Consider the following 72089-nt stretch of genomic DNA (forward strand, 5'->3'; position numbering starts at 1 on the left):
CTCACCCATAGGTTGATTTTCAGTTCCAACAGCATTTACTAGAAGTGATTTCTTCTCACAGTTTGTATCTGCCAAGGCAGCCAACTCAAAAGAAGTTAGCTGGGAAAACAGGTAGGATTCTATATGTGCATGTAAAAATACTTGTCCTGAATACTCTGCAGAGAAAGAGAAGACAGGAATTCACATATTTGTTAAGTTTAAAAACACATGGAGAACTATTACATTGGACTAGATTCATAACATCTACCCTTTAGAATGCAAAAGGCCTTTCCAAATACACACCATGCCTCCTCTGAACTGCTTGTATTTCTATTCTGTTTGGGTTAATTTTCTTTATCATATTAGGATTTGTAGTCAGAGTCTAGTAGGTTATGGGTTAGTGTCAGGGATTCAGTATTTGGAATGGAAAATAAGAAAATGAATCCAATGTGTATGCAAATATGTGCTACACAATATCTTCACACTGTCATCCAGAAAAATGCCTTGACAATACCCTTGCCTTAAGTAAGACGCAATTCGAAGAGAAGAGTTAGAAAATTTTTGAATACATATGTGGAATGAAAAATGACCAGGAGTTTACAACTTTGGAGGTGGTAGAGGAGTTTCCATAAGTAAGGGACAAGATAAACAGTTCACAAACATGGAGCTCTGCTGGCTTAAAGACTTCTTGAGAAACTGCCTCTGAGGTTGGGCTCTTGAAATATACATTGTTGTCAGGAGCTTTAGCTTCCTTTGTAGTGAGACCATCAAATTTGGGTCTGCATCTATGTGACCTGGAGGACATGGTTTCTGATTTTCCAATGAACATGAGGCAGAAGTGCTGAATTCTCTCTTTGTAGGTAAACTGTGGCCACTGGGGGTTAAGTGTCTTCCCGTGGGGACTGTGAAGCCATTTGGTCATCCTCCACTTTTAGTAGTGTTTCTCGCTGCTGCACTGGGAGTTTGGTATTTGCTTCACAAAATACAAAGAGTTCAACTGGGACACAGTGCTGGAGGGAGTTCTGTCACGTGTGGTGGGTCAGGGTCTTAGAATAAGGCACCAAGCATGCTTCTATCCCACAGAGCTCGGCCCCTTGACCATAGCAACCTAATTCTGAACATTGTTCTGAAACCTCTCCATATAACAAGATGCCTTTACATATAAGGGTCTGCTGGCTGCACCATGTCAGTCACAAGACATTTGAAAGCCCATGGCAGATCCACATGGCCCCACCACAGATGTTTTATCACACACCTGCACACCACTGCTCTAGGCCAACTACTCAGCAGGCCCACCTTACTGGCATCTCTGTTCTTCAACATTTTCATGAAACCCGTCAATCAAGGCACCTCTCTGGTACCCTCATGATCAGCAACAGGACATCCAAAGGTTCACCAGTGCCACATGGTAATGGGAATTTCAAAGATTGCATGGTATTTATCTAGCCATTTTTAAAGGATGAATTTGGAGGCACTGTGGGTTTCCATTCATTCCAAAATAATTTAATGGTGAGAAAGATCATTTCAATGAAAGCTCTGGAGAACTCTCACAAACAAGGCTTCCCAAAGAGTCGCCAAAACATCACATGAAACCAGGGTCACTGAGGTCTACAATGTGAGGTCCATGTGTGTTTTGACTCTCAACTATGGCTGCCAGGTCTTTAAGAAGAAAATCATGTGATATCCTGGCTGAGATTCCCAGTGTTTTCTGAAAAGTCATTTTGGGCTTCGATCTCAGTTTCCAGGGAGGACTCTCATGCGTGGCCTCGGAAAATCCCAACTCAATTCATGGCAATACTTCTCTGAGGTCAGTTCCAGTACTCAGTCTCCAAGGGGAATCACACCAGAGTTCAAGCCCTGGCAGACCCAGTCATCTCTTCCACCGCCACACAAATGACCACAATTCAAACCAAAACATTGCCACAAGGCCCTCATCTTCTTCCATATAGACAATCCTCATAACCTCTGGCTGGAGGTTTCCATAAGTGGCACAGCCTAAGACAATGTCCACAATAAGCTCCCTTGCCCCTCATTTGCCTAATGTCAGGGTGGCCTGGACACCACTCCTTTGAACCAGGAGTGATCAAATAGGCCTGCCTTTAATACTCCTCAGCTTCTCTACTTGAAGGCCTGCTGATGGGGGGGTATAGATTCTTTGTGTGAATTGGAGTCATGAGTAAACCCAAACACATAATGGCTTGCCTCTGCATGGCTTTGAATAACTCATTTGACCCAAAAATCCCTATTCTCACTTGATGAATTACAGGAACATTACAGAGGAAGGGGACAGACTTCATCCACAATGACTGCTTTGTTGCCATATTGGCTTTGGATGCACATATAGGATCTTTCTGGAGATCCATCAGGTGCTGACAATCTAAGCCACAGCCTCACATAGGGCCAAGAGGCTGAATCAAACACATCCTTTTGCAAAGCAATTAAGCAAAGAGCCACAAGTGATGCCCATTCTTTTGCATTTGAAAACTGTTTTCTTCAGGCTTCACAAAGAAGTGTCCTGAGGCAAAGACCTTGCTGACATCCAGGGAAACAGAAAATAGGTAAGCAAAAGGCCCAAAGCAGGGTTTCTCCACTGACACTTAACTGGGCCCACTGATATCTGAGTTTTCTGAGATGCTCGCCATTCCTTTCAGCTATCTAGTACATGGCCATGTCACCAAGCTTCGAGGTGGTATATATCTTGGACACAAATCCATGAGCCTATTCTGAAGAGTGGAGAGAATTAAGGAAGAAAACAAAAATTTAGGATGATAGTAGGTTTTGCCCATGGATAAGGCAAACCGCAGTCCGCTCATAAATTGGGCAGAATGAATGCAGGAAGCTTTCTACTAGACAGGACACATCCATTGATGCATTCTCTTTTCTAATGTTCACAACTATGGACACAGTGCAATACACAGACATAGCAACACTCGCCTTGTCAAAAGACTTGCTAGAAACAGTCCACTCCAAACCAAACAAACCGCCTTTCCTAGCTCTTCTCCGAACATGAGACCAAACCACAAACTCACACCCACACCCACAAAGCCACCTCCTTCCCCCAAAGAGGTCTGTGACTACACACAGTGTCCTCTGACTGGTGGGCCATACTATGTGCCCTCAAAATGGCCTGACCTGTCTCATATCTGGCCTCCTTTGCCAATTCTGTCAAGTTGTCCGGAGCCAGGGGTGAGCCACTACCTGCTTTCTCAGGAAAGACCCCTTTCAGATCTGTCCTGGCAATTGGCCATCCTCACATCTGTAGGTACCAAGAATGACTGACTCTGTTTTTAGTAAATCTAAACAAGTGAGCCCACTGGAACTGGCATTGGGACTGCCTCTGGGTGCCTGGCTTCCTGGATCCCAAGTTCAGAGGGTTCCATCACCAAGAAGTGTGGTGAGGTCACTTCTTTCAGGAACTTAATGAGGTCACTGCCTTGGAAACCACTTTGTCCTAACTGATGCTTCCAAGGGTGCCATGAGATGGACGCTGCCCCTGCTTCCTGTGACACTTTCACAAGTTAGAATGGTATATCAACCACAGGCACCCAGGAAAAGCTCTCCACACAGGCCTGATTTGGTCCATCTTGTCTACATTAAGAAGAGAGAGGCTCATTCAGACAAATCCCCTCATGCTGACCAGGCTGTTTGCCACAAAAGATGACTTTTGCTCTCTCTGGTCCTTCCAAGCTGCCTAAATCATCTCCAGGGATCATTTCTGCATGGACCTTTGAGGTTCTCAGCAGGTGGAAGATCCCCTACATTCCTGTATTATAAGACGAACTCTGACCCTGCTCTTTTGTACAGTTAGATTGAGGGAACAGTGAATGCTTGGGGTTAAGAACATGTTCAATTTGGGTTAGAAATCATTCTGCTGGATGAAGAGTGGTATTGGGAACCTGTGATATTTATATTAATATAGAGGTGAAATATATGTATGAAAACAGAAATCTAAGTAAGATTTGAAGGCCAGAAGGGCATTGGGCCCTTGATTGGGATACCTAGCTTTGAATTACATTCTGTATAGATGTCTCTGATAAATCCATATACAATGGCATTGGACCTTGTACCTTGGATGATTGAATGTAGAAAAGAAGATCCAGTCAAAAAGGGATAGTAGGTAGGATTAGGAAGATAGTCAGTAGGTTTAGGAAGAAGAGTGAGTATAGTATTTGGACCAAAAGTTCTTTAGAAAAAGGGTGTCTGTTAGAGAGTTCATGTAAATGTCAGCACATGTGAAGAGTCAGTCACAATGAGGAAGTGGGGAAGATATGTAGGAAAGCAGATATGAATATAGACATTAGGAAATCAGGCAATGTAAAAAAGTGAGTGAGAGGATTAAACATTTTCAACAGGGTTGAGGTTGAATATATAATCTTAGGCAGAAACAAATGTGTAGTAACCAATAGGATTGACATTTGAGAGCATTAGGCAACTGAGACAAGGATGGTTTTAGTAATCCTTGCTCAACTTCCAATTAGGCTTTGGTACAATCATAAGTGTGACCTTTGCATTTTGTGTCCAGAATATCACTGTGATAAAATATATATATAGATCAGGTGACATGAGTATTTCTTCCACACTTTTTGGGAGCAATATGTTGAAGACATATAAATTAGAATTCGGGGGTACAAATAGGTGTACCCTGGGTTTATGAGTATAGAGATAATGCATGAATAGACCGTACTGTGAATAAAGAATATAACTGTTTCCAATTTAAATAATGGATTGAATAGATATCTTAAAACATATAGAAAATCTTATATTGATACACGATCATTCATTCCAACCAGTTATACAACTAATGGTAATATTAGGGTGATGGTTTACCATGATGGGTGTGTGAGTTTTGGTTCCAAAGTGATTATGGAAATCCAAAATAATGTGTTTGGAAAGAAGACTCATGAAAAGGCCAGTCAAGAAACATGGAGGAATACATGTGTTCTGAAGCAGGATTTAATTGAAATTGAACCAAATGCCTAGAAATTTGTGAATTTGAGGATGAAATATATATCCTATGATGTGCATCTACTGAAGAAATAGTAATGTAGCAGTGTTGAATAAAAATAAATGTGAAAATACACATCATGTCCCATAGGAATCTACTTGCATTGATATTAAACAGGGTCAGTTACTGTAGTAATGTTAGGATTTTTTTGCACCATTCACTGAAGTTAGTTTTCAGTACTAGGAAACAATATGTATTTCAGGTGGATGAATATTTCTGAGAATAATCTTGTGAAAAGTTGATTATAAATCCACATACATGAACATGAATTTAGGGAGTGTAAAATAAGACACATATATTTTATATTTTGAAAAATCTGGAGAGTGTGTGTGTGTATATATACATATATATATATATATACACACAAAAAAACACACACTCACAGAGACATTAAAAAGTAAAAATATATATGCCAATTGAAATTCATCATGAAATATATATCATCCAAAGATCCAAAAATATTTATTTTACTGAACATGGATGTATGAATCATGTTGTTGAGGTAGAAAGCTCACCCATAGGTTGATTTTCAGTTCCAACAGCATTTTGGAGGAGTGATTCCTTCTCACAGTTTGTATCTGCCAAGACAGCCACCTCACAAGAATGTAGCTGGGAAACCAGGTAGGATTCTATGTGTGCATGTAAAAATACATGTGCTGAATAGGCTGCAGAGAAAAGGAGAAAGAAATTCACATATTTGTTAAGTTTAAAAACACATGGAGAACTATTACATTGGACTAGATACATAACATCTACCCTTTAAAATTCAAAATTCTGTCCAACTACACACCATGCCTTCAGTGAACTGCTTGTATTTCTATTCTGTTTGGGTTATCTTTCTCTATCAAATTAGTATTCGTAGTCATAGTCGAGTAGGTTATGTGTTAGTGTCAGGGATTCAGTATTTGGAATGGAAAATAGAAAAATGAATCCAATGTGTATGCAAATATGTGCTACACAAAATCTTCCCACTGTCATCCAGAAAAATGCCTTGACAATACCCTTGCCCCTAGTAAGACGCCATTCGAGGAGAAGAGTTAGAAAATCTTTGAATACATATGTGGAATGAAAAATGCTCAAGGTTTCAAAACTTTGGAAGTTGTAGAGGAGTTTCCATAAGTAACGGACAGGATAAACACTCCACAAACATGGAGCTCTGCTGGCCTAAAGACTTCTTGAGAAACTGCCTCTGAGGTTGGGCTCTTAAAATATATGTTGTTGTCAGGAGCTTTAGCTTCATTTGTAGTGAGACCATCAAAGATGGGTCTGCATCTATGTGACCTGAAGGACATTGTTTCTGATTTTCCAATGAACATGAGGCAGAAGTGCTGAATTCTCTCTTTGTAGGTAAACTGTGTCCACTGGGGGCTAAGTGTCTCCCCTTGGGGACTGTGAAGCCATTTGGTCATCCTCCACTTTTCGTGGTGTTTCTTGCTGCTGCACTGGGAGTTTGGTATTTGCTTCACGAAATACAAGGAGTTCAACTGGGACACAGTGCTGGAGAGAGTTCTATCACGTGTGGTGGGTAAGGATCCTAGGAGAATGCACTAACCATGATCTATCCCACAGAGCTTGGCCCCTTGACCATAGCAACCTGATTCTGAACATTGTTTTGAAAACTCTCCATATAACAAGATGCCTTTACATATAAGGGTTGCTGGCTGCACCATGTCAGTCTCAAGACATTTGGAAGCCCATGGCAGATCCACATTGCCTCACCACAGATGTTTTATCACACACCTGCACACCACTGCTCTAGGCCCACTACTCAGCAGGCCCCACCTTACTGGCATCTCTGTTCTTCATTATTTTCATGAAACGTGTCAATCAAGGCACCTGTCTGGTACACTCAAGATCAGCAACAGGACACCCAAAGTTCTCCAGTGCCACCTGGTCATGAGAATTTTAAAGATTGCATGGTATTTATCTAGCCGTTTTTAAAGGATAAAGATGGAGGCACTGTGGGTTTCCATTCATTCAGGAACCATTAAATGATGAGAACGATCATTTCAATGAAAGCTCTGGAGAACTCTCACAAACAAGTCTTCCCAAAAGTGGCAAAAACTTCACATGAAACAAGGCTCACTGAGGTCTACAATGTGAGGTCCATGTGTGTTTTGACTCTCAACTATTTCTTCCAGGTCTCTAAGAGTAAAATCATGTGATATCCTGGATGAGATTCCCAGTGTACTGTGGAATGTCACCCTGGGCTTCGATCTCAGTTTCCAAAAGGGACTCTTCATGTGTGGCCTCAGAAAATCCCAACTCAATTCATGGCAATACTTCTCTGAGGTCAGTTCCAGAACTCAGTCTCCAAGGGAAATCACACCTGAGTTAGAGCCCAGGCAGACCCAGTCATCTCTTTCACCGCCACACAAATGACCACAATTCAAAGCAAAACACAGCCACAAGGCCCTCATCTTCTTCCATATAGACAATCCTCATAACCTCTGGCTGGAGGATTCCATGAGGAGCGCAGCCTAAGACAGTGTCCACAATAAGCTCCCTAGCCCCTCATTTGCCTAATGTCAGTGTGGTCTGGACACCCTTTCTTTGAACCAGGATTGATCAAATAGGCCTGCCTTTAATACTGCTCAGCTTCTCAACTTGGAGGCCTGCTGATGGTGGGGTATAGATTCTTTGTGTGCATTGGAGTCATGATAAAACCCAAACACATAATGGCTAGCCTCTGCAGGGCTTTGAAGAACTCATTTGACCCAAAGGATCCCTATTCTCACTTGATGGAGGTCAGGAAACTTACAGAGGAAGGCGAGAGACTTCATCCACAATGACTGCTTTGTTGCCATATTGGCTTTGGATGCACATATGGGATCTTTCTTGAGATCCATCAGGTGCTGACAATCTAAGCCACAGCCTCACATAGGGCCAAGAGTCTGAATCAGACACATCCTTTTGCAAAGCAATTAAGCAAAGAGCCACAAGTGATGCCCATTCGTTTGCATTTAAAAACTGTTTTCTTCAGGCTTCACAAAGAAGTGTCCTGAGGCAAAGACCTTGCTGACATCCAGGGAAACAGAAAATAGATAAGCAAAAGGCTCAAAGCAGGATTTCTCCACTGACACTTAACTGGGCCCACTGATATCTGAGTTTTCTGAGATGCTCGCCATTCCTTTCAGCTATCTAGTACATGGCCATGTCACCAAGCTTCGAGGTGGTATATATCATGGACACAAAACCATGAGCCTATTCTGAAGAGTGAAGAGAATTCAGGAAGAAAACAAAAATTTAGGATGATAGTAGGTTTTGCCCATGGATAAGGCAAGCCGCAGTCCATTCATAAATTAAGCAGGATGAATGGAGGAAGCTTTCTACTAGACAGGACACATCCATTGATGTATTCTCTTTTCTAATGTCCACAACCATGGACACAGTGCAATACACACACATAGTAACACTCGCCTTGTCAAAAGACTTGCTAGAAACAGTCCACTCCAATCGAAACAAACCACCTTTCCTAGCTCTTCTCAGAATATGAGACCAAACCACAAACTCACACCCACAGCTACAAAGCCACCTCCTTCCCCCAAGGGGGTCTGTGACTACCCGCAGTGTCCTCTGACTAGTGGGCCATACTATGTTCCCCCGAAATGGCCTGTCCTTTCTCAGATCTAGCCTTCTTGGCCAATTCTGTGAAGTTGTCAGGAGCCAGGGGTGAGCCACTACCTGATTTCTCAGGAAAGACCGCCTTCAGAGCTTTCCTAGCAATTTGCCATTTTCACATCTGTAGGTACCAAGAAAGACTGACTCTGTCCTTGGTAATTCCAAACAAATGAGCCCACTGGGACTGGCACTGGGACTTCGTCTGGGAGCCTGGCTTCCTGGATCCCAAGTTCAGAGAGTTCCATCACCAAAGAAGTGTGGTAAGTTCACTTCCTTCAGGAACTGAATGAGGTCACTGCCTTGGAAACCACTTTGTCCTAACCGTTGCTTTTAAGGGTCCCATGAGATGGAGGCTACCCCTGCTTCCTGTGACACTTTCACAAGTTAGAATGGTATATCAACCATAGGCACCCAGGAAAAGCTCTCCACACAGGCCGGGTTTGGTCCATCTTGTCTACATTAAGAAGAGAGAGGCTCATTCAGACACATCCCTTCATCCTGACCAGGTTGTTTGCCACGGAAGATGACTTTTGCTCTCTCAGGTCCTTCCTAGCTGCCTACATCTTCTCCAGGGATCATTTCTGCATGGACCTTTGAGGTTCTCAGCTGGTGGAAGATCCCCTACATTCCTGTATTGTAAAACCAACTCTGTCCCTGCTCTTCTGTAAAGTTACATTAAGGGAACAGTGAATGCTTGGGGTTAAGAACATGTTCGATTTGGGTTAGAAATTATTCTGCTGGATGAAGAATGGTATTGGGAACCTGTGATATTTATAATAATATAGAGGCGAAATATATGTATGAAAACAGAAATCTAAGAAAGATTTGAAGGCCAGAAGGGCATTGGGCCCTTGATTGGGATACTTAGCTTTGAATTACAATCTGTACAGATGTCTCTGATAAATCCATATACAATGGCATAGGACCTTGTACCTTGGATGACTAAATGTAGAAGAGAATATCCAGTCAAAAGAGATAGTAGGTAGGATTAGGAAGATAGTCAGTAGGTTTAGGAAGAAGAGTGAGTATGATATTTGGACAAAATGTTCTTTAGCAATAGGGTGTCTGTTAGAGAGTACATGTAAATGTCAGCACATGGAAGAGTCAGTCACAATGATGAACTGGGGAAGATATGTAGGAAAGCAGATATGAATATAGACATTAAGAAATCAGGCAAAGTATAAAGGAAGTGATAGGATTAGACATTTTCAACAGGGTTGAGGTTGAATATATAATCGTAGGCAGAAACAAATATGTAGTCACCAATAGGATTGACAGTTGAGAGTATTAGACAACCTGGACAAAGATGGTTTTAGTAATCCATGCTCATTTTGCAATTAGGCTTAGGTACAATCATAAGTCTGACCTTTGCATTTTGTGTCCAGAATATCACTGTGATAAAGTATATATGTAGATCAGGTGACATGAGTATTTCTTACACTATTTTTGGGAGAAATATGTTGAAGACATATAAATTAGCATTCGGGGTAGAAATAGGTGTACCCTGAGTCTATGAGTATAAAGATAATGCATGAATAGGCCATACTGTGAATAGAGAATATAACTGGTTCCAATTTAAATAATGGATTGAATTGATATCTGAAAACATATAGGAAATCTTATATTGATACACGATCATTCATCCCAACCAGTTATACATCTAATGGTAATATTTGGGTGATGGTTTACCATTAGGAGTGTGTGAGTTTTGGTTCCATAGTGATTATGAAAATCCAAAATAATGTGTTTTTTTAAAGAAGTCTCATGAAAATACCAGTCAAGAAACATGGAGAAATGCATGTGTTCTGAAGCAGGATTTGATTGAATGTGAACCAAATGCCTAGAAATTTGTGAACTTGAGGATGAAATATACATCCTATGATGTGCATCAACTGAAGAAATAGTAATGTACCAGTGTTGAATAAAAATAAATGTCAAAATACATATTATGTCCCATAGGTGTCTACTTGCATTGATGTTAAACTTGGTCAGTTACTGTAGAAATGTTAGGATTTCTAGGAACCATTCACTGAAGTTAGTTTTCAGTACTTGGAAACAAATATGAATTTCAGGTGGATGAATATTTCTGAGAATAATCTTGTGAAAAGTTGATTATAAATCCACATACATGAACATGAATTTAGGGAGTGTAAAATAAGACACATATATTTTATATTTTGAAAAATCTGGAGAGTGTGTGTGTGTATATATACATATGTATATACACACAAAACACACACACAGAGACATTAAAAAGTAAAAATATATATGCCAATTGAAATTCATCATGAAATATATATCATCCAAAGATCCAAAAATATTTATTTTACTGAACATGGATGTATGTATCATGTTGTTCAAGTAGGAAGCTCGCCCATAGGTTGATTTTCAGTTCCAACAGCATTTAGGAAGAGTGATTTCTTCTTACAGTTTGTATCTGCCAAGTCAGCCACCTCACAAGAATGTAACTGGGAAACCAGGTAGGAATCTATATGTGCATGTAAAAATACATGTGCTTAATAGGCTGCAGAGAAAGGGAGACAGGAATTCACATATTTGTTAAGTTTAAAAACACATGGAGAACTATTACATTGGACTAGATTCATAACATCTACCCTTTAGAATGCAAAAGGCCTGTCCAACTACACACCATGCCTCCTCTGAACTGCTTGTATTTCTATTTTGTTTGGGTTAATTTTCTCTATCATATTAGGATTCGTAGTCAGAGTCTAGTAGGGTATGGGTTAGTGTCAGGGATTCAGTATTCGGAATGGAAAAAAGGAAAATGAATCCAATGTGTATGCAAATATGTGCTACACAAAATGCCCCACTGTCATCCAGAAAAATGCCTTGACAATACCCTTGCCCCAAGTAAGACACAATTCGAGGAGAAGAGTTAGAAAATCTTTGAATACATATGTGGAATGAAAAATGCTCAGGAGTTCACAACTTTGGAGGTGGTAGAGGAGTTTCCATAAGTAAGGGACAGGATAAACACTCCACAAACATGGAGCTCTGCTGACCTAAAGACTTCTTGAGAAACTGCCTCTGAGGTTGGGCTCTTGAAATATATGTTGTTGTCAGGAGCTTTAGCTTCCTTTGTAGTGAGACCATCAAAGCTGGGTCTGCATCTATGTGACCTGGAGGACATGGTTTCTGATTTTCCAATGAACATGAGGCAGAAGTGCTGAATTCTCTCTTTGTAGGTAAACTGTGTCCACTGGGGGCTAAGTGTCTCCCCTTGGGGACTGTGAAGCCATTTGGTCATCCTCCACTTTTCGTGGTGTTTCTTGCTGCTGCACTGGGAGTTTGGTATTTGCTTCACGAAATACAAGGAATTCAACTGGGACACAGTGCTGGAGGGAGTTCTGTCACGTGTGGTGGGTCAGGGTCCTAGGAGAATGCACCAATTATGCTTCTATCCAACAGAGTTTAGCTTCTTGATTATAGCAACCTGATTCTGAAAATTGTTCTGAAACCTCTCCATATAACAAGATGCCTTTACATATAAGGGTCTGGTGGCTGCACAATGTAAGTCACAAGACATTTGGAAGCCCATGGCAGATCCACATTGCCTCACCACAGATGTTTTATCACACACCTGCACACCACTGCTCTAGGCCCACTACTCAGCAGGCCCCACGTTACTATCATCTTGGTTCTTCATCAATTTCATGAAACCCGTCAATCAAGGCACCTGTCTGGTATACTCATGATCAGCAACAGGACATCAAAGGCTTCTCCAGTGCCACCTGGTCATGGGAACTTCAAAGATTGCATGGTATTTATCTATCCATTTTTAAAGGATTAAGTTGGAGGCACTGTGGGTTTCCATTCATTTTGGAACCATTAAATGGTGAAAAAGATCATTTCAATGAAAGCTCTGGAGAACTCTCACAAACAAGGCTTCCCAAAGAGTGGCCAAAACGTCACATGAAACCAGGCCCACTGAGGTCTACAATGTAAGGTCCATGTGTGTTTTGACTCTCAACTATGGCTGCCAGGTGTTTAAGAATCAAATCATGTGATATCCTGGCTGAGATTCCCAGTGTTCTGTGGAAAGTCACCCTGGGCTTCGATCTCAGTTTCCAGGGGGGATTCTCATGTGTGGCCTTGGAAAATCCCAACTCAATTCTTGGCAATACTTCTCTGAGGTCAGTTCCAGAACTCAGTCTCCAAGGGGAATCACACCAGAGTTCAAGCCCAGGCGGACCCAGTCATCTCTTCCACCGCCACACAAATGACCACAATTCAAACCAAAACACTGCCACAAGGCCCTCATCTTCTTCCATATAGACACTCCTCATAACCTCTGGCTGGAGGTTTCCATGAGGGGCGCAGCATAAGACAGTGTCCACAATAAGCTCCCTTGCCCCTAATTTGCCTAATGTCAGGGTGGCCTGTACACCCTTCCTTTGAACCAGGATTGATCAAATAGGCCTACCTTTAATACTGCTCAGCTTCTCCACTTGGAGTCCTGCTGATGGTGGGGTATAGATTCTTTGTGTGAATTGGAGTCATGAGAAAACCCAAGCACATAATGGCTAGCCTCTGCAGGGATTTCAAAAACTCATTTGACCCAAAGGATCCCTATTCTCACTTGATGGAGGTCAGGAAACTTACAGAGGAAGGCGAGAGACTTCATCCACAATGACTGCTTTGTTGCCATATTGGCTTTGGATGCACATATGGGATCTTTCTTGAGATCCATCAGGTGCTGACAATCTAAGCCACAGCCTCACACAGGGCCAAGAGGCTGATTCAGACACATCCCTTTGCAAAGCAATTAAGCAAAGGGCCACAAGTCATGCCTGTTTGTTTGCATTTGAAAACTGTTTTCTTCAGGCTTCACAAAGGGATGTCCTGAGGCAAAGACCTTGCTGACATCCAGGGAAACAGAACAATAGGTAAGCAAAAGGCCCTAAGCCGGGTTTCTCCACTGAGACTTTACTGGGCCCACTGATATCTGAGTTTACTGAGATGCTCGCCATTCCTTTCAGCTATCTAGTACATGGCCATATCACCAAGCTTGGAGGTGGTACATATCTTAAACACAAAACCATGAACCTATTCTGAAGAGTGGCCAGAATTCAGGAAGAAAACAGGAATTTAGGAAGATAGTAGGTTTTGCCTATGGATAAGGCAAGCCGCAGTCCATTCATAAATTAAGCAGGATGAATGCTGGAAGCTTTCTACTAGACAGGACACATCCATTGATGCATTCTCTTTTCTAATGTCTACAACCACGGACACAGTGCGATACAGAGACATAGCAACACTCGCCTAGTCAAACGACTTGCTAGAAACAGTCCACTCCAAACCAAACAAACCGCCTTTCCTAGCTCTTCTCCGAACATGAGACCAAACCACAAACTCACACCCACACCCACAAAGCCACCTCCTTCCCCCAAAGAGGTCTGTGACTACCCACAGTGTCCTCTGACTGGTGGGCCATACTATGTGCCCCCAAAATGGCCTGTCCTGTCTCAGATCTGGCCTCCTTGGCCAATTCTGTGAAGTTGTCAGGAGCCAGGGGTGAGCCACTACCTGCTTTCTCAGGAAAGACCCCTTTCAGATCTGTCCTGGCAATTGGCCATCCTCACATCTGTAGGTACCAAGAAAGACTGACTCTGTCCTTGGTAAATCCAAACAAGTGAGCCCACTGGGACTTGCACTGGGACTGCCTCTGTGTGCCTGGCTTCCTGGATCCCAAGTTCAGAGCGTTCCATCACCATGAAATTGTGGTGAGGTCACTTCCTTCAGGAACTGAATGAGGTCACTGCCTTGGAAACCACTTTGTCCTAACTGTTGCTTCCAAGGGTGCCATGAGATGGAGGCTGCCCCTGCTTCCTGTGACACTTTCACAAGTTAGAATGGTATATCAACCATAGGCACCCAGGAAAAGCTCTCCACACAGGCCTGGTTTGGTCCATCTTGTCTACATTAAGAAGAGAGAGGCTCATTCCGACACATCCTTTCATCCTGACCAAGTTGTTTGCCACGGAAGATGACATTTGCTCTCTCAGGTCCTTCTTAGCTGCCTATATCTTCTCCAGGGATCATTTCTGCATGGATATTTGAGGTTCTCAGCAGGTGGAAGATCTCCTACATGCCAGTATTGTAAGACCAACTCTGTCCCTGCTCTTCTCTAAAGTTAGATTGAGGGAACAGTGAATGCTTGGGGTTAAGAACATGTTCGATTTGGGTAGGAAATCATTCTGCTGGATGAAGAATGGTATTGGGAACCTGTGATATTTATAATAATATAGAGGTGAAATATATGTATGAAAACAGAAATCTAAGTAAGATTTGAAGGCCAGAAGGGAATTGGGCCCTTGATTGGGATACTTAGCTTTGAATTACATTCTGTACAGATGTCTCTGATAAATCCATATACAATGCCATAGGACCTTATACCTTGGATGACTGAATGTAGAAGAGAAGATCCAGTCAAAAAGGGATAGTAGGTAGGATTAGGAAGATAGTCAGTAGGTTTAGGAAGAAGAGTGAGTATAAAATTTGGACCAAAAGTTCTTTAGCAATAGGCTCTCTGTTAGAGAGTGAATGTAAATGTCAGCACATGTGAAGAGTCAGTCACAATGATGAAGTGGGGAAGATATGTAGGAAAGCAGATATGAATATAGACATTAGGAAATCAGGCAAAGTATAAAGTGAGTGATAGGCTTAGATATTTTCAACAGCATTGAGGTTGAATATATAATCTTAGGCAGAAAAAAATGTGTAGTCACCAATAGGATTGAAATTTGAGAGCATAATGCAACCTAGACAAGGATGGTTTTAGTAATCCTTGCTCACTTTCCAAATAGGCTTAGGTACAATCATAAGTGTGACCTTTGCATTTTGTGTTCAGAATATCACTGTGATAAAATATATATGTAGATCAGGTGACATGAGTATTTATTCCACAATTTTTGGGAGCAATATGTTTAAGACATATAAATTAGAATTCGGGGGTACAAATAGGTGTACCCTGGGTCTATGAGTATAGAGATAATGCATGAATAGACCGTACTGTGAATAAAGAATATAACTGGTTCCAATTTAAATGATGGATTGAATTGATATCTAAAAACATATAGGAAATCTTATATTGATACACGATCATTCATTCCAACCAGTTAGAGCTTTCCTGGCAATTGGCCATCCTCACATCTGTAGGTACCTGTGGTGAGCCTTTCCTGCGGACTGTGGTTGCCATTACATGATGGCGCTGTCTCTGCTGTGGTCTGTGAAGGACAACTCCGTATCAGAGAGAGTTGGCGTGTTGTCAACTCCTTATCAGAGAGAGTTGGCGTGTTGTTTTCTAGCACCATGTGAGAAGGGTCCACGTGTCAGCTTCACATTGGGGTTCGCGTTGCTTTATTAAGGCTGAGAGGGGCATCCGAGAATTATTAGAAGAATTATTAGAAGTTTATCAAGGGCCTGAATAAACTGCTGAAATAAGATTCCTGAGTTGCGTCTTCCTTGCAGGCAAGGGGGTCCTGACAAGTGGTGCCGAAACCCGGGAGAAATAAAAAAAAGAAAAACCCAGGAACCACAACTTTCAGCAGCCAGGGAGGCACGCCAGTAAGTCCCAGGTAAAGTGGGACCTGCTGTTAAAAAGTGGGATGCTCCTCTGTCAATAAAGAGGGAGCGTTAAAAGGTAATTGCTCCTCTGTAAATAAAGAGAGGGCGTTACATCTCATAGCAATTGCACTCTGTATTTTCGTTTTTGTTTTCTGTGTATTTTCATTTTTTTTGTGTGTATTTTCACTTTCGTTTTCTGTGTTTTCTTGTGTTGCGTCATAGGTGCCGTGACTTCAATTCCACTTCTTCTGTCCTTAGATGGCCTTTTACGTTCCAAGGGACTGGAGGTGAAACATAGTACCTTATAGAAATTTTTACAGCGGGTTGATACTGCCACACCATGGTTCGTATTTTTGGGCAGCCTCACTACACCCAGCTGGGATAAATTAGGCAAAGGTCTTGATTTTGCTCGTGAGCAGGGCATGTGAGAGGGTGGGATGATAACCCCTGGAAGATGGTCTGTAGTTGCCTTACAGATGGCAGATGCCAAGAAGCGCTTGTTAAAGGGCAGGAAGTTTTAGAACAATTGCATGAAGAAAAGTCAGAAACGACAGAGAGTGAAGTGTCTCAAGAGGAGGGGAGTGTGCGGGGCATGGAGAACGGGAAGAGACGACTGTATCCAGATCTCAGTGTGCTGCTCACACCCCCATGCGAAAGTGGGTCAGAGGTAGAAGACAATGAGGAGCTGAGGACGCTGTCTCGACAGCTAGGGAGTCTAGATAAAGGGAACAGAGATAAGCAAGGGCTCAAGAAAGGACGGCCTCCCGATCCGCCTCCATATGTCGGGGGTGGTTCGGGACGAAGTTTCCACGCCCAAACATGGAGGGCTGTTAACGTTGAGATGGGTCTTGCTTATCCAGTTTTTCAGGATGATAATAGGGGAAGATTTCATGAGCCTTTGGATTTCAAAATGGTAATGACCCTGGCGGAGTCTGTGCGCACTTATGGGGTCGATGCCGCTTTTACACTAACTCAGGTAGAGAATCTGTCTAGATACTGCATGACTCCCTCTGATTGGGCTAGCCTCGTTCGGGCTTGCGTCTCCCCAGGCAAATATTTGGACTGGAGAGCATTTGTGCTAGAGGGCGCAGCAGAGCAGGCCGCCCAAAATCATGCAGCGGGACACCCCCATTGGGACAAAGACATGCTTTTGGGACAAGGGATATTTGCTAATCAACAGACAGGATTTCCTCTTGAAGCATATGACCAGATTAATAATATTTGCATTCGGGCATGGAAATCACTTCCAAATAGTGGAGAGGTGTCTGGTAACCTGACTAAAATTATACAAGGCCCTACAGAACCCTTTTCAGATTTTGTAGCAAGGATGGTGGATGCCACTGGAAAGATTTCTGGAGATCCTGATAGAGCCATGCCCCTTATCAAGCAATTGGTTTTTGAGCAATGCACCAAAGAATGTAAAACAGCGATTACTCCTTATAAAAATAAAGGCATAGAAGCATGGATGAAGGTGTGTAGAGAGCTTGGAGGACCTTTAACTAATGCAGGTCTTGCAGCTGCTGTCCTTTGGATTACAAAAAGGGGAGGTTCTGGTGCCGGAACATGCTTCCGTTGTGGTCAGCCTGGTCATCTCAAGCGTGAATGTCCCAAAAAAGACAATTTCAATGGACCTCCCCATGGTGGCTTTTCCAATGGCCCTCGTTTACCGGGGTTGTGTCCAAGATGTAAAAAGGGGAAGCATTGGGCAAAAGAGTGTAGATCAGTGAGGGACATCCATGGGCAGCCTATTTTAACTGGGTCAAAAAACGGCCGGAGGGGCCCTCGAGCCCAGAGCCCACAAATATATGGGGCAATGGAGAATGTCACACCCGAACCCGAGACATGGCCATCTCTACGCCATCCCATGAGATGCGGAGAGCCACTACAGGTGCAGCGGGATTGGACCTCTGTTCCACCTCCAGACTCGTATTAACACCTAAGATGGGAGTCCAGTTGGTAGAAACTGAGTTCAAAGGGCCTTTACCACCTGGCACTGTGGGCTTATTGATTGGACGTGCTTCCTCTATTTTACAAGGTCTTCATGTTTTTCCCGGAGTCATAAGCCCTGATACTGTGGGGACAGTAAAAGTCATGGTGGAAGCTCCAAGAGGCATTGTGTCTATCTCCCCAGGGGATCGGATTGCTCAATTACTAATTTTGCCTAGTTTACATAACCACTTCCCAGCTGACTCACGGTCACGGATGGGAAGTGAGATTGGTAGCACTGGAGGGAATTGTGGGTATGAGCAACCGCCCCACTTTGGAATTAATCATAGAGGGTAAATCTATTGTGGGACTGCTGGATACAGGAGCAGATCGTAGTATTATAGCCCTTAAAGACTGGGCTAAGGGATGGCCAGTACAGACTTCTTATCAATCCTTAAGGGGACTTGGATATGCCCAAGCTCCTCAAATTAGCTGCAGACATCTATCCTGGAAGGACCCAGAGGGACACAGTGGTACCTTTCAACCTTATGTGCTTGATTTACCTATTTCTTTATGGGGCCGTGACCTGATGAAAGACATGGGGTTCACCCTTAGTAATGACTATTCCCTAATGTCTCAACAGATTATGCAAAATATGGGGTATAGGCCAGGTCTAGGACTAGGAAAACATCTGCAGGGGCGTAAACACCCTGTGCAAGGTCGTCAAAAACTTGACAGATTCGGTCTGGGTTTTCATAGGGGCCGCTGGGGCTCAAATACCCATAACTTGGCTCACCGAGGAGCCTGTTTGGGTGCCTCAGTGGCCCCTTCCCTCGGCTAAACTGGCAGCAGCCCATGACCTAGTTAAAGAACAACTTGACTTGGGCCACATTCAACATTCTACTTCTCCATGGAATACTCCCATATTTGTCATTAAGAAAAAATCAGGGAAGTGGCGCCTACTGCATGATTTACGAGCAGTTAATGCTCAAATGCAACTTATGGGGCCCATTCAAAGAGGGCTGCCGCTGCTTTCCTCTGTTCCTCAGGGCTGGCATATCATTGCTATTGACATTAAAGACTGTTTCTTTTCTATTCCTTTGCATCCTAAAGACTCACAGCGTTTTGCCTTCACCCTTCCCTCATGTAATCACGAGGAACCAGATCAAAGGGTTGAGTGGGTTGTTTTACCACAGGGAATGTCTAACAGTCCCACGATTTGTCAGATGTATGTAGGGAAGGCACTCGCACCTCTCAGACAAAAATATCCTTCCATCAAGATTATTCATTATATGGATGATGTATTATTGGCAGCCAAATTAGAGAAGTCAGTTAATGAGGCCTATAAAGACCTGGTGAAGTTGTTAGCTCAATATTGATTACATATTGCACCTGAAAAGGTTCAAACAGGGGATTCTATTAAGTATTTGAGAGCGACGATTGGATGTGACATATTAAAACCACAAAAAGTTACTATAAGAACTCAAGATCTCCAAACTCTAAATGATTTTCAAAAACTGTTGGGATATATTAATTGGATAAGAGGTTATTTACATATTCCTAATATCGTGCTCCAGCCTTTGTATGCTATTCTTAAGGGTGATCCAGATCTTACTTCCCCTCGTACCCTCACTAAAGAGGCCAGAGTGGCCCTTATAAAAGTAGAAGAAGCTATACAACATGCTTCTCTATACAGGCTTCAGAGTGATAAACCTTTCCAGTTATGTGTGCTTGCCACTATGCGGCAGCCTACTGGAGTATTGTGGCAAGATGGGCCTTTACTATGGATCCACCCACATGTATCCCCAGGAAAATCTTTAGAATACTATCCTGATGCTGTTGCAGCGTTAGCACTTAGAGGGATTCAACAGAGCATTCAATTTTTCGGACAAGCACCTTCTCTTATCATACCCTATTCTAAAGTTCAAATTAATGTTTTGTGTGCTACTCTAGACAACTGGGCCATTCTATGTTGCTCGTTTCAAGGGGATATTGATAATCATTACCCTTCTCATCCATTACTCCATTTTGTTAAAGAACATCCCATCATTTTCCCTAAAGTAACTTCACCCACTCCAATTCCGGGGGCTGTTAACATTTTTACTGATGGCTCTAAGTCTGGAATGGGAGCTTATGTGATTAATGACTCTCCCCCTGTCCAGCATCAATTTGCTCCTGGAAATCCACAATGGGTAGAACTACAAATTGTCATTGAAGTTTTTAAACAGTGTTCTTTTCCTTTCAATCTCATTTCGGACTCCATCTATGTGGTGCAGGCACTCAAAATTCTGGAGGCTGTAGGAGCTATTAGTGACACCCATAATGTATCTGCTTACTTTAGTCAGCTTCAGCAGCTTATCCATAGCCATAAGGCCTCTTTCTATCCAATGCACATTTGGGCTAACACCTCTCTTCCTGGCCCGTTATCACAGGGTAATGCCTGTGCTGACTCGGCAACTAGAAGCCAGTTGGTATGCTTGGCCTCCTCCTTAGAAGAAGCTAAATTGTTTCATCACAACTTTCATGTCAATGCTATGACAGTGTGCAGACGCTTTTCCATCTCAAGGGTGGAGGCTCGTCAGATAGTATTACAATGTCCCCGTTGTGTCACATTTCTTCATCCTTCTACTTATGGTGTAAACCCACGAGGATTGAAGCCATTGGTTGTCTGGCAAATGGACGTAACTCACGTGCCTGACTTTGGTAACCTCAAATATGTCCATGTTTCTATTGACACATACTCTGGAATTATTCATGCTTCTGCTTTATCGGGAGAAAAGGCAAGTAATGTCATTACTCATTGCTTAGAGGCATGGGCAGCATGGGGTGCACCTGCATCCCTTAAGACTGATAATGGACCTGCTTATACTGGCAGACAGTTTACATCTTTTTGTTCTACTATGGGAGTACACCTTGCTCATGGGTTGCCTTACAATCCTCAAGGGCAAGGCATTGTTGAACGTGCCCACCGCACCTTAAAAGAAACTTTGGAAAAACAAAAAGGGGGAATAGGAGTTGACCACACTCCTAAAGAACGCCTGTCCTTAGCTCTTTTTACCATTAATTTTTTGAATTTGGATATTCATGGCCACTCTGTGGCCGATAGACATGTGTCCCCTCAGCCCTCTGTGACTGGCTATGTTAAGTGGAAGGATGTTCTTACGGGCCAATGGAACGGCCCTGACCCCGTGCTGACATGGGCACGAGGATCTGTATGTGTTTTTCCCCAGGATCGCATGGAGCCGCTGTGGATCCCTGAACGCCTGACAAGAAGAGTCTCGAGATCTACTAACCAGAAGCAGGAGGTGCCACAACAGTCCCATGATGAGGAGCTTCATTCTGATGAGTGCTCTGGCTCTGATGCTGGTGCCAACGGTACAGATGACACCAATGCAGTGGTGGGCAGTGGCACGGGCATGGCCAATGCCAATGCCAGTTCATAGTAATTCTAGCGTCTTCCCCAATCTTTTTTCTACCTCATGTGAGATGTCTGCTCCTTGTACCTCTCCTAGAGGGGACATGGAAAATATTTTTAATCAGTCTCAAGTTAATCTCACAGGAGTTTTTTGTTTCAGCCTTGGGAACACTAATTGTATTAGCCTTAAGACCAAAAATTTGACTAACTGGGAGGACCCATTGCGGTCCAGTCGAGTCTCAAGGAGTATTTTCAGTGCTGTATTGAGCCAAGTAGTTTCAGGGAAGCAATCAGGCTCAGGGACCCCCGCAAATAGCTCTGTTTTAAACATAACTACTTTAGCTATTATCTCCGAGGTACTAATCCCAATGCCTCCTTCTTCTAATAGTACTTGCAATGTCACTCATTTCAAGGCCTCTCCTTACTGTACCCCTAATTTTGGTTTTCCCCCAACATTTACGCCTTGTCAGGATCATTCTTGGGAGAAACATCAAGTTGCTAAAGGTTTCTCCTTTTCCCCCCCTCTTAAGAGATATGTTTATAACTTTAACAACACTGCCAACTCCTCTACGGGAACAGGTTGGTCCTGGTTTCAATGGCTCATTTCCAATGAGAAGGGGGCTTCAGCCGATATTTCTGCATTGGCTCAATTACTAGAAGCCAAAAGTTGGCTGGCTAATGTTTCTGGCACTACTAAGGAGAGTGAACGAGGTAATAGGCTTACATCTGTTTTGTTCAACTCTCTGTTTAATTATGCCACATTGCCTCCTGCAATGGTCTGTATCCAATCCCCGTTCCTGTTCCTTTTAGCTAATGACACCTCCTCGGGGATGCTGGATTGTTCTAATATTATCTGTTTCTTATCTGAGTGTTGGAATGGTTCTTGGACTGTAGCAGTGATTATGAAAATTCCAACTTTTGTCCCAATCCCAGTCACTGCGGATCCAGATAAAGTTCCTATTGTAGAGCTACTTAGAGTCTGCAGAGATTTTGGAATCACAGCAGCTATAGTGACAGCCGTGGCGGCATCTTCTGCTGTAGCAGTTACGGCCGGAGTACCCATGGCCAGTCAAGTACAAACTGCTGCCACTATTAATCAAGATGTTCAACAAACGTCCACTATACTTGAATCACAAAATGCGATTAATCAACATATTTTGTCAGGGATTTTAGCTGCCAACCAAAGAATAGATTTTCTTCAAGCTCAGGTAGAGGAATTGGCTGACCTAGTACTTTTAGGCTGCATTGACCAACGTGCACATTTATGTATAACCTCTGTCAGATATAATGATTCCAGGAATGCTTACCACATCATTGGTGGATATTTGGCCGGGAATTGGTCCATGGAAGCGGAAGACATGATCCAGTCTCAGCTAACCCAGATAGCTGTCTTGAATAGTACTCGTGTCGATCCCGTGACTCTGGGTCAATTCACCAATTGGATATTTTCTGCCTTTTCCTTTTTTAAGGAGTGGGTGGGAGTAGGCATTTTTAGTGCACTGTGTTGTTTTGGTATGTTCCTCTGTTTGTGGTTTCTCTGTCGCCTTAAAGCTCGTAGTGCTCAAGATGAGGCTGCCGAAGTCTGGCTTGGCACAAATCAGGAGCCACTTGTCAAAAAGAAACTAACTTTATTTTTAGAACTACAAACGCCAAACAAAACAGCTCCAGGGAAAAACCCTCAGAGCCCAACTGCCACCACCTGCTTCCACAAGCCTCTCTCCCCCACACCAGCCTCTCAACCTCCCACAATCCTCCTCTCTTGAGGCCGATTGGCTGGGTTGCGTGGGCAGAGCCAAAGAAGTCACCCAATGAGCAGCTCCGTGGAGGAGCCAATCAGCTAGATGTTGCTGGGGCCGCTGTGAGCCAATCATCAGCTGGCAGTCTGAAGGGCAGGGAAACAGCCCAATGAACATCACCGCAGAGGAGCCAATCAGCTAGATGTTGCTGGGGCAGTCTGAAGCTTGCTGGCAGCTGGAAGTTTGCTGGGGCCCCTTTGGCTGTGGCTCTCAACATGAGGCTATGATCATACAAGCTCTTGCAGTGTCCTCTGACTGGTGGGCCATACTATGTGCCCCCAAAATGGCCTGTCCTGTCTCAGATCTGGCCTCCTTGGCCAATTCTTTGAAGTTGTCAGAAGCCAGGGGTGAGCCACTACCTGCTTTCTCAGGAAAGACCCCTTTCAGATCTGTCCTGGCAATTGGCCATCCTAACATCTGTAGGTACCAAGAAAGACTGACTCTGTCCTTGGTAAATCCAAACAAGTGAGCCCACTGGGACTTGCACTGGGACTGCCTCTGTGTGCCTGGCTTCCTGGATCCCAAGTTCAGAGAGTTCCATCACCAAGGAAGTGTGGTGAGGTCACTTCCTTCAGGAACTTTATGAGGTCACTGCCTTCAAACCACTTTGTCCTAACTGTTGCTTCCAAGGGTGCCATGAGATGGAGGCTGCCCCTGCTTCCTGTGATGCTTTCACAAGTTAGAATTGTATATCATCCATAGGCACCCAGGAAAAGCTCTCCACACAGGCCTGGTTTGGTCCATCTTGTCTACATTAAGAAGAGAGAGGCTCATTTAGACACATCCCTTCATCCTGACCAGGCTGTTTGCCACGGAAGATGACTTTTGCTCTCTCACGTCCTTCCTAGCTGCCTAAATCTTCTCCAGGGATCATTTCTGCATGGACCTTTGAGGTTCTCAGCAGGTGGAAGATACCCGACATTCCTGTATTGTAAGACCAAATCTGTCCCTGCTCTTCTGTAAAGTTAGATTGAGGGAACAGTGAATGCCTGGGGTTAAGAACATGTTCGATTTGGGTTAGAAATTATTCTGCTGGATAAAGAATGGTATTGGGAACCTGTGATATTTATAATAATATACAGGTGAAATATATGTATGAAAACAGAAATCTAAGTAAGATTTGAAGGCCAGAAGGGCATTGGGCCCTTGATTGAGATACTTAGATTTGAATTACATTCTGTACAAATGTCTCTGATAAATCCATATACAATGGCATAGGACCTTGTACCTTGGATGACTGAATGTAGAAGAGAAGATCCAGTCAAAAAGGGATAGTAGGTCGGATTAGGAAGATAGTCAGTAGGTTTAGGAAGAAGAGTGAGTATAAAATTTGGACCAAAAGTTCTTTAGCAATAGCTGTCTGTTAGAGAGTGAATGTAAATGTCAGCACATGTGAAGAGTCAGTAACAACGATGAAGTGGGGAAGATATGTAGGAAAGCAGATATGAATATAGACATTAGGAAATCAGGCAAAGTATAAAGTGAGTGATAGGATTAGACATTTTCAACAGGGTTGAGGTTGAATATATAATCTTAGGCAGAAACAAATGTGTAGTCACCAATAGGATTGACATTTGAGAGCATTAGGCAAACTAGACAAGTTTGGTTTTAGTAATCCATGCTCACTTTCCAATTAGACTTAGGTACAATCATAAGTGTGACCTTTGCATTTTGTGTCCAGAATATCACTGTGATAAAATATATATGTAGATCAGGTGACATGAGTATTTCTTCCACTATTTTGGGAAGCAATATTTTGAAAATATATAAATTAGAATTTGGGGGTACAAATAGGTGTACCCTGGGTCTATGAGTATAGGGATAATGCATGAATAGACCATACTGTGAATAAAGAAAATAACTGGTTCCAATTTAAATAATGGATTGAATGGATATCTGAAAATATATAGGAAATCTTATATTGATACACGATCATTCATTCCAACCAGTTATACATCTAATGGTAATATTAGGGTGATGGTTTACCATGAGGAGTCTGTGAGTTTTGGTTCCAAAGTGATTGTGGAAATCCAAAATTAGGTGTTTGGAAAGAAGTCTCATGAAAAGACCAGTCAAGAAACATGGAGGAATACATGTGTTCTGAAGCAGGATTTAATTGAAATTGAACCAAATGCCTAGAAATTTCTGAATTTGAGGATGAAATATATATCCTATGATGTGCATCAACTGAAGAAATAGTAATGTAGCAGTGTTGAATAAAAATAAATGTGAAAATACACATCATGTCCCATAGGAGTCTACTTGCATTGATATTAAAAAGGGTCAGTTACTGTAGTAATGTTAGGATTTTTATGCACCATTCACTGAAGTTAGTTTTCAGTACTAGGAAACAAATATGTATTTCAGGTGGATGAATATGAGAAGAATCTTGTGAAAAGTTGATTATAAATCCACATACATGAACATGAATTTAGGGAGTGTAAAATAAGACACATTATTTTATATTTTGAAAAATCTGGAGAGTGTGTGTGTGTATATATACATATGTATATACACACAAAACACACACACAGAGACATTAAAAAGTAAAAATATATATGCCAATTGAAATTCATCATGAAATATATATCATCCAAAGATCCAAAAATATTTATTTTACTGAACATGGATGTATGTATCATGTTGTTCAAGTAGGAAGCTCACCCATAGGTTGATTTTCAGTTCCAACAGCATTTAGGAAGAGTGATTTCTTCTTACAGTTTGTATCTGCCAAGTCAGCCACCTCACAAGAATGTAACTGGGAAACCAGGTAGGAATCTATATGTGCATGTAAAAATACATGTGCTTAATAGGCTGCAGAGAAAGGGAGACAGGAATTCACATATTTGTTAAGTTTAAAAACACATGGAGAACTATTACATTGGACTAGATTCATAACATCTACCCTTTAGAATGCAAAAGGCCTGTCCAACTACACACCATGCCTCCTCTGAACTGCTTGTATTTCTATTTTGTTTGGGTTAATTTTCTCTATCATATTAGGATTCGTAGTCAGAGTCTAGTAGGGTATGGGTTAGTGTCAGGGATTCAGTATTCGGAATGGAAAAAAGGAAAATGAATCCAATGTGTATGCAAATATGTGCTACACAAAATGCCCCACTGTCATCCAGAAAAATGCCTTGACAATACCCTTGCCCCAAGTAAGACACAATTCGAGGAGAAGAGTTAGAAAATCTTTGAATACATATGTGGAATGAAAAATGCTCAGGAGTTCACAACTTTGGAGGTGGTAGAGGAGTTTCCATAAGTAAGGGACAGGATAAACACGCCACAAACATGGAGCTCTGCTGACCTAAAGACTTCTTGAGAAACTGCCTCTGAGGTTGGGATCTTGAAATATATGTTGTTGTCAGGAGCTTTAGCTTCCTTTGTAGTGAGACCATCAAAGCTGGGTCTGCATCTATGTGACCTGGAGGACATGGTTTCTGATTTTCCAATGAACATGAGGCAGAAGTGCTGAATTCTCTCTTTGTAGGTAAACTGTGTCCACTGGGGGCTAAGTGTCTCCCCTTGGGGACTGTGAAGCCATTTGGTCATCCTCCACTTTTCGTGGTGTTTCTTGCTGCTGCACTGGGAGTTTGGTATTTGCTTCACGAAATACAAGGAATTCAACTGGGACACAGTGCTGGAGGGAGTTCTGTCACGTGTGGTGGGTCAGGGTCCTAGGAGAATGCACCAATTATGCTTCTATCCAACAGAGTTTAGCTTCTTGATTATAGCAACCTGATTCTGAAAATTGTTCTGAAACCTCTCCATATAACAAGATGCCTTTACATATAAGGGTCTGGTGGCTGCACAATGTAAGTCACAAGACATTTGGAAGCCCATGGCAGATCCACATTGCCTCACCACAGATGTTTTATCACACACCTGCACACCACTGCTCTAGGCCCACTACTCAGCAGGCCCCACCTTACTATCATCTCGGTTCTTCATCAATTTCATGAAACCCGTCAATCAAGGCACCTGTCTGGTATACTCATGATCAGCAACAGGACATCAAATGCTTCTCCAGTGCCACCTGGTCATGGGAACTTCAAAGATTGCATGGTATTTATCTATCCATTTTTAAAGGATTAAGTTGGAGGCACTGTGGGTTTCCATTCATTTTGGAACCATTAAATGGTGAAAAAGATCATTTCAATGAAAGCTCTGGAGAACTCTCACAAACAAGGCTTCCCAAAGAGTGGCCAAAACGTCACATGAAACCAGGCCCACTGAGGTCTACAATGTAAGGTCCATGTGTGTTTTGACTCTCAACTATGGCTGCCAGGTGTTTAAGAATCAAATCATGTGATATCCTGGCTGAGATTCCCAGTGTTCTGTGGAAAGTCACCCTGGGCTTCGATCTCAGTTTCCAGGGGGGATTCTCATGCGTCGCCTTGGAAAACCCCACTCAATTCTTGGCAATACTTCTCTGAGGTCAGTTCCAGAACTCAGTCTCCAAGGGGAATCACACCAGAGTTCAAGCCCAGGCGGACCCAGTCATCTCTTCCACCGCCACACAAATGACCACAATTCAAACCAAAACACTGCCACAAGGCCCTCATCTTCTTCCATATAGACACTCCTCATAACCTCTGGCTGGAGGTTTCCATGAGGGGTGCAGCCTAAGACAGTGTCCACAATAAGCTCCCTTGCCCCTCATTTGCCTAATTTCAAGGTGGCCTGGACACCCTTCTTTTGAACCTTGAGTAATCAAATAGGCCTGCCTTTAATACTGCTCAGCTTCTCCACTTGGAGGCCTGTTGATGGTGGGATATAGATTCTTTGTGTGAATTGGAGTCATGAGAAAACCCAAGCACATAATGGCTAGCCTTCGAAGGGGTTTGAAGAACTCATTTGACCAAAAAGATCCCTATTCTCACTTGATGGAGGTCAGGAAACTTACAGAGGAAGGCGAGAGACTTCATCCACAATGACTGCTTTGTTGCCATATTGGCTTTGGATGCACATATGGGATCTTTCTTGAGATCCATCAGGTGCTGACAATCTAAGCCACAGCCTCACACAGTGCCAAAAGGCTGATTCAGACACATCCCTTTGCAAAGCAATTAAGCAAAGAGCCACAAGTGATGCCTGTTTGTTTGCATTTGAAAACTGTTTTCTTCAGGCTTCACAAAGGGATGTCCTGAGGCAAAGACCTTGCTGATATCCAGGGAAACAGAACAATAGGTAACCAAAAAGCCTAAAGAAGGGTTTCTCTACTGAGACTTTACTGGGCCCACTGATATCTGAGTTTTCTGAGATGCTGGACATTCCTTTCAGCTATCTAGTACATGGAAATGTCACCAAGCTTGGAGGTGGTACTTATCTTAGACAGAAAATCATGAGCCTATTCTACAGAGCGGCCAGAATTCAGGAAGAAAACAGGAATTTAGTAAGATAGTAGGTTTTGCCCATGGATAAGGCAAGCCGCAGTCCATTCATAAATTGGGCTGGATGAATGCTGGAAGCTATCTACTAGACAGGACACATCCATTGATGTATTCTCTTTTCTAATGGCTACAACCACGGACACAGTGCGATACACAGACATAGCAACACTCACCTAGTCAAAAGACTGGTTAGAAACAGTCCATTCCAAATGAAACAAACCGCCTTTCCTAGCTCTTGTCAGAACATGAGACCTAACCACAAACTCACACCCACACCCACAAAGCCACCTCCTTCCCCCAAGGAGGTCTCTGACTACACGCAGTGTCCTCTGACTGGTGGGCCATACTATGTTCCCCCGAATTGGCCTGTCCTGTCTCAGATCTGTCCGCCTTGGCCAATTCTGTGAAGTTGTCAGGAGCCAGGGGTGAGCGACTACCTGCTTTCTCAGGAAAGACCCCCTTCAGAGCTTTCCTGGCAATTGGCCATCCTCACATCTGTAGGTACCAAGAAAGACTGACTCTGTCCTTGATAAATCCAAACAAGTGAGCCCACTGGGACTCGCACTTTGACTGCATCTGTATGCCGGGCTTCCTGGATCCCAAGTTCAGAGAGTTCCATCACCAAGGAAGTGTGGTGAGGTCACTTCCTTCAGGAACTGAATAAGGTCACTGCCTTGGAAACCACTTTGTCCTAACTGTTGCTTCCAAGGGTCTCAGGAGATGGAGGCTGCCCCTGCTTCCTGTGACACTTTCACAAGTTAGAATGGTATATCAACCATAGGCACCCAGGAAAAGCTCTCCACACAGGCCTGGTTTGGTCCATCTTGTCTACATTAAGAAGAGAGAGGCTCATTCAAACACATCCCTTCATCCTGACCAGGTTGTTTGCCACGGAAGATGACTTTTGCTCTCTCAGGTTTTTCCCAGCTTCGTACATATTTTCCAGAAATCATTTCTGAATGGACCTTTGAGGTTCTCAGCAGTTGGAAGATCTCCTACATTCCTGTATTGTAAGACCAACTCTGTCCCTGCTCTTCTGTAAAGTTAGATTGAGGGAACAGTGAATGATTGAGGTTAAGAACATGTTCGATTTGGGTTAGAATTCATTCTGCTGGATGAAGAAGGGTATTGGGAACCTGTGATATTTATAATAATATAGAGGTGAAATATATGTATGAAACCAGAAATCTAAGTAAGATTTGAAGGCCAGAAGGGCACTGGGCCCTTGCTTGGGATACTTAGCTTTGAATTACATTCTGTACAGATGTCTCTGATAAATCCATATACAATGGCATAGGACCTTGTACCTTGGATGATTGAATGTAAAAGAGAAGATCCAGTCAAAAAGGGATAGTAGGTAGGATTAGGAAGATAGTAGGTTTAGGAAGAAGAGTATAATATTTGGACCAAAAGTTCTTTAGCAATAGGGTGTCGGTTAGAAAGTGAATGTAAATGTCAGCACATGTGAAGAGTCTTCACAATGATGAAGTGGGAAAGATATGTAGGAAAGCAGATATGAATATAGACATTAGGAAATCAGGCAAAATATAAAGTGAGTGATAGGATTAGACATTTTCAACAGGGTTGAGGTTGAATATATAATCTTAGGCAGAAACAAATGTGTAGTCACCAATAGGATTTACATTTGAGAGCATTAGGCAACCTAGACAAGGATGGTTTTAGTAATCCATGCTCACTTTAGAATTAGGCTTAGGTACAATCATAAGTGTGACCTTTGCATTTTGTGTCCAGAATATCACTGTGATAAAATATATATGTAGATCAGGTGACATGAATATTTCTTCCACTATTTTTGGGAGCAATATGTTGAAGACGTATAAATTAGAATTCGGGAGTACAAATAGGTGTACCCTAGGTCTATGAGTATAGAGATAATGCATGAATAGACCATACTGTGAATAAAAAATATAACTGGTTCCAATTTAAATAATGGATTGAATGGATATCTGAAAACATATAGGAAATCTTATATGGATACACGATCATTCATTCCAACCAGTTATACATCTAATGGTAATATTAGGGTGATGGTTTACCATGAGGGGTGTGTGAGTTTTGGTTCCAAAATTATTATGGAAATCAAAAATTAGGTGTTTGGAAAGAAGTCCCATGAAAGGACCAGTCAAGAAACATCGAGAAATACATGTGTTCTGAAGCAGGATTTGATTGAAAGTGAAACAAATGCCTAGAAATTTGTGAAATTGAGGATGAAATATAGATCCTATGATGTGCATCAACTGAAGAAATAGTAATGTACCAGTGTTGAATAAAAATAAATGTCAAAATACTCATCATGTCCCATAGGAGACTACTTGAATTGATGTTAAAAAGGGTCAGTTACTGTAGAAATGTTAGGATTTCTATAGACCATTCACTGACATTAGTTTTAAGGACTTGGAAACAAATATGTATTTCAGGTGGATGAATATTTCTGAGAATAATCTTGTGAAAAGTTGATTATAAATCCACATACATGAACATGAATTTAGGGAGTGTAAAATAAGACACATATTTTATATTTTGATAAATCTGGAGAGTGTGTGTGTGTTTATGTATATATATATATATATATATATATATATATATATATATATACAATAAACACACACACAGAGACATTAAAAAGTAAAAATATACATGCCAATTGAAATTCATCATGAAATATATATCATTTCAAGATCCAAACATTTATTTTACTGAACATGGATGTATGCATCATGTTGTTCAAGAAGAAGCTCAGGCATAGGATGATTTTCAGTTCCAACAGCATTTAGGAGGAGTGATTTCTTCTCACAGTTTGTATCTGGCAATTCAGCCACCTCACAAGAATGTAGCTGGGAAACCAGGTAGGATTCTATATGTGCATGTATAAATACATGTGCTGAATATGCTGCAGAGAAAGGGAGACAGGAATTCACATATTTGTTAAGTTTAAAAACACATGGAGAACTATTACATTGGACTAGATTCATAACATCTACCCTTTATAATGCAAAAGGCCTGTCCAACTACACACCATGCCTCCTCTGAAATGCTTGTATTTCTATTCTGTTTGGGTTATTTTTCTCTATCATATTAGGTTTCGTAGTCAGAGTCTAGTAGGGTATGGGTTAGTGTCAGGGATTCAGTATTTGGAATGGAAAATAGGAAAATGAATCCAATGTGTATGCAAATATGTGCTACACAAAATCTTCCTACTGTCATCCAGAAAAATGCCTTGACAATACCCTTGCCCCAAGTAAGAAGCAATTATTGGAGAAGAGATAGAAAATCTTTGAATACATATGTGGAATGAAAAATGCTCAGGAGTTCACAACTGTGGAGGTGGTAGAGGAGTTTCCATAAGTAAGGGACAGGATAAACACTCCAAATACATGAAGCTCTGCAGGCCTAAAGACTTCTTGAGAAACTGCCTCTGAGGTTGGTCTCTTGAAATATATGTTGTTGTCAGGAGCTTTAGCTTCCTTTGTAGTGAGACCATCAAAGCTGGGTCTGCATCTATGTGACCTGGAGGACATGGTTTCTGATTTTCCAATGAACATGAGGCAGAAGTGCTGAATTCTCTCTTTGTAGTTAAACTGTGGCCACTGGTGGCTAAGTGTCTGCTCGTGGGGATTGTGAATTTATTTGGTCATCCTCACATTTTGTGGTGTTTCTTGCTGCTGCACTAGGAGTTTAAAATTTCCTTCAAGAAATACAAGGAGTTCAACTGGGACACAGGGCTGGAGGGAATTCTGTCAAGTGTGGTGTGTCAGGGTCCTAGGACAATGCACCAACTAGGCTTCTATCCCACAGAGCTTCCCCACTTGACCATAGGAACCTCATTCTCAACATTGCCCTGAAACCTCTCCATATAACAAGATGCCTTTACATATAAGGGTCTGGTGGCTGAACCATGTCAGTCACAAGACATTTGGAAGCCCATGTCAGATCCATATGGCCCCACCACAGATGTTTTATCACACACCTGCACACCACTGCTCTAGGCCCACTACTCAGCAGGCCCCACCTTACTGGCATCTCTGTTCTTCATCACTTTCATGAAACCTGTCAATCAAGGCACCTGTCTGGTACACTCATGATCAGAAACAGGACATCCAAAGGTTCTCCAGTGCCACCTGGTCATGGGAATTTCAAAGATTGCATGGTATTTAACTATCCATTTTTAAAGGATGAAGTTGGAGGCACTGTGGGTTTCCATTCATTCAGGAACCATTAAATGGTGAGAAAGATCATTTCAATGAAAGCTCTGGAAAACTCTCACAAACAAGGCTTCCAAAAGAGTGGCCAAAACGTCCCATGAAACCAGGCCCACTGAGGTCTACAATGTGAGGTCCATGTGTGTTTTGACTCTCAACTATGGCTTCCAGGTCTTTAAAAATAAAATCATGTGATATCCTGGCTGAGATTCCCAGTGTTCTGTGGAAAGTCACCCTGGGCTTCGATCTCAGTTTCCAGGGGGGACTCTCATGCGTGGCCTTGGAAAATCCCAAATCAATTCATGGCAGTACTTCTCTGAGGTAAGTTCCAGAACTCAGTCTCCAAGGGGAATAACACCAGAGTTCAAGCCCAGGCGGACCCAGTCACTCTTCCACCGCCACACAAATGACCACAATTCAAACCAAAACACTGCCACAAGGCCCTCATCTTCTTCCATATAGACACTCCTCATAACCTCTGGCTAAAGGTTTCCATGAGGAGCGCAGCCTAAGAAAGTATCCACAATAAGCTCCCTTGCCCCTCATTTGCCTAATGTCAGGGTGGCCTGGACACCCTTCCTTTGAACCAGGAGTGATCAATAAGCCTGCCTTTAATACTGCTCAGCTTCTCCACTTGGACGCCTGCTGATGGTGGGGTATAGATTCTTTGTGTGAATTGGAGTCATGAGAAAACCCAAGCACATAATGGCTAGCCTCTGCAGGGCTTTCAAAAACTCATTTGACCCTAAGGATCCCTATTCTCACTTGATGGAGGCCAGGAACCTTACAGAGGAAGGCGAGAGACTTCATCCACAATGACTCCTTTGTTGCCATATTGGCTTTGGATTCACATATGGGATCTTTCTTGAGATCCATCAGGTGCTGACAATCTAAGGCACAGCCTCACACAGTGCCAAGAGGCTGATTCAGACACATCCCTTTGCAAAGCAATTAAGCAAAGAGCCACAAGTGATGCCCATTCGTTTGCATTTGAAAACTGTTTTCTTCAGGCTCCAAAAAGGGGTGTCCTGAGGCAAAGACCTTGCTGACATCCAGGTAAACAGAACAATAGGTAAGCAAAAGACCCTAAGCAGGGTTTCTCCACTGACACTTTACTGGGCCCACTGATATCTGAGTTTTCTGAGATGCTCGCCATTCCTTTCAGCTATCTAGTACATGGGCATGTCACCAAGCTTGGACGTGGTACATATCTTGGACACAAAACCATGAGCCTATTCTGAAGAGTGGCCAGAATTCAGGAAGAAAACAGGAATTTAGGAAGATAGTAGGTTTTGCCCAAAGATAAGGCAAGCTCCAGTCTATTCATAAATTGGGCAGGATGAATGCTGGAAGCTTTCTACTAGACAGGACACATCCATTGATGCATTCATTTTTCTAATAGCTACAACCACGGACACAGTGCGATACACAGACATAGCAACACTCGCCTTGTCAAAAGACTTGGTAGAAACAGTCCACTCCAAATGAAACAAACTGCCTTTCCTAGCTCTTCTCAGAACATGAGACCAAACCACAAACTCACACCCACACCCACAAAGCCACCTCCTTCCCCCAAAGAGGTCTGTGACTACCCGCAGTGTCCTCTGACTGGTGGGCCATACTATGTGCCTCCAAAATGGCCTGTCCTGTCTCAGATCTGGCCTCCTTGGCCAATTCTGTGAAGTTGTCAGGAGCCAGGGGTGAGCCACTACCTGCTTTCTCAGGAAAGACCCACTTCAGAGCTTTCCTGGAAATTGGCCATCCTCACATCTGTAGGTACCAAGAAAGACTGACTCTGTCCTTGGTAAATCCAAACAAGTGAGCCCACTGGGACTGGCACTGAAACTGCCTCTGGGTGCCTGGCTTCTTGGATCCCAAGTTCAGAGAGTTCCATCACCAAGGAAGTGTGGTGAGGTCACTTCGTTCAGGAACTGAATGAGGTCACTGCCTTGGAAACCACTTTGTCCTAACTGTTGCTTCCAAGGGTCCTATGAGATGGAGGCTGCCCCTGCTTCCTGTGGCACTTTTACAAGTTAGAATGGTATGTCAACCATAGGCACCCAGGAAAAGCTCTCCACACAGGCCTGGTTTGGTCCATCTTGTCTACATTAAGAAGAGAGAGGCTCATTCAGACACATCCCTTCATCCTGACCAGGTTGTTTGCCACGGAAGATGACTTTTGCTCTCTCAGGTCCTTCCTAGCTGCCTACATCTTCTCCAGAGATCATTTCTGTATGGACCTTTGAGGTTCTCAGCAGGTGGAAGATCCCCTACATTCCTGTATTGTAAGACCAACTCTGTCCTTGCTCTTTTGTAAAGTTAGATTGAGGGAACAGTGAATGCTTGAGGTTAAGAACATTTTCGATTTAGGTAGGAAATCATTCTGCTGGATGACGAATGGTATTGGGAACCTGTGATATTTATAATAATATAGAGGTGAAATATATGTATGAAAATAGAAATCTAAGTAAGATTTGAAGGCCAGAAGGGCATTGGGCCCTTGATTGGGATACTTAGCTTTGAATTACATTCTGTACAGATGTCTCTGATAAATCCATATACAATGGCATAGGACCTTGTACCTTGGATGAGTGAATGTAGAAGAGAACATCCAGTCTAAAAAGGATCATAGGTAAGAATAGGAAGATAGTCGGTAGGTTTAAGAAGAAGAGTCAGTATAAAATTTGGACCAAAAGTTCTTTATCAATAGGGTGTCTGTTAGAGAGTGAATGTAAATGTCAGCACATGTGAAGAGTCAGTCACAATGATAAACTGGGGAAAATATGTAGGAAAGCAGATATCAATAGACACATTAGAAAATCAGGCAAAGTATAAAGTGAGTGATAGGATTAGACATTTTCAACAGGGTTGAGGTTGAATATATAATCTTAGGAAAAAAGAAATGTCCAGTCACCAATAGGGTTGACATTGGAGAGCTTTAGGCAACCTGGACAAGGATGATTTTAGTAATGCATGCTCACTTTCCAATTAGGCTTTGGTACAATAATAAGTGTGACCTTTATATTTTGTGTCCAGAATATCACTGTGATAAATTGTATATGTAGATCAGAGACATGAGTAATTTCTTCCACCTTATCTGGAAGCAATATGTTGAAGATGTATTAATTAATATTTGGGGGTACAAATAGGTGTACCCTGGGTCTATGAATATAGAGAAAATGCATGAATAGGCAATACTGTGAATAAATCGTATGTATAACTGGTTCCAATTTAAATAATGGATTGAATTGATATCTGAAAATATATCAGAAATCTTATATTGATACACAATCATTCATTCTAACCAGTTATAGATCTAATCACAATATTAGGGTTATGGTTTCCCATGAAGGGTGTGTGAGTTTTGCTTCAAAAGTGATTATGGAAATGGAAAATAATGCGTTTGGAAAGAAGTCCCATGAGCAAACCAGTCAAGAAACATGGAGGAATACATGTGTTCTGAAGCAGGAAGTGATTGAAAGTGAACCAGATACCTAGAACTTTGGAACTTGAGGATGAAATATATATCCTATGATGTGCATCAACTGAAGAAATTGTAATGTACCAGTGTTGAATAAAAATGAAGGTCAAAATACATATCATGTCCCCTACAAATCTACTTGGATTGATGTTCATCTGGGTCAGTTACTGTAGAAAGATTAGGATTCCTATGCTTCATCCACTGAAGTTAGTTTTCAGTACTAGGAAACAAATATGTATCTCAGGTGGATGAATATTTCTGAAAATAATCTAGTGAAACATTGATTATAAATCCACATATATGAACATGAATAAATGTAGGGATTGTATAATAAGACACATATATTTCATATTTTGAAAAATCTGGAGAGTGTGTGTGCATATATATATATACACACAAAACACACACAGACATTAAAAATTCGAAATATATATGCCAATGGAAATTCACTATGAAATATATATCATCCACAGATCCATAAATATTTATTATGCTGAACATGGATTTATGTATCATGTTGTTCAAGTAGGAAGCTCACCCAAAGGTAGAAATTTCAGTTCCAACAGCGTTTAGGAGAAGTGATCTCTTCTCACAATTTGTATCTGCCAAGTCAGCCAACTCACAAGAAGGTATATGGGATACCAAGTAGGATTCTATATGTGCATAAAAAATACATGTGATTAATAGGCTACAGAGAAATGGAGACAGGAATTCTCATATTTGTTAACTTGAAAAACACATGGAGAACTATTTCTATTAATTTCGACTAGATTTATAACACCTACCTTTTATAATGCAAAAGGCAAGTGCAACTATACACCATGACTCCTCTGAACTGCTTGTATTTCTATTCTGTTTGGGTTATTTTTCTCCATCATATTAGGATTCGTAGTCAGAGTTTAGTAGGGTATAAGTTAGTGTCAGAGATTCAGTTTTTAAAATGGAAAATATGAAAATGAATCCAATGTGTATGCAAATACGGACTACACACAAATCTTCCCACTCTCATCCAGAACAATGCTTGGACAGTACCTTCCTAGCAACTAAGACTCAATTCCAGGATAAGAGTTAGAAAAGCAGTGAATACATATGCCGAATGGATAATGCTCAGGAGTTCACAACCTTGGAGGTGGTAGAGAAGTTTCCATAAGGAAGGGACAGGGTAAACACTCCACAAAGATGGAGCTCTGCTGGCCTAGAGTTCGTGAGAAACTGCCTCTGAGGTTGGGCACTTGAAATATATGTTGTTGTCAGGAGCTTTAGCTGCCTTTGTAGTAAGACCATCAAAGCTGGGTCTGCATCTATGTGACCTGGAGGACAAGGTTTCTGATTTTCCAATGAACATGAGGCAGAAGTGCTGAATTCTCTCTTTGTAGGTAAACGGTGGCCACTGGAGGCTAAGTGTCTCCCCGTGTGGATGTGAAGCCATTTGGTCATCCTCTACTTGTCGTAATGTTTCTTGCTGCTGCACTGGGAGTTTGGTATTTGCTTCATGAAATACAAAAAGTACAACTGGGACACAGTACTGGAGGGAGTTCTGTCACGTGTGGTGGGTCAGGTTTCTAGGAGAATGCACAAACCAGTCTTCTATCCCAGAGAGCTTGCCCCCTTGACCTTAGCAACCTGATTCTGAACATTGCCCTGAAATCTCTCCATATAACAGGTCCTCTGGGACCTGCTTTCCCTGGCCCTGCTCCCCTCAGCCCTTTTCCCCCTGTGTCTTTCTTCCCCTGGTCCTTCTCCCCTGGGCCCTGCTCCCCTAGGCCAGGCTCCCTCTGGTTCTGCTTTTCTGGGCACTGCCTCCTCTGGCCCTAATCACCTGGTCCTGATCTCCTTGGGCCCTACTACACCTGGTCCTGCTCCCCATGGTCCTGCTTTCAAGCACACTGCTCTCCCGACCCTGCTCCTCCTGGCCTTTCTCCCCTGAACCCTGCTCCTACCTGGACTAAGCTCTCCCTTGACCCTGCTCCCCCTGGACATGGTCTCCCCAGAGCTGTGCTCCCTCTGGTCCTAATTTCCTGGGGACTTCTCACCATGGCATTGCTCCCCATAGCCTCTGTTCCCCTGGCCTAATCCCCTGGTCCTGCTATCCTTGGGCCCTGATTCACCTTTTCCTGCTACCCATGGCCCTGCTCCCCATGGGCACAGCTTCCCGGGGCCCTGCTCCCTCAGGTCCTGCTTTCCTGGCCAGTGCTCCCCACAACTCTGCTCCTCTGATACCTGTTCCCCCTGGCCCTGCTACCGTGGGCCCTGAAACCCCTGTGTCCTGCTACCCCTGGCCCTGCTCCCATGGGCTCTGCTCCACTGGGCAATGCTCCCTCTGGCCCTGCTTCTTCAGGTTCCTGCTCCCCCTGGTCCTGCTTCACCAGACACCACTCCCTCTGGCCCTGCTCCCCTAGGACCTACTCCCTCTAGCCCTGCTCCCCTGAACCCTACTCCCCTCTGTCCCTGCTCCTCTGGGCCCTGCTCCTATTTGTGCTCCACTCCTCCTGGGCCCTGCACACCCTGGGTTCTGTTCCCCCAGTCCAAGTTCATACTTCTGTTCTGTTCGCTGCTCCCTCTGGCCCTGTTCCCCTGGCCCTGTTCACACTGTCCTGCTCCCCTGGGCCCTGTTCCTCCATGGGTCCTGCTCCCTCTGGTCCTGCTTCCCTGGGCGCTGCTCTCCTGGGCATTGCTCCCATGGGCCCTGCTCTCCCTGGCCGCTGCTCCCTCTGATTCTACTTTCCTAGGCACTGCTCCCCCAAGCTCTGCTCCCCTGGGCCCTGGTCCCCTGGGACCTTCTCTCCATGGCCCTGCACCCTGGGTCCTGCTACTCCTGTGTCTGGCTCCCCCTGATCCTGCTTTCCTGGACCCTACTCCCCTGGGCCATGCTATACTCTGGCCAAGGTCCCCTAGGCCATGCTCCCTCTGGTCCTGCTCCTCCTAGGCCATGATACTCCTGACTCTGCTCCCCTTGGGCCTGCTTCCCCCTAGGCTCTGCCCCATCTGTGCCCTGCTCTCCTTTGACCCTGCTCCTTCTTGTCCTGCTTCACTGGACCCTGCTCCACTTGGCCCTGCTCCCTCAGGCTGTGTTTCCCCTAGCCCTGCTCCCTGGGCCCTGCTCACCTAGGCCATACTTCCTCTGGTCCTGATTTTCTGGGCCTTATTTCCTCAGGCCATTCTCCCTTGGGCCCTGCTTTCCTGGGCCTGATTCTCCTGGACCTTCTCTGCTGGGCACTGCTCATGCTGAGCCCTGCTCTTCTGAGCTCTGCTCCCCCTGGTCCCTTCTCTCCCTGGGCCCTGCTCCCCCAGGCCCTTAACCACTTACTCTGCAACTCCAGGGCCCTGTTTCCCCTGGCCCTACTCCCCCTTTCCCTGCTTCTCCTGGGCCTGCTTCCCCAGGCCCTGCTCCCCTTGGTGCTGCTCTCCCTGAGCACTTGCCACTGACCCTGCTCCCCCTAGCCCTTGTATCCCTGGCTCTGCTCCCTCTGGTTCTGCTCCCCTGGACCCTGCTCCTCTGAGACCTGCTCGCCCTGTCCCTGCTACCCTGGGCTCTGATCCCCCTGAGTATTTCTTCCCCTGGCCCTGCACCCCTGTGCCCAGCAACCCCTGTGTCCTGCTTCACCTGGCCTTGCTCCCCATGGGCCCTGCTCTTCCTGGCCCTAATCCCCTGGCCCTGCTCGCCCTGTCCCTCAGCTCCTAGGCCCTGCTTCTCCTGTCCCTGCGCCCCTGGGTAATGCTACTTCCAGGCCCTGCTTCCCTGTGCCCTACTCCCCATGGACCCTTCTTCCCTTGGGCCCTGCTCCCCTGGTCTGACTCCTTATGGGCCCTGCTCCCCTGGTCTTACTCCTCATGGGCCCTGCTCACCAGGCCCTGTTCCCCCTGACCCTGGTCCCCCTTGGCCATACTCCCTGAGCCCTGCTCCCCTGAATTCTGCTCCAACTGGGCCCTGCTTCCCCGGGCCCTGCTCCTCATGATACTGCTCACCCTGGGCCCTTCTCCCACTGGCCCTGCTGCCTCTGGCCCTTTTCTCTCTGGATCTGCTCCCCTGACTCTGCTTCCCTGGGCCTTGCTCCTCTGGCATCTTCTCTCCCTGGTCCTACTACTCTGGGCCCTGCTATCACTGTGTACTGTTACCCCTGCACCTACTCCCCTGAGCCCTGCACCCATGATTCCTGATCCCCATGGTCCTACTTTCCCGGGCCCTCCTCCTCCTGGCCCTGTTCCACTGGCCTTGCTCCACCTTGGCCATGCTCCCTGAGCCCTGCTACCCTGGGTTATGCTCCACCTGGGCCCTGCTTCCCCCTGGGCCCTGCTCCCCCTGGTCCTGCATTTCTGGGCCCTTATTCTCCTGACCATGCTCCCCTAGGCCCAGCTACCCTGAGCCATGCTCCCTGGGCCCTCCTCCCCATGGTTCTACTCCCCCTGCACTGGTTTCCCTGTGTCCTGCTCTCCTGGGCCCTGCTTCCTTTGGGCCCTGTTCGCCATGGTCCTTCTCCCCATGGGCCCTGCTCCACTGACCCTGCTACCCCGACCCTATTTCCTGTGAGGCCTTCTCACCCTAGCCTGGGTCTCCTGGGTCCTGTTCCCCGTAGGCCTCCTCTCCTTGAGCCATGTTCCACCTGGTCCAGCTCATCCTGGGCCCTGCTTTCCCTGGCCCTGCTCACCCTGGCCCTACTTCCTGTGGGCTCTTCTCCTAGCCTGGATCTCCTTGGCCCTGTTTCCCGTAGGCCTCCTCTTCATGGGTCATGCTCCACCAGGTCCGGCTCCTCCTGGGCCCTGCTCCCCCTGGCCCTGCTCCCCTAGGCACTACTCGCCCAGGTCTTGCTCCCATGGGCCCTCCTCTCCTGGGACCTGCTTCCCCTGGCCCTGGTCCCCTGGGACCTGCAACCCCTGTGTCCTGCTTTCCCTGGCCCTGCTTTCATGGGCTCTGCTCCGCTGGGGCATGCTCCCTCTGGTCCTGCTTCCCCGAGATCCTGCTCCCCCTAATCCAGGTTCACCAGACCCCACTTCCTCTGGCCCTGCTCCCCTAGGCCCTACTCCCTCTAGCCCTGCTCCCCTGGGCCCTGCTCCCCTCTGGCCCTGCTCCTCTGGGCCCTGCTCCCCTTTGTGCTCCACACCCCCTGGGCCCTGCACACCCTGGTTTCTGTTCCCCTGGTCCAGGTTCACAGCACCCTGCTCCCTCTGGCCCTGTTCTTCTGGCCCTGTTCACCCTGTCCTGCTCCCCTCGACCCTGTTACTCCCTGGGGCCTGCTCCCTCTGGTCCTGCTTCCCTGGGCGCTGCTCCCCCTGGCATTGCTCCCATGGGCCCGGCTCTCCCTGGACCCTGCTTCCTCTTGTTCTGCTTTTCTAGGCACTGTTCCCCAAGCTCTGCTCCCCTGGCCCTGCTCCTTCTGGCTGTGTTTCCCCTAGCCCTTCTCCCCTGGGCCCTGCTCACCTAGGCCTTACTCCCTCTGGTCCTGGTTTCCTGGGCCTTGCTCCCTCAGGCCCTTCTCCCTTGGGCCTTGCTTTCCTAGGCCTGCTTCTCCTGGACCTGCTCTGCTGGGTCCTGCTCCTGCTGAGCCCTGCTCTACTGAGCCCTGCTCCCCCTGGTCCCTTCTCTCCCTGGGACCTGCTCCCCCAGTCACTTAACCACTTACTCTGCATCTCCAGGGCCCTGTTCCCCCTGGCCTTGCTCCCCCTGTCCCTGCTTCTCCTGGGCGTGCTTCCCCAGGCCCTGCTCCCCTTGGTGCTACTCTCCCTGAGCGCTTGCCTCTGACCCTGCTCCCCCTGACCCTTGTATCTCTGGCTCTACTCCCTCTGGTTCTGCTCCCCTGGACCCTGCTCCTCTGCAACCTGCTCACCCTGTCCCTGCTACCCTGGGCCCTGCTCCCCCTGAGTATTTCTCCCCCTGGCCCTGCACCCCTGTGCCCAGCAACCCCTGTGTCCTGCTTTGCCTGGCCCTGCTCCCCATGGGCTCTGCTCTTCCTGGCCCTAATCCCCTGGCCCTGCTCGCCCTATCCCTGCTCTCCTGGGTCCTGCTTCCCTTGTCCCTGCTCCCCTTGGCCATTCAACTTCCAGGCTCTGCTTCCCTGTGACCTACTCCCCATGGACCCTATTTCCCTTGGGCCCTGATCCCCAGGACTTAATCTTCATGGGCCCTGCTCACCGGACCCTGTTCTACCTGACCCTGGTACCCCTTGGCCGTGCTCCCTCAGCCCTGCTCCCCTGGGTTCTGCTCCCCCTGGGCCCTGCTTCCCCGGGCCCTGCTCTCCCTGGTACTGCTCACCCTGGGCCCTTCTCTCCCTGGCCCTGCTGCCTCTGGCCCTTTTCTCTTTGGATCTGCTCCCCTGGCTCTGCTTCCCTGGGCTTTGCTCCTCTGGCATCTTCTCTCCCTGGTCCTACTACCCTGGGCCCTGATATCACTGTGTACTGTTCCCCCTGTACCTACTCCCCTGAGCCCTGCACCCATGTGTCCTGCTCCCCATGGTCCTGCTTTCCTGGGCCCTGCTCCTCCTGGCCCTGCTCCCCTGGCCCTGCTCCACCTTGGCCGTGCTCCCTGAGCCCTGCTACCCTGGGTTCTGCTCCCCCTGGGCCCTGTTTCCCCTGGGTCCTTGCTCCCCCTGGTCTTGCATTTCTGGGCCCTGATTCTCCTGACCATGCTCCCCTGGGCCCAGCTCCCCCGAACCATGCTCCCTGGGCCCTCCTCCCCATGGTTCTACTCCCCCTGCACTGGTTTCCCTGTGTCCTGCTCTCCTGGGCCCTGTTTCCTTTGGGCCCTGTTCACCATGGTCCTTCTCCCCATGGGCCCTGCTCCACTGACCCTGCTACCCCGACCCTATTTCCTGTAGGCCCTTCTCACCCTAGCCTGGAACTCCTGGGTTCTGTTCCCCATAGGCCTCCTCCCCTTGGGCCATGCTCCACCTGGTCCAGCTCCTCCTGGGCCCTGCTTTCCCTGGCCCTGCTCACCCTGGCCCTACTTCCTGTGGGCTCTTCTCCTAGCCTGGCTCTCATTGGCCCTGTTCCCCTTAGTCCTCCTCTTCATGGGTCATACTACACCTGGTCCGCTCCTGCTGGGCCCTGCTCCCCCTGGCCCTGCACCCCTAGGCACTACTCGCCCAGGTCCTGCTCCCATGAGCCCTCCACTCCTGTGCCCTGCTTCCCCTGGCCCTTCTCCCCTGGGCCCTACAACCCCTGTGTCCTGCTCTCCCTGGCCCTGCTTTCATGGGCTCTGCTCCGCTGGGCCATGCTCCCTCTGGCCCTGCTTCCCCGAGATCCTGCTCCCCCTGGTCCAGCTTCAGCAGACTCCACTCCCTCTAGCCCTGCTCCCCAGGGCCCTGCTGCCCTCTGGCCCTGCTCCTCTGGGCCCTGATCCTCCTTATGCTCCACTCCCCATGGGCCCTGCACACCCTGGGTTCTGTTCTCCTGGTCCAGGTTTATAGCACCCGACTCCCTCTGGCCCTGTTCCCCTGGCCCTGTTCACCCTGTCCTGCTACCCTGGGCCCTGTTCCTCCCTGGGGCCTGTTCCCTCTGGTCCTGCTTCCCTGGGCGCTGCTCCCTCTGGCATTGCTCCCATGGGCCCTGCTCTCCCTGGCCCCTGCTCCCTCTGGTTCTGCTTTTCTAGGCACTGTTCCCCAAGCTCTGCTCCCCTAGGCCCTGCTTCCCTGGGACATTCTCTCCCTGGCCCTGTTCCCTGGGGCCTGCTACTCCTGTTTCTAGCTCCCCCTGGTCCTGCTTTCCTGGGCCCTGCTCCCCTGGGCCATGCTATACCCTGGCCCAGGTCCCCTAGGCCATGCTCCCTTTAGTCCTGCTCCCCCTAGGCCCTGATACTCTTGACTCTGCTCCCCTTGGGCCTGCTTCCCCCTAGTCTCTGCCCCATCTGTGTCCTGCTCTTCATTGGCCCTGCTCCTTCTGGTCCTGCTTCACTGGACCCTGCTCCATTTGGCCCTGCTCCCTCTGGCTGTGTTTCCCCTAGCCCTTCTCCCCTGGGCCCTGCTCACCTAGGCCCTACTCCCTCTGGTCCTGCTTTCCTGGGCCTTGCTCCCTCAGGCCCTTCTCCCTTGGGCCCTGCTTTCCTGAGCCTGCTTCTCCTGGACCTGCTCTGCTGGGCCCTGCTCCTGCTGAGCCCTGCTCTTCTGAGCCCTGCTCGCCCTGGTCCCTTCTCTCTCTGGGACCTGCTCCCCCAGTCCGTTAACCACTTACTCTGCATCTCCAGGGCCCTGTTCCCCCTGGCCTTGCTCCCCTTTTTCCTGCTTCTCCTGGGCCTGCTTCCCCAGGCCCTGCTCCCCTTGGTGCTACTCTCCCTGAGCGCTTGCCTCTGACCCTGCTCCCCCTGACCCTTGTATCTCTGGCTCTACTCTCTCTGGTTCTGCTCCCCTGGACCGTGCTTCTCTGCGACCTGCTCACCCTTTCTCTACTACCGTGGGCCCTGCTCCCCCTGAGTATTTCTCCCCCTGGCACTGCACCCCTGTGCCCAGCAACCCCTGTGTCCTGCTTCGCCTCGCCCTGCTCCCCATGGGCTCTGCTCTTCCTGGCCCTAATCCCCTGGCCCTGCTCGCCCTATCCCTGCTCTCCTGGGTCCTGCTTCCCCTGTCGTTGCTCCCCTGGGCCATGCTCCTCCCAGGCCCTGCTTCCCAGTGACCTACTCCCCATTGACCCTTCTTCCCTTGGGCCCTGCTCCTCTGGTCTTGGTCTTCATGGGCCCTGCTCACCAGGCCCTGTTCCCCCTGACCCTGGTCCCCCTTGGTCGTGCTTCCTGAGCCCTGCTCCCCTGGGTTCTGCTACCCCTGGGCCCTGCTTCCCCGGGCCCTGCTCCCCCTGGTACTGCTCACCCTGGGCCCTTCTCCCCCTGGCCCTGCTCCCTCTGGCCCTTTTCTCTCTGGATCTGCTCCCCTGGCTCTGCTTCCCTGGGCCTTGCTCCTCTGACATCTTCTCTCCCTGGTCCTACTCCCTTGGGCCCTGCTATCACTGTGTACTGTTCCCCCTGTACCTACTCCCCTGAGCCCTGCACCCATGTGTCCTGCTCCCCATGGTCCTGCTTTCCTGGGCCCTGCTCCTCCTGGCCCTGCTCCCCTGGACCTGCTCCACCTTGGCTGTGCTCCCTGAGCCCTGCTACCCTGGGTTCTGCTCCCCCTGGGCCCTGCTTCCCCTGGGCCCTGCTCCCCCTGGCCCTGCATTTCTGGGCCCTGATTCTCCTGACCATGCTCCCCTGGGCCCAGCTCTCCCCAGCCATGCTCCCTGGGCCCTCCTCCAAATGGTTCTACTCCCCCTGCACTGGTTTCCCTGTGCCCTGCTCCCCTGGACCTTGCTTCCTTTGGGCCCTGTTCGCCATGGTCCTTCTCCCCATGGGCCCTTCTCCACTGACCCTGCTACCCCGACCCTATTTCCTGTGAGCCCTTCACACCCTAGCCTGGATCTCCTGGGTCCTGTTCCATGTAGGCCTCCTCTCCTTGCTCCCCATGTTCCTGTTTCCCTGGGCCCTACTCCCCCTGCCCTGCTCCCATGACTTGCTCCCCCTGGCCCTGCTCCTCTGGGCCGGGCTCCGCTTCACCATTCTCCCCCTGGTCCATACTCCCCTTAGGCCTACTCCCCCTGGACCTACTCCCCATGTTCCTTACCTCCCTTGCCCCCACTCCCCTTGGCCCTGCTCCTCTGAGCCCTGCTCTCCCTGGCCCTGCTCCCAATGTTCCCTGCTCCACTGCCCTGCTCCCCCTCGCCCTACTCCCTATGGGCTCTGCTCCACCTAGCCTGGCTTTGCTGAGTCTTGCTCCCCCTGGTTCTCCTCTCCCTGGGCCCTTCTTCCCTGGCCCTGTTCCCCTGGGTCCTACTCTCCCCAGTCCTGCTCCCCTGGGCCCTTCTCTTCCTTGTTCTGCTCGTTCTGGCCCCAGGTCCCCCTGGAACCTGCTCCCCCTTGGCCCCACTCCTTCTGGCCCTGCTCCCCCGGGCCGTTTTCCCACTAGGCCCTACTCCCCTGAGCCCTGCTTCTCTGGTCCAACTTTCCAGGCACAGCTCCCCATGGGCCCTGCTCCCCCTGGCACCAATTCCCTGGTCCTGTTCTCCTTGTGCTCTGCTCCACTTGATCGTGATAACCATGGCCCTGCTCCCCATGGACCCAGCTCCCCCTGGCATAATTTCATGGCTCTATTCCCTGTAGGCCTCCCTGCTCTCTGTTCCCTGCTTCTCCTGGGCCCTGCTCCCGTGCCCCTGCTTCCCATAGGACTACTCCCCTGGGGTCTGCTCCCCCTGTTCCCTGCTTCTCCTGGACCCTTCTCTCCCTGGCCCTGCTTCCCTGCTATATGCTCCCCTGGGACCTGCTCTCCCTGGCCCTGCTCCCTGAGCCCTACTCTTCTCCCCCTGTACCTGCTCCCCTAGTTCTTGCTCCCCCTGTGTCCTGCTCCGCCTGGCCCTGCTCTTCTGGGCTGTTCTCCCTCTGGACCTGTTCCCTCCTGGGCCCTGCTCCACCTGGCCCTGCTCTTCTGGGCCTTGCTCCCCACTTGGGCTCCATTCCCCTTGAACCCTGCTTCCCCTGGGCTCTGCCCCCCTGGTCCTGCTTCCCCGGACCCCATACCTCTGGCCCAGCTGCCCGTACCTTGTTCCCCCTGGCTCTGCTCCTCTTTGCCCTGCTCCCTCTGGTCTTGCTTCCTCGGGCCCTGCACTTCCTGGCCCTGCTCCCCAGGGCCCTGCTTCCCCCTGGCCCTGCTCCCCTGTGCCCTGCTCTCCCTGGTTCTTCTCTGCCTGGCCATCGGTTATTCTGTGTCCCGCTCCCCGTGGGCCTTGCTACCCCTGAGTCCTGCTCCCCATGTTCCTGCTTCCATGGGCCCTGCTCCCCATGCCCTGCTCCCCTGACTTGCTCCCCCAGGCCCTGCTCCTCTGCGCCCTGCTCTCCCTGGTTCTTCTCTGCCTGGGCATCAGTTTTCCTGTGTCCTGCTCCCCCTGGGCTTTGCTACCCCTGATTCCTGCTCCCCATGTTCCTGCTACCCATGTTCCTGCTTCCCATGCCCTGCTCCCCTGACTTGCTCCCCTGTCTTGCTTCCCTGACTTGCTCCCCCTGGCCCTGCTCCTCTGTGCCCTGCTCTCCCTGGTTCTTCTCTGCCTGGGCATCGGTTTTCCTGTGTTCCGCCCCCCCTGGGCCTTGCTACCCCTGAGTCCTGCTCCCCATGTTCCTGCTTCCATGGGCCCTGCTCCCCATGCCCTGCTCCCCTGACTTGCTCCCCTGACTTGCTCCCCTGACTTGCTCCCCCTGGCCCTGCTCCTCTGGGCCCTGCTCTCCCTGGTTCTTCTCTGCCTGGGCATCAGTTTTCCTGTGTCCCGCTCCCCCTGGGCTTTGCTACCCCTGATTCCTGCTCCCCATGTTCCTGCTTCCCTGGGCCCTGTTCCCCCTGCCCTGCTCCCATGACTTGCTCCCCCTGGACCTGCTCCTCTGGGATCTGCTCTCTCAGGTTCTTCTCTGCATGGGCATCAGTTTTCCTGTGTCCTGCTCCCCCTGGGCTTTGCTACCCCGATTCCTGCTCCCCATGTTCCTGCTTCCCTGGGCCCTGCTCCCCCTGCCCTGCTCCCATAACTTGCTCCCCCTGGCCCTGCTCCTCTGTCCCTGCTCCCCTGGGCCATGAACCCCCTGGGCCATACTTCCCCTGGACCTGCTCCCCCTGGACCTGCTCCACATGTTCCCTACTCCCTTGTCAAAACTCTCCTTGGCCCTGATCCTCTGTGCCCTGCTCTCCCTGGCCCTGTTCCCAATGTTCCCTACTCCCTTGTCCCCACTCCTTTTGGCCCTGCTCCTCTGAGCCCTGCTCTCCCTGGCCCTGCTCCCCATGTTCCCTACTCCCTTGTCCCCAATCCCCTTGGCCCTGCTCCTCTGAGCCCTGCTCCCCCTTGGCCCTGCTCCCTTTGGCCCTGCTCCCCCTGGCCGTTTTCCCCCTGGGCCCTGATCCCTGGGCCTTGCTCCCTCTGGTCCTGCTTTCCTGGTCCCTCCTCCCTATGGCACTACTCCCCATGGGCCCTCCTCCCCCTGGCCCTTCTCAACCTGGGCCCTGAACCCCTGTGCCTTGCTCCCTCAGGGCCTTGCTCCCTCTGGGCCCTTCTCCCCATGCTGTTGCTCCACATGGGCCATGCTAACTTGGGCCATGCTTGCCCTGATCCCTGCTTCTCCTTGCCCCGGCTACTCCTGGCCTTGCTGTCCTGGGCCTTGCTCCTCCCTGGCTCCACTCCCCCTGAGTCGTGCTCCCCCTTGGATCTACTCTTCTTGGTCCTGATTCTCTGGGCCCCGTTCCCTCTGGCCCTGCTCTCCATGACCCTACTCCCTGGACACTGCTACTCCTGGTTCTACTCCCCCATTGCCCTGTATTCCTGTGCCTCACTCCCCCTGGGCCCTGCTTCCCCTGGTCCTTCTCCCCATAGGCCTTGCTCCCCTGATCTGGCTCCCCCTGGCCTTATACCTGTAGCCTATGATCCCCCTAGCCCTTATATCCTGTGCCCTGATCCCCGTGTTCTTCCTTTCCCTGGGCAGTACTCCAACTGGTCTTGCTCCCCCCGGGCCCTGCTCCTCATGGCCCTGCTCCACTGGGCCCTAGTCCCCCTATTCTTACTCCTCTGCACCCTGCTTCCGCTATTTCTGCTCCTCGTAGGCCCTGGTCCCCCCTTGGCCCCACTCCCCCTGGGCCCTGCTCCCCCTGTATCCTGCTCCACCTGGTCCTGCTTCCCCTGGCCCTCCTCCCCTTGACCCTGCTTCCCCTGGGCCTAATCCTGGAGGCACTGCTTCCCCTGGCACTTCTTTCCCTGGGTTCTTCTCCCTCTAGCCCTGCTCCCCCTGGCCCTTCTCCCTCTGGCCCTGTTCCTCCTGGTGCTTCTCCACTGGGTGATACTACTCTGGAACTTGCTATCCCTGGCCCTGCTCCAATGAGCCCCAGTGTACCTGCGTCCTGCACTGCCTGGCCCTGCTCCCCATGGCTCTGCTCCCCCTTTCCCTGCTTCTCCTGCGCCCGCTTTCCTGGGCCGTGCTCCCCCTGTTTCCTGCTCTCCCTGGGCCCTGCAGCACCTGGCCCTGCTCCCCTGGGCCCCGTTCTCTGGACCCTGTCCCCACTTGTGCTTCACTCCTCCTGGACGCTGCTCCCCCTTGGCCCTTTTCCCCCTGGCCTGCTCTCCCTGGCCCTTTTCTCCTGGCTCTACTCTCTCTGGCTCTGCCCTCCCTGGCCCTGTTCTCCCTGGCCCTTCTCTCCCTGGCCCTGCTCCCCTTGCTCTTCTCCCTCTGGCCCTACTTTCTATGGCTCTGCTCCTTCTAGCTCTGCTCTCCTTGGCCCTCCTCTCTCTGGTCCTCTTCTCCCTTGGCCTTGCTCCAACTTATCCTGCTCCTCCAGGGCCCTTCTTTCCCTGGCCCTGCTCCCCTTGGCCCTACACACCCAGTCCTGAACCCCTGGGCCTTTCTTCCCCAAGTTCTGCTTCTCCTGAGCCCTGGTTCCCCTGTGCCAGTCTCCCACTGAGCCTTGCTCTCACTGGGCCCTACTCCCCCTGACCCTGCTCCCTTGGCTCTGCTCCCCCTGGTTCTGCTCGCCCTGGTCTCTGCTCCCCCTAAGCACAGATCCCCCTGGGCCCTGCTCCCCCTGGCCTTTTTCTCTTGGCTCTGTCCCCTGTGCCTTGCTCCCCTGGGACCTGCACTCACTGGCCCTGCTCCCCTGGGCCCTACTCCCTGTGTGCCCTTCTGCCCCAGCCATGCTCCCCTGGGAAAACCCCTGGGCCGTACTCCTGCTAGGTCCTTCTCCCCCTGGCCCTGCTCCCCAGGGCCCTGCTTCCCTTGTGGCCTGCTCCCCTGTCCCTGCTCCCCTGGGCCCTATTCCCTGTGTGCCCTTCTCCACCGGCCATGCTCTACCTGGCCCTGCTCCCCTGGGTTGTTCTCCCTCTGGTCTTGCTCCCCCAGGGCTCTGTTCTATCTGGCCCTGCTCTCCTGGGCCCTGCTCCCCCATGGGCTCCACTCCCCCAGAGCCCTGTTCCCACTTGGCCCTGCTCCTCCTGGTCCTACTTCCCCAGGACCCACTGCCTCTGGCCCTGCTCCCCCTGGACCTGTTCCTCCTGGCTCTGCTCACCTGAGTCTTGCTCCCCTGGTCTCTTCTCTCTCTGATACTGCTTCCCTGTGCCCTGCTCCTCATAGCCCTGCTCTCCTAGGCCAATCCCAAATATACACTCCAGAACATCTGTAAGAGACTACGTTCTGCTCCCCTCATGAGAGCTGGGAAGCAAAGAGAAACAAAATAGAAAACAGAATAGAGACAAATGCACAGAGATCCCAGTATTCCTTTAGGTGCACATCCCCAATGAATTACTTTTATCATCTGAGTCCCACTTTCTAAAAACTTCCCACACCTCCCAATAGTGCCATCAGTTGGGGAACACAGGTATAATGGTGAATCTTTGGGGGAAACTAAAGATCAATACCAGAATATCTACCCCTTGTCCCAAAGCTCATATCTGTCTCTCAAGAAAAAAAAAGCATTCAGTCCATCTAAAAGAGCCCACCAATCTCAATGGTGCCTGCCTTTCTCAATAGTCCTTATACCAAGTCTCCTCTGAGACTCAAGGGAACACAGTGATGATGAACCCTAAATTAAAAGTTATTTTTTCCTCTAGTCTCTTCTTTTGGATTTACAAACATAGCGTTCTTTCTCCCCACACTCTCACTGTATCATATTGACTAACCATAGAGTTAGTTAAAAGTACTAACCCTTGTACTGGGAACTTCTCCTTGATAGGTCATAGGAAATGGCCAAATGAAAAGACATGGGCAGAAGTGTAGAGCAGATTCCGACTAGAAGGGAAACCAGATGCTCACATCTTCAGAATGCACGCATCTAAACAATCACATTATCTTAGATTCACAGATACAGATGGCTCAATGTCCACTCGACCCAGATAAGACCCACACAACCCCAGATCCTCTAAAGGACATTCTGTCAACTCTAGTGAACTGCCCTTGGACCCACCTTCCCAAGACTGAGAGAACAATACTGAGAGAACAAATGTATAATACACTTTATACATTTCACTCAACAGCACTAAGCAAGATGAAATCAGGAGCTAGGCATTAATTTCTGACAAAAAGGATTCTAGAAAAATGAAGCCTTTCTTCTCTTACCTCTCTGCCTCTTCATTACTGGCTGTCTCAGGCAGAGAAAAGCAGCACAAACATTTTATAGTTGTTGTGATATGTCCTGATGCCCCACTCACAATGTATGCGCAATCTGTAAGATATGAACACATGGTTGCCTGAATATATTTACTTCACACAGATGCCTGCTCATAAAAAAAATGGTAAACACACACACACACACACACACACACACACACACACACACACACAATAGAAGTATTCTAGTAAATAATCTAGAGGTAGGTAAGAAAGCCTTAACTTTTAGTGTACAAAGTATATCTATCTCAAGACTAACTTCTTGAGACAGATATACTTTGTACACTAACTAATCCGATGCTTCTGAACACCAAACTGAAAGGGATGAGCAGCATCAGCTACCATAGCTGGTTATTGGCAGCTCCAGCACACAAAGAATATGTGCACAAAATTTACCTGTCCCAGGGTACTAACTTGAATTCCAATCCCAAATACACAAACAAAACTTCATTAAAACCTCTAGACAAAAATACACCTCATGGCTTCTGACCAGATGAACATCAGATATCTCCATCCCAAACGCACAGAAACACCACCTGTTACTACATGAATTTTTGGAGAAAAATACCCTATTCAAACTAAATGTTCAAGCCCATTCCTACAAGTATTCATACAGGTACAACATCAGTTGGACACATACCTGTACAACAAATACACAGCTCATATATACCCAATGAATATCTTACAGGCAAAGACCCTGGAAAACCAAAAATATACAACCAGTCATCTCTTGAACTACACAACAGACCCACATGAAATCCCACAGTTCTAAAATACACACATTCCATAATATCCAAATATATTTTCAAGCACACAATGAACCTCTCACATCTGCCAGAGTACACATCACAAGAGCCCAATGAATTCAAAACACACTCATCCACCAACAATTTATATTTCTCAAATGCATGAGACTAAACATAATTATATATCAGGACCACACATTCTACGAACATCACCAAAATCATCAAGAATTACATGCCACAATAAACACAAAACACAATTCCTGAGAATCCTGTATACAAAGATTCTAAATACACACATCCACAAATCCATGAAGATACACCTAATCACTTGGGTGCCTACATACACACAAAACACAAAAATGCTAGTCTTTCATGCAATCATACAGAGAGTTCAATAGCAAAACACATAAAAAAATGCATACATTAATCTCTATTTATGGATCAATATATAGATAATTTCTGAACAGGAAAGGAAAGAGAGGCACATAAATATATCCAAATCATGAATATAGAGTGTCTTTGAAACATTACACAGTATTCCACATCTCCAGAATGCAACCTGCCAACATTCCTATCCACACCTAGAAATGATACAGCATTCTCCAAAGACATACACTTTGAATACTCCTAGCAACGTCATTCCCAATGAAGAAATTTATAGAATTCAACCATCCATCTACAAAGCCACAAACCAATTTGCATGCCTGAGACAAAAAAATATCTCAAGAATATCATCTAAAATACACATAAGCTCACTTACAAAATCCAAATTATAATGGGCCAGTAAAACACATTTTGTTTTTACTCAAATGCTAATAGCTGTATCATGTATCCCTAAAACATATATACAAAATTCTCATAATCCCCATATATATGCACAATGTCACCTCTTCATCACATACCAGTTACAAATAACTTTCTACTTGAGGAAGTTACAAATAAATTCCTCACCTCTCAGTTACAAATAACTTTCTAATTCATACATATATGGCCCCAGAAAGCAGACATCAACTGCCATGTCCCTTAAGCACACATACTAATTGACACCTAAATATTCTCCTTGTCACAACTATTACTGATACATGCAACACAAATACACCCACACACACCTGAGCTGTGGTAGTTAATACAAACTGAAGACACAAATAACTTTCTAATTTCTACACAGTTACCCATTACATAAAAATATGCAAATATATCAAATTATACACAAATATTATACTATCTTCATATACAAGTTCACACACTCCCAAATATGAATAACTCCTTGTCTATAAAAATGCAGAACCCTACCAACTCCACACCACACTTAAACATATTCATCCTACTACTCCACAAAATTAGTAACTGACCAGCATTCAAGCATGCAAGTACATATACATGAATAAAGAATTTTTTTATAAAACCCCACATAACCAAGTATATGCCATATCTCAAGTACACAAATACCACTCCTCCATTTCCCAACAATATCAATCACATGACAAACCCATAGATATATACCCAAACACATTCATTAACATAGCCCATACGCAAACACACATATTACACCCAAACATCCCAAGGTGCATTCATGAGCCTAAACAAATAAACAACAGCCCTCTAAATACTCCAAACCCTGCACAGTCTCACAAGACACCATGACTTTCCCTTGTTCTCAAACAGCCACGCAGACACCATCACACATACCAGTGAATATATATCAGATTCTTATGGGTAATTTGAGAACAAAACAAACCCTAAACTTTGAATGCATATCAACATTTTAGGGAAACCAGCAACCCACAAAAAAAAGAGTACAAAACACTGAAGCCCTCTGAATTCTTACCATCCTTCCAAGAAAAGCACAGCATCTCATTTTCTCATACAAATAACCACCCCATAATTTTCATGCCCATCAAAATGAAAGGAATTTTTCCTAGCATCCAGAAATACATACAAGGGCTGTCCAACAGCCCACCAATACCACATAAGAGCATATCGCCAATTTCACTGCACAATACATGAGAACCACAAAAATTGATAAGAAATTTTTATTGCAAAATGTCTTTTGGTCAAATGGCTCTCTTATAATAATTATAATCAAAGAAATATCTTGAAAGAACATATAAGCCTTTCACCCAATGGAAATCCAATTCTCTTAGCTTATACCTGCCCTGTCTGTCACAGATTATCTGCACACTATAAACCCAGCTAGAAATGCACAAGACCCTCCCCTTCTTGGAAACTCCTAGTCCAAAGTTTTGGGAGAAGGTCAGACCTGAAAAGATGCTTGCCAGAAATGTTGACGATGACAGGCATGGTGGTGCACATCTGTAATCCCAGCACCTTCAGAGGGAGGCTGAGGCAGGAGGATCGAGAGTTCAAAGCCAGCCTCAGCAACAGTGGGGAACTAAGAAACTCAGTATGATTCTGTCTCTAAATAAAAGACAAACTAGAGCTGGGGATGTGGCTCAGTGGCCAAGTGCCCCTGAGTTCAATCCCCAGTAACCATAACCTCCCCCCAATAACAGAAAAAGAAATGTTGACCACAACAAAACCCACAAACTACTCTAATCAAGAATTTTAACACATAAACTCTGATCAATTAAGTCTTGTTTAGACTTACTGGACTGGAACCTCTTGGTGACATACATGAATAAGATAAGACATACACAGCCCACAATCCATAAGAGGCTCCTTTTCTGAAACACTAGACAACTGATGCACCCACCTAGGACCATTATATGTTTCTTTGAGCCTACCATCTTCCACTCCATCAGGCCAGCTTGTTGCTAATAAAGCTCATTCAAACTACTTCTCAAGTCATTGACTCTATTGGGGTATAGTGAAAACACACACACACATGATGTAAAATGCTCAACAAAAACTAGCAAATTTTCCCCTGAAATTCTTTTGTATCAAAAATGTATGTGCTAGGGGCTGGGCCTAGGGCTGAGGTTCAGTGGTAGAGCACTTGCCTAGCTTATGTAAGGCACTGGGTTCTATTCTTAGCATCACACAAAAATAAATAAATAAAGGAATTGTGTGCATCTAAAACTGAAAATTATATATATATATATATATATATATATATATATATATATATATATATGCTAGCTTTTAACCATTTCATACACAGTTCTCACAGCCCCTAAATTCATACATATAAACCTAAACATATAAGCCTAAAGCACTCTGAACATACATAAAAAACTCCCACAATCCTGAACACAAACACACATTTGTTTTTTCCTTCCTCAGAATGGAAATGAAAGTAATGAATTTGAGCTGAACAGAAGTAGATTATGTTGGATACTGACATCTGCAACCTGGATCTATTCTCAATGAAGGGACTCTTTTACCAATTTCTGGGAATGCTGCTGGAAACAGCTTTGGCTGTCAGCTCCCTTGACATTTGCATCAGCTATAGAGAGTACTCGCAAGAGCTCTTATCACTTTCTAGGGTGGTTTCATGGATAAATGGGTAATAAAAAGCTGAGCACACCCCTAATGACAATATTAATCCTCCACTGACACATAAGGCTATCTGAGACTGTTTGGGGATCTGGGTCATATTTCAACTTCTCCTCAGCCTGATTATGCTCTCTTTGAATATTACTTTAAACAAAAAAAAATGAACAAACAAACAAAAAACCTGCTTACAAAACTGTCTCAGGGACTGAACTGTAAGGAACTCAACATAAGGCAGCATTCTTTGATTCCTTCAATGATTACTTACTAAGCACCAAGAGAAACTGAAAGACCATCCCTCTTATGGATATTTCATCCCACAGAAGAAAATAGACAATAAACAAATATATGTATTACGGATTCACACATGGAATTTCTGGAGAGAATCAGTAAGCAATTAAAGGACAGGGTCTCTACAGAAAGAAGGGAAGAGCTACAAATATAGGCTTGAGGAAAAGTGCAAATGGAAGAATACATTGCCTGGTACAAAATGATTTCAATTTCTGTGGTTTTCTCTTCACTTGATACCTGAAATCTGAGTTTATGGTGTATATTGATTTTGGGGAGTCCTAGTTACCTAGTGAACCGATATTGTAGACTAACAAACACTGGAAAATTCAGCAATTCAAAGTGATAGGCATTTATCCTCTCAGGCACGGCATCTGAGGGTCAGTATTAGGGATGGCTCTGCCAGACAGCACTCCTTCCCCAGTCTGGCCTCACTCAAGTGATAGGGACATGCAGCTCCAGCAAGGCCATATCCTCCAGCAATCAGCCTCATGATGTCCTCTTGTCAATGATAGAAAAAAAAAAAAAGAGGACTCCAAGCAAGGTAGGTCACACAGCAAGATCAGAGCCAGTATTCTACCTAACTACAAAGTGACCACAATCTTGAGAAATCTCAGGTTGGTTCCTCATGCAGATGCTCCAGAGACATTCCTAACCCTAATTTTCACCTTTTTATTTATTGAGGCTGTTTAACACATGTACATATACACCTGTCGGTTGCATAAATAGATGCTAATGAAACTGAGCAGGGTTCCACAAAAGACCTCCAAAATCAAGAGAATCCCCTTCATATTCAACCCCTGCTTATAAATATTACTTCCCCTGAACATTATAAGCCACCAACCATCTGACTGGGAGGCTACTTGGCCTCTAAGTATGCCCACACTCAGCCTTTCAAGTGTGTACTTTTGCTTTGCAAACAAGCTCTTTCACTTTCCCTAAAATCTGGGCCTTAAATTCTTCTCTGCCAAGAACCCTGAAGGTTTGAGTAGATGATCCTACATTTTTGAAGACATTCTCAAACCCTTCACTGGTGACACATGCACCATCAACACATAGACAAATTACCCATTTCGACCTAAAATAGAAAACCCTAGTACCCTGAATGTTCACATCATTCCTATAACTATACACACACATACACATGCACTAGATACAAACATATAATAGACACATGGTCCATATGCACACTGTGTAAATACTATGGGCACAGATTCCAGAAAACCACCTAGCATACACAAGTTGTCTCACACACCACCCCTAGCCAAGACTGAAGCAAAAGCCTAAAGCTCTAAAATCCCTACAATCTGCTATTCCAAATGCACAACCAGTCTACATGGCTTTTCTATTTCTAAACACACACAAGGAACCTCCCACGATCCCAGAATACTCACCAAATATCCATGAGTTAAAATACTCACATGACCACCAATAGCCTATAGGTTTCAAATACATAAGACCAGACACAAACATCAGGACCACTCTTTCAAGCAACATCACCAGTCTCTCTAAACATTACATTCCAGAATAAACAGAAACAGGACCCTTGAGCCCAAACATACCCAAACACTTTTATGCCTACATACAAAAACACTAATTACACAAGTGTGAGGCCCTGGGCTAAAATCACAGTACCAAAACAATACAGTCAGAAGAGCAAACGCATGTACAAAGGTACAATGACTAATACACACAAAACTCCCACACACTAACACATATACACAAACATTCCCAATATCTGAAATATAAGAGACCTCTCTCAAACACTGCCACATTCCACATCTTCAGAACATAACATAAACCTTATCCCCAAATATTTCCACACACATGTAGACACCCCAGCATTCTCCAAACAAATACACTTTGATATAAAAACCACATTTCTGAAAATAAACTTACATGATTCATCCACCCCATAGATCAATATACATAAAGTAATACACATGCCAAAGACCCAAAATATTCTCTAGCATGCCACTTAAAAATATACATCAAACCACTTATAAATTTAAAAAAATTTTTATTTTTAAAAATAGAAACCAGCTCCTACATCCCCCAAATAGTAAGAAATACTTGTAGCATATTACATTCCTGTAATACGTACAAACATAATTCCCACTTTTTGGCATAAATGCACAAGCCCAGTATTCCATCAGAATCAGACAGCCTTACATCCTAGTTACATACTAGTAAGTCCCCACTTAAAACACATTCCCCCAGAAGATATTCATCAAAACTGCCAGACCCCTCGAATACTTGTTACCCATGTCCCCTGAACAATCTTACTTCACACAACTCAGATCCTAAAACACCCCACAGACACCTGAGGAATGCTAGTAACTACAAATTCAATACACATGTAAATCTCCACAAGCATCAAATAGCTACATATAAATATGCAAATATTCTATTATCTCACACTACCTGCATATACAAAGTCACACCTTTCCAGATATTCACAAAGATATAAATTATCCATCTCCCAAAATGGAGAATAACGTACACTTCACAATTACACATATTCAATTGCCACTCAAGATTAGTCATAGACCTGACCTCACACAAGGAAATACAAAAATCCATAAAACATCAACAAGCAAACCCACAACTATACATGATATCCTGAATAGGCAAACATTCCCACTGCATTTCCCAAAATATACTATATACCCACCAAAAATACACCCAATGATGTTACTTAACATTGCCCATATGCACATGCACATACACATATCTTTTCCAAATAACCCGTGATACAAAGAAAAATTGCAGCATTGGGGGGAGGGGGGACTGCAGAGAACCACAGGTGAAATACTCCAAAGCCAAAATACAAACACCTACACCAAACTCCCTGAGTTTATATGTATTATTTCCCACACCCTCCAAATGTAACCAGTCCTACTCTCTCATTAGAGATACAACTTTCAATAATCCATCCAGACACATACAAATCTCATATTCTCACCAGCCAACTTGAAACATAACTAACCCAAAACTATAAATGCAAATAACACATTAGGAATACCGTCTTCAAAATGGACATGCAACCAAAAATTCATGGCCTCTAAATTTCCACAATCCCCAAGAAGGAAAAAAGTCTGCAATATAGTCAGATGCAACCATGCACCCCACAATTCTTACACAGTAGGCAAAGGCAAAATCAAAACGTATTAGCATCCCCAAAACCAAACTCTGACACCTCAGTGCCAATGAACATTTACAAAAAAGAACACATAACTTTACTCATGTAAAAGATGAGTACCACAAAATTTAATAATAATAAAACATGACTCTATTTATTGTACACTACTTGTGGTCACACTGTTCTCCCATCATCATTCAGGTGATCTGTCCAGAGGCTCGCACCAACAGCTAACCTATGACAGCAAGTCAGTCACGATGTGACCACATGCCACTCAGAAAACTCGGCTCAGTATTTTCCCTTGTGCAAAGTCGCTAAGATCACAGGAAAAGAGCGTCCTTCAGCTAACAACCCAGATGTCAGCTGACAGTGTCCCCAACATTCACAGATTTCACATTGAACAAGAAGATGATCATCACCACTTCCTCTGACATCGACAGGAGCCAAGTCGAGGACCTGCTGACTGAAACCCTGCTTCTCAAGCACCGCACAGGTGCCCTGAAACCCAGGGACCGCACAGGCTGTAAAGGACATGAATGGACGACGCCTCGACAACACACCCCTCACTTCTGGGTCTGGTGCTGATGGTCCGCGTCCTAGGGGAGGCAAGGCAAGCTCCTGGACTGCCCTGGGAGCACAGAACCAGGCAGGGACACACTGGGGACAGGAGAGGTTCGCGGGGGCCAGTACCTCCGGGCCTATGGGACTGAGTCTGGACGCCTCCATGGCAGCCCGGCCAGCCGTTGGGAACCTGCCCTCTGCGATCGCGCCTGCGCCTTGCCCTGCTGGAGCCCTAACGGACGCCAGAGCCCCAACTGACACTGGAGCCCTTGGGTAGCAGCGCGCAAGCGCCAAAGTGCCTCCAGCGGAAGGGCGTGCGCATGCGCGAAGGGTGCAGGGCGGTCTGGAAGCGCAGAACTGCCTGCAAGAAGACCAAGGGAGTCTGAAGGCTTCTGGGTACCAAAGGAAAGGCGGATCCTCGTCCCAGAACCTCTGGGCTGGCCCTCCATTCAGTAAGTGCCATTATCCCCCTGCCACTGCTCCCCTTGGCTCTGCTCCCCTGGGCCCTTCTCTTCTGGGACCTGCTCCCCTGGGCCATGCTCCCCTGGACCCTGTTTCCCGTATGTCCTGCTCCACCAGACCATGCACCCCAGGCCCTGCACCCCATGTGTCCTGCTCCCCCTGGCCCTGCTCCCCTGAGATCTGTACCCCAAGTGTCCTGCTCCCCCTTGCCCTGCTCCCTTGGGCCATGCTCGCTGTGGTCCTGCTGCCCCTGGGCCCTGCTCCCCTAGGCCCTGCTCCACCCTGGGCTCCAATTTCCCTGGGCCTTGCTGCGCCTTGACCTTACACCTCCTAGTCCTGCTTCCCTGTTCCCTGCTCCCTGTGGACCTGCTCCCCCTGGCCTTGCTCCCCTGGGCCCTGCTTCCCTGGGCCCTGCTTCCCCTGGATCTTATCCCCCTGGTATTGCTGTCCCTGAGCCCTTCTCCTCTTGGCCCTTTTCCCCCTATCCCCAATCCCCCTGGTCCTGCTCCCCAGGGGTCCTGATCCTCCTGGCCCTGATCCCATGGTCCTGCTCTCCTTGGGCCCTGCTCCACTTGGTCCTGCTCCCCGTGGCCCTGCTCCTTCTGGCCCTAATCCCTTGGCCCTGCTCCCCCTGGCCCTGCTCCCCAGGTCCCTGCTCTCCTGGTCCCAGGCTTCCCCTGGTCCTGCACCCCTGGGCCCTGCTCCCCCTGGGGCCTCCTACCCATGGTCCCTGTTCCCCATGGGCTTGCTCCACATGGGTGGTGCTACCCCGGGTCCTGCTACCCCTGATCCCTGCTTCTCATGTGCCCTGCTCCTCATGGCCCTGGTCTCTTGGGCCCTGCTCCAACCTGGGCTCCGCTTCCCCATGGGCTCCGCTCCCCCTGAGTCCTGCTCCCCCTTGGCCCTGCTCTCCATGGTCCTGGTTTTCCAGGCTCCGCTCTCTGTGGCCCTGCTCCCCTTGGCCGTCTTCCCCCTGACCCTGCTACCTCTGATCCTGTTTCCCTGGGCCTTGCTCCTCCTGGCCCTGCTTCCCTGGGACCTGCTCCACCCGGCCCTGCTCCCTGAGCCCTGCTCCCTCTGGTCCTGCTCCCCACGGGCCCTGATTCCCTAGACCTGCTCCACCTGGCCCTACTCCTTTTGGACTCTGCTCCCCCTAGCCCTGATTTCCTGGGCCCTGCTCCCCCTGAAACTCCTCTCTCTAGGCCCTGCTCCCCCCGGTCCTGCCCACCCTGGATCCTGTTCCACCTGACCCTGCTCCCCTGGGACCAACTCCCCCCAGTCCTCTACCCCTGGGCCCTGATCTCCCTGGTTCGGCTCCCCCTAGTCCCGGATAACCCTGGGCCCCACTCCCCCTGGGCTCTGCTCCCCCTGGGCCCTGCTCCCCCTTGGCCCTGTTCCCCCTGGTCCTGATCCCCTGAGTCTTGCTTCCTTGGACCCTGCTCCCACAACCCCTGCTCCCCTGGGCCATGCTCCCAATGGCCATGGTACCCCTGGCCCCACTCACCCTGGCCTTGCTCCCCTGGACCCTATTCCCTCCAGTCCTGCTCCCCTGGGCACTCTCCCTCTGGTTCTGCTCCTCCTAGGCCCTGCTTCCATAGACCCTACTTTCCCTGGGCCCTACTCCCCCCCGCCATGCTCCCCTGGGCCTTACTCCCTCTGGTCCTGCATCCCTTGGGCCCTGCTCCTCCTGGTGCTATTCCCCTGGGCCCTGCTCCTCCCTGGGCTCATCTCTCCCTGGACCCTGCTCCCCATTGGCCCCGTCCCCCTGGTCCAGTTTCCCCAGGCCCTGCTCACTGTGGCCCTGCTCCCTCTGACCCTGCTCCCCCTGGCAGTGTTTCCCCTGGCTCTGCTCCCCTGGGCCCGGTTTCCATGGGTCCTTCTCCCTCTGGTCCTGCTTTCCTGGCACTGCTCCCCACCTTGCTCTGCTCCCCTGGGACCTGCTCCCCTGGGACCTGCTTTCCATGGCCCTGCTCCCCTGAGCCCTTATTCCCCTGTGTCTTGCTTCCCCTGACCCTGCACCTCTGGGCCCTGCTCCCCTAGGCCATGCTCCCTCTGGTCCTGCTTTCAAGGGCCCTGATCCCCCTGGCCCTAATCCCCTGGTCCTGCTCACCTTGCACCCTACTACACCTGGTCCTGACCCCATGGTCCTGCTTTCCTGTGCACTGGTACCCCGGCCCTGCTCCCCTGGGCCATCCTCCTCCTGGCCTTGCTCCGATGGGCCCTACTCCCTCCAATCCTGCTCCTCTGGGCCCTCTCCCCCTGGTTCTGCTCCTCTTGGGCCCTGCTTCCATACACCCCACACCCCCTGGGCCCTACTCCCCCCAACCTTGATCCCCTGGATCTTACTCCCTCTGGACCTGCATCCCTTTGGTCCTGCTCCCCCTGGTGCTATTCCCCTGGGACCTGAACCTCCCTGGGCCAGCTCTACCTGGACCCTGCTTTCCATTGGCCCTGTCCCCCTGTTGCTGCTTCCCCGGGCCCTGCTCACTGTGGCCCTGCACCCTCTAACCCTGCTTCCCCTGGACGTGTTCCACCTGGCCCTGCACCCCTGGGCCCAGTTCCCATGGGCCCTGCTCCCCCTGGTCCTGCTTTCCTGGCACTGCTCCCCCCTTGCTCTGCTCCCCTGGGACCTGCTCCCCTGGGACCTGCTTTCCCTGGCCCTTCTCCACTGGGCCCTGCTCCCCTAGTCCATGCTCCCTCTGGTCCTGCTTTCCTGGGCACAGCTCCCTATGGCCCTAATCCCCTGGTCCTGCTCTACTTGGGCCCTATTTCAATTGGTCCTGCTCCCCATGGTCCTGCTTTCCTGCACAATGCTCCCCGGCCCTGCTCCCCTGGGCCATCCTCCTCCTGGCCTTGCTCCCCTGAGCCCTGCTCCACCCTGTGCTAAGCTCTCCCTGGGCCCTGCAACCCCTTGGCTCTGCTCCCCTTGGTTTTGCTTCCCCGCTCCCCGCTCCCTCTGGCCCTGCTCCCCCTGGCAATGTTCTCCTCAGGGCTGTGCTCCCTCTGGTCCTGCTTTTCTGGACACATCTCCCCCATGGCATTGCTCCCCATAGGCTCTGTTCCCATGGCCCTAATCCCCTGGTCCTGCTATTCTTGGGTTCTAATCCACCTTTTCCTGCTACCCATGGCCCTGCTCCCCATGTGCCCAGCTTCCCTGGGCCCTGCTCCCCTTGGTACTGCTCTCCCTGTGCGCTTCTCCTCTGACCCTGCTTCCCCTAGCCCTTGTATCCCAGGATCTGCTCCCTCTGGTTCTGCTCCCCTGGACCCTGCTCTTCTGCAATCTGTTCACCCTGTCCCTGCTACCCTGGGCCCTGCTCCCCCTGAGTATTTCTACCCTGGCCTGCACCCCTGTGCCCAGCAACCCCTGTGTCCTCCTTCTCCTGGCCCTGCTCCATATGGGCCCTGATCTTCCTGGCCCTAATCCCCTGGCCCTGCTCGCCCTGTCCCTGCTATGCTGGGCCCTGCTTTTCCTGGCCCTGCTCCCCTGGGCCATGGTCCTCCAGGGCCCTGCTTCCCTGTGCCCTACTCCCCATGGACCCTTCTTCCCTTGGGCCCTGCTCCCCTGGTCTTGCTCCTCATGGGCCCTGCTCACCGGGCCCTGTTCCCCCTGGCCCTGGTCCCCCTGGCCCTGGTCCCTGGGCCTTAATCACCTGTGCCGTGCTCCCCACCGCCCCCCACCCCCGGCCATACACCTCTGGGCCATGTTCCCTCTTATCCTGCTCACCCCTGGACCCTGCTCCTCTGGGCCCTGCTCCCGTCTGTGCTCCACTCCCTCTCGGTGCTGTTCCCCCTTGATCCTGTTCCCCCTGGCTCTGCTCCCCTGGGCCATGATTCCTCTGGTCTTTCTTTCCTGGACCTTGCTCCCCGTGGCCCTGCTCCCTGTGGGCCCTGCTCTTCCTGGCCCTAATCTTCTGGCCATTCTCCCCTGGGCCTTGCTCCCCTGGACCCTTGTCTACTTATCCTTGCTTCCCCTGGGCCTGTTCTGCTGGGCCCTGCTCCCCATAGGTTCTGCTCTTCTGCGCCCTGATCCCCCTAGGCCCTTATCCCCCTGGGCTTTTATCCCCCTGGGACCTGTTCCCACTGGTCTTGCTCCCTATGGGATCTTCTCCCGTTGGCCCTTCTCACCAAGTTTCCTGTTTCTCCTTTCCCTGATACTCCTGTCCCTGCTCCCCCTTTCCCTGAATCTATGGGTCTGCTCCTTGGGACCTCCTCCCCCTGGTTCTGCTCTCACTGGGCCCATGTCCCCTGGTTTGCTCCCCCTGGCCCTTTCCTTCATGACTCTGCTCACCCTGGCCCTGATTCCATGGACACTGCTCCTCTGGGACCTACTCCCCCTTGCCCTACTCCCCTGGGCCCTGCATCCACTTGTCCTTCTTCCTTTGGCCCTGCTCCCCAGGGGCCCTGCTCTTCCTGGCCCTAATCCCCTTGCCCTGCTCCCCCTGGCCCTGCTCATTTGGGCCATGCTCCTCCTGGGCCCTGCTCCCCTGTTCTCTACTAACCCCTGGGCCCTTCTCTGCCTGGGCCCTGCTCCCCCTGGTCTTGCTCCCCATGGGCCCTCTTCTCCGGGCCCTTCTCCCACTGTTAACTGCTCGCCCTGGCCCTGCTCCCTCTTACCCTGTTTCCTCTGAGTCTGCTCCCCATGGTACATCTCTTCCTGGGCCATTATCCCCCTGGCATTGCTCCCCCTGGGACTCTTCTCCCTGGCTCTGCTGCCCCTGGCTCTGTACCCCTGAGCCCTGGTCTACTGGGACCTGCTCCCCTGGGCCATGCTCCGCTGGGCCCTGTTTCCCATATGCCCTGATCCACCTGGCCATGCTCCCCTGGCCCTGCACCCCATGTGTCCTGCTCCCCGTGGCCCTGCTCCCCTGGGCCCTGTACCCCAAGTGTCCTGCTCCCCCTTGCCCTACTCCCATGGGCCATGCTCCCTCTGGTCCTGCTCCCCCTGGGCCCTGCTCCCCTAGGCCCTGCTCAACCCTGGGCTCCAATTTCCCTGGGCCCTGCTCCCCCTTGACCTTACTCCTCTTAGTCCTGCTTCCCTGTGCCCTGCTCCCTGTGGACCTGCTCCCCCTGGCCCTTCTCCCCTGGGCCCTGCTCCCCCTGGTCCTGCTTCCCTTTGCCTTGCTCTCCTTGGCCTTACTCCCCCTGGCACTGTTCCCCATGGCCCTGTATTCCTGGGCCCCATTCCCTCTGGGCCCTTCTTTCCCTGAGCCCTGCTCCCCATGGACTTGCTCCCCATGGGCCCTGCTCCCCCAGGCCCTACTGCCCATGTCCCTCTTTCTCCTGGTTCCTGCTCCCCCTGGCCCTTCATCACCTTGCCCTGCTTCCCCTGGGCCACCTTCCTTGGGCACTGCACCCCCTGGTTCCGCTCTACTTGGGCCCTTCTCCTCCTAGCCCTGCTCCCCCTAGCCCTTTACTTTCTGGCTCAGCTCCCACTGGCTCTGCTCTTCTGGGCTCTGCTCCTCTAAGACCTGCACCCCTGGCCCTGCATCCCCTTGCCCTGCTTCCCCTGTGTCCTGCTACCCCTGGCCCTGCACTCCTGGGCTATGCTCCCTCTGATTCTGCTACCTCTGGGCTCTGCTCTTCCTTGCCATGCTTCCACGGGCCCTGCTTCACCCTGGACTCTGCTCCCCCTGGACTCTGCTCCCCCTGGGCCCTGCTCCCCCTTGGCCCTGTTCCCACTGGTCCTGATCCCCTGAGTCCTGCTTCCCTGGACCCTGCTCCAAAACCCCTGCTCCCCTGGGCCATGCTCCCAATGGCCATGGTCCCCCTGGCCCCACTCACCCTGGCCTTGCTCCCCTGGGCCTTACTTCCTCTGGTCCTGGGTCCCTTGGGCCCTGCTCCTTCTGGTGCTATTCCCCTGGGCCCTGATCCTGCTTGGGCTCAGCTCTCCCTGGACCCTGCTCCCTATAGGCCCTGTCTTCTGGTCCTGCTTCCCCAGTCCCTGCTCTCTGTGGCCCTGCTCCCTCTGACCCTGCTCCCCCTGGCCGTGATTCCCCTGGACCTGCTCCCCTGGGCCTGGTTCCGATGAGCCCTGCTTCCACTGGTCCTGCTTTCCTGGCACTGCTCCCCTTTTGCTCTGCTTCCCTGGGACCTGCTCCCGTGGGACCTGCTTTCCATGTCCCTGCTCCCCTGGGCCCTTTTTTCCCTGTGTCTTGCTTCCCCTGGCCCTGCTCCCCTGGGCCCTGCTCCCCTAGGCCATGCTCCCTCTGGTCCTGCTTTCCTGGGCCCTGATCCCCCTGGCCCTAATCCCCTGTTCCTGCTCTCCATGCGCCTCACTACACCTGGTCCTGACCCCGTGGTCCTGCTTTCCTGCGCACTGCACCCCCAGCCCTGCTTCCCTGGGCCATCCTCCTCCTGGCCTTGCTCCCCTGAGCCCTGCTCCTCCCTGTGCTATGTTCTCCCTGGGCCCTACTCCCCCTTGGCTCTGCTCCCTGTGGTTTTGCTTCCCCGGTCACTGCTCCCTCTGGCCCTGGTCCCCCTGGCCATTTCTTCCCAGGGCTGTGCTCCCTCTGGTCCTGCGTTGCTGGGCACTTCTCCCCAAGGCATTGCTCCACATAGGCTCTGTTCCTCTGGCCCTAATCCCTTGGTCCTGCTATCCTTGGGCCCTGATCCACCTTTTCCTGCTACCCATGGCCCTGCTCCCCATGGGCCCAGCTTCCCTGGGCCCTGCTCCCTCTGGTCCTGCTTTCCTGGCCAGTGCTCCCCATAAATCTGCTTCTCTTGGCCCTGCTCCCCCTGGCCCTGCTCCCCTGAGACCTGCAACCCCTGTGTCCTGCTCCCCGTTGCCCTGCTCCCATGGGCTCTGCTCCCCTTGGCCATGCTCCCTCTGGTCCTGCTTTCCCAGGATCCTGCTCCCCCTGGTCCTGCTTCACCAAACCCCATTTCCTCTGACCCTGCTCCCCTAGGCCCTACTCCCTCTAGCCCTGCTCCCCTGGGCCCTGCTCCCCTCTGGCCCTGCTCCCCTGGGTCCTGCTCCTCCTTGTGCTCCACTCCCCCTGGGACCTGCACACCCTGGATCCTGCTCCTAGTGGTCCTGCTTCTTAGCACCCTGCTTCCTCTGGCCCTGTTCCCCTGGCCCTGTTCACCCTGGCCCTGCTTCCCTGGGCCCTGTTCCTCCTTGGGGCCTGCTCCCTCTGGCCCTGCTTCCCTGGGTGCTGCTCCCCCCTGGCATTGCTCCCATGGGCCCTGTTCTCCCTGCCCCCTATACCCTCTGGTTCTGCTTTCTTAGGCACTGCTCCCCGTAGCTCTCCTCCCCTGGGCCCTGCTCCCCTGATACCTCCTCTCCCTGGCCCTGCTCCCTGGGGCCTGTTACTCCTGTGTCTGGCTCCCCCTGGCCCTTCTCCACTGGGCCCTGTTCCCCTGGGCCATGCTATACCCTGGCCCAGCTCCCCTAGGCCATTCTCCCTCTGGTCCTGCTCCCCTTAGGCCCTGATACCCCTGGCTCTGCTCCCCTTGGCCCTGCTTCCCCCTAGGCTCTGCCCCATCTTTGCCCTGATCTCCTTTGACCCTGCTCCTTCTGGTCCTGCTTCACTGGACCCTGCTCCATTTGGCCCTGCTCCCTCTGGCTGTGTTCTCCCTAGCCCTCCTCCCCTGGGCCATGCTAATCTATGCCCTACTCCCTCTGGTCCTGTTTTCCTGGGCCTTGCTACCTCAGGCCATTCTCCTTGGGCCCTGCTCTCCTGGGCCTGCTTCTTCTGGACCTGCTCTGCTGGGCCCTGCTCCTTCTGAGCCCTGCTCTTTGAGCCCTGCTCCCCCTGCTCCCTTCTCTCCCTGGGCCCTGCTCCCTGAGTTCCTTAACCCGTTACTCTACTTCTCCTGGGCCCTGTTCCCCCTGGCCCTGCTCTCCCTTTCCCTGCTTCTCCTTGGCCTGCTTCCCCAGGCCCTGCTCCCCTTGGTACTGCTCTCCCTGGGCCCTTCTCCTCTGACTCTGCTACCCCTGGCTCTTGTTTCCCTGGCTGTACTCCCTCTGGTTCTGCTCCCCTGGACCCTGCTCCTCTGCGACCTCGTCGCCCAGTCCCTGCTACCCTGGGCCCTGCTCCGCCTGAGTATTTCTCCCCCTGGCCCTCCATCCCTGTGCAGAGCAAACCCATGTGTCGTGCTTCACCTGGCCGTGCTCCCCATGGGCCCTGCTCTTCCTGGCCCTAATCCTCTGATTTCCTGGACACTGCTCCTCTGGGACCTGCTCCCCCTTGCCCTACTCCCCTAGGCCCTGCATCCACTTGTCCTTCTTCCCAAGGCCCTGCTCCCCATGGGCCCTGCTCTTCCTGGCCCTAATTCCCTTGCCCTGCTCCCCCTGGCCCTGCTCATTTGGGCCATGCTCCTCCTGGGCGCTGCTCCCCTGTTCTCTACTACCCCCTGGGCCCTTCTTTGCCTGGGCCCTGCTCCCCCAGTCTTGTTCCCCATGGGCCCTCTTCCCTGGGCCCTTCTCCCACTGTTAACTGCTCCCCCTGGCCCTGCTCCCTCTTACCCTATTTCGTCTGAGCCTGCTCCCCATGGTACATCTCTTCCTGGGCCATTATCCCCATGGCACTGCTCCCCCGGGCACTCTTCTCCCTGGCTCTGCTCCCCCTGGCTCTGCTCCCCTGGGCTCTGCTCCTCTACGACCTGCACCCCTGGCCCTGCATCCCCTTGCCTTTCTTTCCCTGTGTCCTGCTACCCCTGGCCCTGCTCCCCTGGGCCATGCTCCCTCTGATCCTGCTCCCTCTGGGCTCTGCTCTTCCTTGCCATACTTCCACGGGCCCTGCTTCACCCTGGGCTCTGCTCCCCCGGGATTCTGCTTCCCCTAGGATCTGCTCCCCTTTGGCCCTGTTCCCACTGGTCCTGATCCCCTGAGTCCTGCTTCCCTGGACCCTGCTCCCACAACCCCTGCTCCCCTGGGCCATGCTCCCAATGGCCATGGTCCCCCTGGCCCCACTCACCCTGGCCATGCTCCTCTGGGCCCTATTCCCTCCAGTCCTGCTCCCCTGGGCACTCTCCCTCTGGTTCTGCTCCTCCTGGGCCCTGCTTCCATAGACCCTACATTCCCTGGGCCATACTCCCCCCCCGCCATGCTGCCCTGGGCCTTACTCCCTCTGGTCCTGCGTCCCTTGGGCCCTGCTTCTCCTGGTGCTATTCCCCTGGGCCCTGCTCCTCCCTAGGCTCAGCTCTCCCTGGAACCTGCTCCCCATTGGCCCTGTCCCCCTGGTCCAGTTTCCCCACGCACTGCTCACTGTGGCCCTGCTCCCTCTGACCTTGCTTCCCCTGGCCTTGTTTCTCCTGGCTCTGCTTCCCTGGGCCCGGTTCCCATGGATCCTTCTCCCTCTGGTCCTGCTTTCCTGGCACTGCTCCCCCCTTGCTCTGCTCCCCTGGGACCTGCTCCCCTGGGACCTGCTTTCCATGGCCCTGCTCCCCTAGGCCCTTTTTCCCCTGTGTCTTGCTTTCCCTGGCCCTGCATCTCTGGGCCCTGCTCCCCTAGGCCATGCTCCCTCTGGTCCTGCTCTCCTGGGCCCTGATCCCCCTGGCCCTAATCCCCTGGTCCTGCTCTCCTTGCGACCTACTACACCTGGTCCTGACCCCATGGTCCTGCTTTTTTGCGCACTGCTCTCCCGGCCCTGCTCCCCTGGGCCATCCTCCTCCTGGCCTTGCTCCCCTGAGCCCTGCTTCTCCCTGTACTAAGCTCTCCCTGGGCCCTGCTCCCCCTTGGCTCTGCTCCCCCTGGTTTTGCTTCCCCAGTCCCCGCACCGTCTGGCCTGCTCCCCCTGGCCATGTTCATCCCAGGGCTGTGCTCTCTCTGGTCCTGCTTTGCTGGGCACTTCTCCCCATAGCATTGCTCCCCATAGGCTCGATTCCCCTGGCCCTAATCCCCTGGTCATGCTATCCTTGGGCCCTGATACACCTTTTCCTGCTATCCATTGGCCTGCTCCCCATGGGCCCAGCTTCCCTGGGCCCTGCTCCTTCTGGTCTTGCTTTCCTGGCCAGTGCTCCCCATAACTCTGTTCCTCTGGGACCTGCTGCCCCTGGCCCTGCTCCCCTGGGCCCCACAACCCCTGTGTCCTGCTCCCCCTGGACCTGCTCCCATGGACTCTGCTCTGTTGGGCCATGCTCCCTCTGGTCCTGCTTCCCCGGGATCCTGCTCCACCTGGTCCTGCATCACCAGAACCCACTCCCTCTAGCCCTGCTCTACTGGACCCTGCTCCCCTCTGGCCCTGCTCCTCTGGGCCCTGCTCTTCCTTCTGCTCCACTCCCACTGGCCCCTGACACCCTGGGTCCTGCTCCCCCTGGTCCTGCTTCATAGCACCCTGCTCCCTCTGGCCCTTTTCCCCTGGCACTATTCGCCTTGGCCCTGCTCCCCTGGGTCCTGTTCCTCCCTGGGCCCTGCTCCCTCTGGTCCTGCTTCCCTGGGCGCTGCTCCCCCTGCCATTGCTCCCATTGGCCCTGCTCTCCCTGGCCCCTGCTCTCTCTGGTGCTGCTTTCTTAGGCACTGCTCCTCCTAGCTCTGCTCCCCTGGGCCCTGCTCCCATGGGACCTTGTCTCCCTGGTCCTGCTCCCTGGGGCCTGCTACTCTTGTGTCTGGCTCCCCTGGGCCCTGCTCCCTTGGGCCAGGCTATACCCTGGCCCAGCTCCCCTAGGCCATGCTCCCTCTTGTCCTGCTTCCCCTAGGCCCTGATACTCATGATTCTGCTCCCCTTGGGCCTGCTTCCCCCTAGGCTCTTCCCCATCTGTGCCCTGCACTCCTTTGACCCTGCTCCTTCTGGTCCTGCTTCACTGGACTCTGCTCCATTTGGCCCTGCTCCCTCTGGCTGTGTTCCCCCTAGCCCTGCTCCCCTGGGCCCTGCTCACCTAGGCACTGCTCCCTCTGGTCCTGCTGTCCTAGGCCTTGCTCCCTAAGGCCCTTCTCCCTTGGGCCCTCCTTTCCTGGGCCTGCTCTTCTGGGCCCTGCTCCTGCTGAGCCCTGCTCTCCTGAGCCCTGCTCCCCCTGGTCGCTTCCCTCCCTGGGCACTGCTCCTCCAGTCCCTTAACCCCTTACTCTGCTTCTCAAGGGCCCTGTTCCCCCTGGCCCTCCTCCCACTTTCCCTGATTCTCCAGGGCCTGCTTCCCCAGGCCCTGCTCCCCTTGGTACTGCTCTCCCTGGGCCCTTCTCCTCTGACCCTGCTCCCGTGGCCCTTGTATCCCTGGCTCTACTCTTTCTGGTTCTTCTCCCCTGGACCCTGCTCCTCTGCGATCTGCTCGCCCTGTCCCTGCTACCCTGGGCCCAACTCCCCCTGAATATTTCTCCCCTTGGCCCTGCACCCCTGTGCCCAGCAAGCCCTGTGTCCTGCTTCGCCTGGCCCTGCTCCCCATGGACCCTGTTCTTCCTGGCCCTAATCCCCTGGCCCTGCTCGCCCTGTCCCTGCTGTCCTGGGCCCTGCTTTTCCTGGCCCTGCACCCCTGGACCATGGTTCTCCCGGGCCCTGCTTCCCTGTGCCCTACTCTCCATCGACCCTTCTTCCCTTGGGCCCTGCTCCCCTGGTCTTGCTCCTCATGGGCCCTACTCACTGGGCCCTGTTCCCCCTGGCCCTGTTCCCCCTGGCCCTGGTCCCTGGGCCTTAATCCCCTGTGCCATGCTCCCCACCGCCCCCCACCCCCGGCCCTACACCTCTGGGCCCTGCTCCTCTGGGCCCTGCTCCCATCTGTGCTCCACTCCCTCTCGGTGCTGTTCCTCCTTGATCCTGTTCCCCCTGGCTCTGCTCCCCTGGGCCATGATTCCTCTCGTCTTTCTTTCCTGGGCCCTGCTCCTCCTGGCCCTGTTCCCTGTGGGCCGTGCTCTTACTGGCCCTAATCCTCTGGCCATTCTTCCCTGGGCCTTGCTCCCCTGGGCCCTTGTCTACTGATCCCTGCTTCCCCTGGGCCTGTTCTGCTG

The 72089-nt window shown here is 49.4% G+C and overlaps 1 long non-coding RNA gene across 1 annotated transcript; it reads right to left on the reverse strand.

Annotated features, from left to right (window-relative positions):
* Positions 1 to 31436: 31436 nt before the first annotated feature.
* Positions 31437 to 60003, reverse strand: LOC144370134 (uncharacterized). Its single transcript, XR_013430074.1, has 4 exons — positions 59879 to 60003; positions 51509 to 51614; positions 36968 to 37082; positions 31437 to 31639 (listed from the first exon to the last, which is right to left on the reverse strand). It is a non-coding gene; the product is annotated as an uncharacterized LOC144370134 (long non-coding RNA).
* Positions 60004 to 72089: the final 12086 nt, after the last annotated feature.

Source organism: Ictidomys tridecemlineatus, chromosome 13, assembly GCF_052094955.1.
Source record: "Ictidomys tridecemlineatus isolate mIctTri1 chromosome 13, mIctTri1.hap1, whole genome shotgun sequence".
In the NCBI taxonomy this organism is placed as follows: domain Eukaryota; kingdom Metazoa; phylum Chordata; class Mammalia; order Rodentia; family Sciuridae; genus Ictidomys; species Ictidomys tridecemlineatus.